We start from the raw sequence: 72,089 nt of genomic DNA on the forward strand, positions 1-72,089 counted from the left end.
AGAAAGAAAAGTTGAAAAATATTTGAATAAATAATGGCCCAAAATGTCCAAAATTTGGATAAAGTTATAAATCCACACATTAAAAAATCCAAGTAAACCTTTAAAGATATCAACTAAAAAAATTCATAGCAAATTACAACATATATTTAATTAAAAACAAAATATCTCAAAGGCAGTGAGAGAGAAATGTCACATTACCTATAAGATAACATCATCAATTTAAATTACATTTAATTCTTTTCTGAAATAATGAAGATAAAAAAGAAGTGGCAAAATATTTTTCAATTACTGCATGAAAATATATGTCAACCAATAATACTCTATGTGGAAAATCTATACTTCACGAATGAGGATAAAAAATGCATACACAGATGAAGGAAAATTGAGAGAATTGCTCTCTAACAGACAAATCCATAAAGAATGACTACCGGGAACTCCCTAATTAGAATTGAAGTGATAAAAGAATAATTCTTTAAACTTCACAAAGAATGAATAATGAATTGGGAAAACAGACATAATTTTCATGGACTATCAATCTCATGACTCCTTAAAGCTATTTGATGGTTGAATCAAAACTTATAATGGAGGGAGAGATACAAGATGGTATCAGATTAGGTACACACACATCATCCCTCCTATCAAAAAATGACTGAGGGGTGGTGAAATCCTTTCTAAGTGAATTATTTTGGGAACACACAAAGCAGGAGGCTTCAAGGCACTTATCTGGAGGGAGCAAGACAAAAAGAGTGATTGCTCAACATAAAACCAGGAGATTCTGGTGCTTCAAGTGGGAGCTCTGGGATGATTAAGCCTCTCCCTCAGGGCAGGAAGCTGCAAAAATCCCCAAGTCTCACTGGTCACCCAGTTGGAAGAGGCTAACTATGAGAATGGGAGGGTTCTTGTGAAGGGTGGAGAGGGGTCCCCCAAGTGCAGTTTCAATTGTCTGGATACTCTTATTTGAGCTTTGAAGAACATACCAGTTGGTTTGAGGAAAAAACAGGAAAAGGGGAGAGGTAAATCTGCTGAGGTAGCCTGATTTACATAACCTAATGGGACAGGAAAATTGCTCTTGGAGAAGGTGGAGTCTGGTAATTAACTAGTTCTATGCAACTCACCTAAGGGAGGGAGGCAGTAGGAAGTTTTTAATAAGTCTCCATGAACATATGTAGGGTTCCTGGCAAGGTGTGGGTGCTCTCCCTCAAAGAGACTAAGAGTCATTTATTTTCTGTGGTGCATTAAGTCAGCAGGGTCACATTTGAAGTTCAAAAGGGAACTCTCACACAGGCTATTGCTTTCTGCTGCCCTGAGAGAGAAACAGTTAGGGAAAAAAAGGCAGATTGGAAGGAGAGATTCCTAATTAACAGTTTATCCAACTGCAAAGAGTCAATCGCCATTGAGCTAAAGGAAGTTTAATTCAGTGTAGGAGTTTCCAGCTTGAATATGAAAGGTCTCTTGTTTAATTACTGACTCCACTTAGAGTAGCTCATACTTTAGGATAGGCGAAATAGACATTATCCTTGTAATAGCTTGCCTGGGTCTTATTTTTTCTTAAAAAATGTTTCTTTTGTTATATAATTTAACCTAATTTACTCATTAAAATGCACTTCAAAATCTTCAGCAAGAAAGTTTCAGGGTAATTGATAATCAATGGCACCCTGACAAGCTCCACAGGAGTTGTCCTTTCTTTTCTCTTTCCCTCTCTCAGCATCACACTGGCCTTTTAATTCATAATATATCCCTCTCTATATTCAGTTTTCCTTTTCATTGTAAGTACTCCAGGTTTTTATTCCTAAATCTCTACACTGCATGCCTGAGTTTAATAATCATTCTCCTAGGATATTTATGGTTCTTCTGAAACCTTTAACTGTCAATAATATTATTATATATTTTTATTTTCTTACCTCTTTTGCTTTCCATGACCCTAATATTTTCATTCAAGAGAAATTAGACAACAACAAGGAAATAGAATAAGAAGACTGAAGTGTGAAAGAGAAAACACACACTCAAAATCAGCAACTAAATAATACCTTATACTAGAAGAAGCTAATCAATTAAACAAACTCATCAAGATGAATTGGTGACCAGACAGTAGCAAAACATTAAAAACCATACCAATAACCAGGAAGGCATGGCCCAGACCAATGAACAAACTAAAACCAGGAAGAGGAGCAGAACATCAAACAACTAATCAAAGCTGTCCAAGCAAATAACATGGGCCAACTTAATGAAGTGAAGGAGGACACCTTAAAAAAACACACTGAAGAAATTGTGAACATACATAAAAAGATAATGGATATGATGGTGATAAGTGGCACAATCCAAGAAATTAAAAATGTACTCTCAAGAGAACAACAATGGATTGGAATAGACATAGGAAATAATTAGTGATGAGGAAGACAGAATATCTGAAATTAAACAGATAGTAGAATTGATTAATAAATACATAGACAAAAACCCAGCAGGGACTTAGGAATGTGAATGACAACACAAAATGCACAAACAGATGTCATACCAGAAGAAGAAGGGAAGGGAAAGGGAACAGAAGATGTGTTGGAGGAAATAATGGCAGAAAACTTCCTAAAACTATTAAGGGAGATGGATGTACATGCCAAGAAAGTACAGTGCACCCTAATAAGTATAAATCCCAACAGGTCAACTCCAAGACATATACTTGTCAAATTATCCCATGTCCATACAAAAAGAAAATACTAAAGACAGCAAGAGAAAAGAAAACCATCACATGCAAGGGAAGTGCAATAAGAGTAAATGCTGATTTCTGTTCTGAAACCATGGAGGCAAGAACGCAATGGTATGACATACCCAAGTGCTAAAAGAAAAAAAAAATTCAGCCAAACTGGCTTTAAAAAATGATGGAAATATCAAAATTTTCACAGATAATCAGATACTGAGAGCATGCCAATAAGAAACCAGCATTTCAAGAAATACTAACGGGAGTTAGTAAAAAACAGGAGAGACAGATTTGGAGGAGAGTGCAAGAACAAATAAAATGACAAAAAATAAATAAAAACAACATATGACATTCACAAATCCAAAGAAAATATAGCTTATGTAATTCCTTGAGAATAATAACCCTGATTGTTAATGGATTAAACTCACCAGTCAAGAGACACAGGTTGGTAGAATGGATAAGGAAATATGACCCATTTATATACTCTCTACAAGAAATTCACCTTAGACACAGGGATTCTAGGAAATTGAAAGTAAATAGGTGGAAAACAATCTTACAAGCAAACAATAACCAAAAAAATAAAAGAGCAGGAGATGTAATAAGATCAGACAAATAGACTTTAAATGCAAAATCATTGTGAGAAACAAATGTGGAACTATATATTATTAAAAGGAGTAATATTTCAAGAAGAAAAAACAATCATAAACATTGGTGTACTAAAACAGAGTTCCTCAAAATGCATAAGGTAAATACTGGAAAAACTAAGTGTATGAACAGATGCCTCTACAATTTTAGTGGGGGACTTTAATACACCATTATCAACATTAGACAGAACATCTCCATAGATAATCAATTAAGAAATTAAGACAGATTAATATATTAAAGGATCTGGACTAATAGTTGTGTGCAGAAAACGACACTCACACAGCAAGATATACATTCTTCTCAAACACAAATGGATGATTCTCCAAGATAGATCACTTTCTAGGCCACAGAGAAAATACCAATGAACTCTGAAATATTAAAATCCTATAACATATGGTGGTGTATTTCTCTGAATACATTGGAATAAAGTTGGAAATCTTCAAGGGCCAGAGAACCAGATGATGAAGAAATATGGAAGTTAAGCAACACACTCTTAAATAAATACTGGCTCAAGGAGGAAATCACAAAAGAAATCAGTAAATACCTTAACACTAATGAAAATGACAACACAATGTATCAAAATGCATGAGATACAGCAAATGCTGTATCTGAGAGGGAAATTCATAGTCATAAAAACATATACAAAGAAAGAGATAAAATTGAAGACCTGACTGCACACTTGGAGGAATTAATAAAATAAAAACAAAAACAAAAACAAAAAAAATTAACCCCAAAGCTAGAAGAAAGAAAGAGAGGAGAGAGAGAAGGAAGGAAGAAAAGGAAGGAAGGAAGGAAGGAAGGAAAGAAGGAAGAAAGGAAGGAAGGAAGGAAATCCTAAAATCTTTCCCTCTAAGATCAGGAATAAGACAAGGGTGCCCATTATTATCCTTCCTATTTAACATTGTATTAGAAGCACTTGATCAAAGACTGAGGCAAGAAACAGATGTAAAAATCATCCAAAATGGAAAGAAAGAAGTCAGTATTCCACTATTTCAGACATGATCTTATACATAGAAAGTCCTGAGAAATCTACAACAAAGCTTCTAGAACATAAAAATGAGTTCAGAAAAGTCACACATTAAAAGATCAATGTGCAAAAATCAGTAACATTTCTGTATAGCAATAATGAGCAATCTAAGGAGGAAATTTAAAAAATACCATTTACAATAGTAAATAAAAAATAAATTTAAAAAACCTAGGAATAAATTTAGCTAAAGATGAAAAAGATTTAGAGAAAACTACACAACACTGTTAAAGGAAATCAAAGATGACTTAAATAAATTGAAAAATATTCCCTGTTCATGGTTATGAAGACTAAATATCATTAAGATAACTGTCCTACCCCAACTGACTTTTAGATTTAATGCCATCCCAATAAAATCAACACACCATTATTCAATTACCTGGAAACCTATCAAATTTATTTGGAAGAGAAAGAGGCCCTGAATAGCCAAAGACCATAGAAAAAGAAAAATTAAATTGAAGGAATCACACTACCTGACTTTAAAACACACTACAAAATTGTAGTGGTCAAAATGGTATGGTATTGGCACAAGGATAGATGTAATGACCAATAGAACCAAAATAAGAGTTCTGATATAGATCCTTACCTATATAGTGCATATTTAGTCATCTGATATTTGACTAGGCCATCAAGCCCACTCAATTGGGAGAGAATAGCCACAATGACAAATGGTGCTGGGAGAACTGTCTATCCATATGCAAAGGAATGAGAGCAGAAAACCATCTCACACCTTATACAAAAATCAACTCAAACTGTATATTGTATATATGAATTACTGTGATGTAGGGCTCTTGTGAAGAGAAGCTCAATAATTAGGGAAAAAAGAAAAGAAAAAGATAGGATGTAGAATTTTTCCAAATCAATATGTATTCTATATCTAACCTTTAAACTCACTGCTATATTCCATTTTACTAGTAAGGGAACCTAACATTATATTGGGCTTCATTTTTCAGGAAGTTTTGGATCACAGAGTGGTTCAACAATGGCAGCGGAGGAATACTTGTATGGGATGTTATTGACTGGGGACCTACGGTTGACAGGGAGTTATACAGGGCATGTGTCCAGGGTGCATGGAAATGTTTGGATATACTCATAGTGGAAACAATTAAAAACAACAGCTGGGGGGGTACTGGGTTCCTGGTCTGGGGGGTGCTCTGTCATGGTCCCTAGGGGAGCAGCGGCAGTCCCCCAGGTGCAACGGTAAGGACCAGGAAGGAATGAGGGTCCAACAGTGAACCCCTGATACTAATGACGATGCTTGTGAGCCTATATACCTGAAATAAAACAAGGCCTAGAGCAGCACTGTGCCTATGAGTTCCCTCCTGACAGCCTCTGTGTTACTCAAATGTGGCCAGTCTCAAAGCCAAACTCAGCATGTAAATGCAATGCCTTACCCCCAGCATGGGACATGACACCTGGGGATAAGCCTCCCTGGCACTGAGGGATTACTACCAAGTACCAGCTGATGATGTAACTAGAAAATGAACTTGAATTAAAGGTTCAACACGGACCAGCAGAATATCCCTGTCTACATATAATAACAGGAGTTAAAAATGCTGTTTGACCTAAAGTAAGGGGGAAATGGAAAGGACAAATGAGTTTATATGGCTATCAGTCTCTAAAAAAGAGTCTGGAGATTGTCAGAAGGATTGCCCTATGCACACCTGAGCAGAGTCTCAGAGACAGATAAAGTAGATACAACTCCAGGTATTGGTCCTTTTGAGGGCTAAAGGGACCCACAGGTTCTATGGTCATGGCAGATGTAGTTCACTGCCATGTCAGTTGGCCCTTCTTTGGAGCTGGTGTTTCTGCATGATGGAGCTGGACTCAGATGGGATCTCTTTTCACAAGCCTTTCGTGCTACTTTACTGGAATTGTAGTTGGTGCTGGGGCTTAAGATATATCTAGGGGATTTGAATCTCTGGACTGACAATATGATAGCCAGGTCCTGAGCCTCAACAGACTTCAGCTCCTACACTCTGATTTATTGGACTTACCCCACTCAGCTAACATGGAGTTGAAGAATGTCAACCACCATGCCATGGAGCCTAGAGTGCCTTCAACTGAAAGCAGGAGGATTGCATCCAGTATCCACATGGAATCTAAGACCCTCTTGACATAGATGTGGAATGGACACAACCAAGTCAAGGTCCACAGGAAGGAGGAATACAGTAAGGATTAGAGTGGACTTAATGATATTCTATTCATGAACTATTGTGGTTAATCGAGAAAATGAGGCATTGGTGTGGAAAAAGTGGCCATGGTGGCTGCTGGGTGTGGGGAATGGGAGGAAGAGATGAGATGTGGAGGCATTTTCGGGACTTGGAGTTGTCCTGGGTGGTGCTGCAGGGACAATTGCCAGACATTGTATGTCCTCCCATGGCCCACTGGATGGAACGTGGGAAAGTGTGGGCTATGGTGTGGACCACAGGCCATGGGGTGCAGTGATGTCCAGAGATGTACTCACCAGATGCAATGGATATGTCATGATGATGGGGGAGAGTGTTATTGTGGGGGGAGTGGGGGAGTGGGAGTGGTGGGGGTGAATGGGGACCTCATATTTTTTGAATGTAATATATTTTTAAAAATGAATAAATAAAATAAAATTAAAAAAAAAAACAAAAAAAATCAACTCAAGCTTGATCAAATATTTAAATCTAAAAGCCAAAACCATAAAGACCTAGGAAGACAATGTTGGGAACCAGCTACAGAACTTTATAATAGGAAATGGTTTCATGATCTTCACAACCAAAACACAAGCAGCAAAAGAAAAATTAGATAAATGGGATGTCCTCAAAATTAAAACATTTGGCACCTCAAAAGATTGCAACTCCTACCCTCTGGTTTATTGGACTTACCCTGGCCAGCTAAAAGAGAGGTGAAGAAGGTCAACCACCACAAGCAGGGAGCTAAGAGTGCCTACAACTGCAAGCAGGAGAATTGCATCCATCCATGTGGAATCTAAGCCCCCTCTCAATACAGAGGTGGAGTAGATATAAACATTCCAGGGTCCACAGGATGGGGGAATAGAGTATGGATTAGAATGGACTTACTGGTATTCTACTATGGAATTATTGTGTTTAGTAATGGAAGAAAATGTAGTATTGATGTGAAGAAAGTGGCCATGGTAGTTGCTGAAAGTAGGGAAAGGGAAGATGAGATATAAAGTGGGGGCATTTTCAGAACTTGGAGCTGTCCTGGGTGGTACTGCAGGGACAGTTGCTGGGCATTGTATGGTGGAATGGGGGAATGGGGTGGAATGGGGAAAAGTGTAAACTATAATGTAAACCATTATCCATGTGGTGCAACAGTGCTCCAAAATGTATTCACCAAATGCAATGATTATGAAAGACGTTGCTATGGGAGGAGTGGGGTGAGGAGAGGTGGGGAGTTACAGGGACCTCATTTTTTTTATGTAACATTAAAAAAAAGAAAAAAAAAGAATTGAAAATATAATCTACTCAATGGAAGAATATATTGGTAATTATATATCTGATAGGAGTCTAATAATCAGCATATATATAGAAATCATCTATCTCAAAATTAAAAGAAAAACAACCCATTTACAAAATGGGAACCTTATTTGAACAGTTGATTTTCCAAAGAAGAAATGCAAGTAGCTAAAATCACATAAAAAGATGTTCAGCATCACTAGCTATTAGGGGAATGCAACTCCAGCTACAATGAGATACCATCTTACACACATTTGACAGGTCGCTATTAAGAACAAAGAGGACTACAAGAGTTGAAGAGGATGTGGAGGCTCCTCCACTGCTGGAGGGAGTGTAGAATGACCCTTCCTTTGTTGAGGACAGTTTGGTGCTGCTTCAAAAAACTAGCTCAAGATTTGCCATATGGCCCAGCAATTCCATGGCTGGGTTTATACCCAGAAGAACCGAAAACAAGGATATGGATTTATTTATGCACCCCAATATTCATAGCAGCACTATTCACTGTTACCAAAAGTTGAAGTCCTTCCAAATATGAATCAACAGATGAATGGGTTAAAAAAAAAGTGGTATATACATTCATTGGAATACTACTCAGTTGATAGAAGGAATAGAGTACTAACACATGGAAGAAACTCGAGGACCTTCTGTTGAGGGAAGCAAGCCAGACATTGAAGTACAAATACTACATGACCTATCTGATATGAATTAAGTAAATCAAGCTATCTCAGGCGCTAGATACTGGAAGATAAGTTTACAGGGAATGGGGGGGGGGAGAGTAAGATGGTGAAACAAAACCCACATTAGTGAAACCTATGATAAAGTGAAGGTAACTAGTTGTGCAGTGAAGGGATAAGACAGGGGTCTTGGAATTCAATATATTGGATTGGGATTTGCAGGTCTGAGTGGGACTATTGTAGGAAGGAGGGGTCAGGTGATCCATGTAATTGAGGAGAGGGCTGGTGGAGAAGGTGAAGAAGGAGATTGTCAGATATATGGTTGAAACTATAATGTTGTGAAAACTCTTAGGAAAATATAATAAGGAAGAATTACTGGTTTCAAGGTTTGATGGGGAGCGTCTGGCACAGAGATCACTTGGGGCAGGCTTCTCAGGAGTGTGTGGGTGCTCATCTTGTCACAGTGTGTTATGTCAGTGGGTGGAAACCCATACAATGTGTGTGATGGTGTTGTATCCCCTCCCTGGGGATGCCTGATGTTCTCAGAGTTGATGATGTTTCTGGAGAGCATGGGTGATTCCCAATGGTGGAGGATGGAATAGTGTGTCTCACCCCCATTATTGTTGCAATTGCCTATGAATCTTTTCCTTCAAGCAGTGAAGCTTGATTGTCAATATGGTCCCCAAGTGTAGGGATAGCGAAGAATAGAATAGACAGAATAGAGGGCAACTGTTCAGCAATGGAAGTGTTCTGCATGAACATGTAATGATGGATACAGATCACGTTAAATAACACCAAAAATCCATAAAGGTGTAGGGTCTAAAATGTAAACCATAAGGTATACCATAATGTAACTAAAACTTTAAAGAAAGTGTAGTCTAAAATGTAAACCATAATGTAACCATGGCAAGTAGATATATTACAATATTTGAACATCAGTTGTTGCAAATGCAAGAACCACCTGTAAAAGGGTCATTGAAGGGGCAAGGGGAAAGGGGGAGAATGTTGAGTATATGGTAGTATTCTATATTCTATATGTGACTTTGCTGTGATCTAAAACTTTTTGAAGACATAATAAAAAAATGATGTAAGACACAAAGGAAGAAATGGAATAGATTGTCTTCCCACTGTACATACAAGGCAACACCTATTACAGTGATGAATGGCAAAATACCAAAAAAATTTTTTTGATATTTTTCATTCTTTGTACCCCAATTTTTTTAATTTTCGTTTTTCCTAAATTATAATGTATTCTTTGTCTAATTTTTAAACCTATGATTACTATTTCATTTTCCCATTAACTGAGTTTGACAGTATATTAGGATTTATTTTTGAAGAAATTTTGGAACACATAGTGGTTCAACTCAGCAGAGGAGGAGCATTTTTGTAGGGTGTCATTGACGGGGGATGCATGGGTGGCAGGATGTTCTCCAGAGCATGCATATAGAGTATAGATATGTTGGGATTTTTGTTGGTTATTGAAATAGTGTTTAGAGTTTCACGTTACAACTGAGGGAGTGCTGAGTTCCCATCTTCAGAGCTTTGTCACATTCCCAAATTAATCAGCAACAATCTTTCATGTGTGAGTGCAAAGACCAGTGAAGAAGGATGGTCCAATGAAGGACCCATGATACTGATGACTATGCTTATGAGTCTGTGGGCCTGAAATATCAACTTGGCCTAGAGTTGCAAGGTGCCTAAGAGTTACATCTTGAGACCCTACATGTTGCTCAAATGTGGCCACTCTCTAAGCCAAATACAGCATATAAATGCTTTACCTTCCCCCCATCATGGAACATGACTCCTAATGATGAACCTCTCTGACACCAAGGGACTATTACCAAGCACCAGCTGGTGCTGCAAATAGAAATATACCTTGAATAAAAGGGGGAAATGGTAAAGACAAATGAGTTTATATGTCTAAGAGACTTTGAAATGAGTCAGGTGGTCATCAGAGGAGTTGAATTTATGCACATCTCATCAGAATCACAGAGACCACCAAAAGATACAACCCCAATTAGTGGTGCTCCTGAAGGCTATAGAGTCTCCCAGGGACCATGGACATGCCATATGGCTCTGGATTTCAGTGCCTTGCCAGTGGCACCTACATCGGAGTTTGTGCTCCTGAGTGTAATGAAGGTGGTCTCAGATGCAGCTTCCCTACACATGCCTCCACTGTCACTTTTAGTGATCCTGTGGCTGGCACTGGGGTTTGTGTAGGTACAGGAGATTTGAGTCTCTGGACTGTCCATGAGCCAGCTATGCTCCGAGCCTCAGCATAGTTTCAAAACTTACTCTCCATTTTTCTGGAATTGTTCAGGTCAACTTTCATGGAGATGAGGATGGTTAACCAACACAGCAAGAAACCAAGAGAGTATACACCTGCAAGTAGGAGAATCCCATCCATCAGCCATATGGAATATAAGCTCCCTTTCAATTTAAACATGGAGTGGCCATCACCACCCCAGGGTCCTCAGGATGGAAGAATAAAATATGGATTAAAGTAGACTTACTGGTATTCTACTGTAGAATTATTGTGAATCTAACAATTGAAGAAGTTATATTATTGATGAGGCAGTGGCCATGGCAGTTGCTGAATGCAGGGAGAGGGAAAAAGAGGTGTGATATGGGAGCATTTTTGGGTCTTCTACTTGTCCTGAATGATATTACAGGGACAGATGCAGGATATTATATAACCAAACATAGCATACTGAATGGAATGGGAGAGAGTGTAAATGATCATGTAAACTATAAACCATGTTGTTTAGCAGTGCCCAAAATGTATTCATCAAATGCAATGAATGTACCATACTAATGAAAGAAGTTGATGTGGAAGATGTGGAGGTGTGGAAAGTGGGTTATATGGGTACTTCTTATATTTTTAACATAACATTTGGTGTGAATCATGTATATTTTTAAAAATAATTTCAAAACTTAAAACAACATCAGTTGCTATTAGAAATCTATAATCTGTGATTCACTAAGCAAGAATGTGAATTAAACCTACGGAATCATTAAATTATTCTAATAACCCACAAAAATCACAGTAAATGAGACAAAAAGAAACATGGAAAAATAAGAAAAAGCAGATGTTAGCTCCTACATACCAATTATTACTTTAAATGTAAATAGTGCAATAATAGATACAGATATTGGCAACATGGATATAAATGCATGCACAAACTAAGCACACTCCATTAGAAATGCAATTCAAATGCAAAATACTTAAGTTGAAAGGAAAAATATGTAAAAAGATATACCATACTATATTAGTCAGTCAAAGGGGTGCTGATGCAAAATATCAGAAATTGGTTGGTTTTCTAAAGGGTATTTATTTGGAGTAGGAGCTTACAGATACCAGGCCATAAAGCATAAGTTACTTCCCTCACCAAAGTCTATTTGGACCAAGGTGGCTGCCAATGTCAGTGAGGGTACAGGCCTCCTGGGCTCCTACATTCCTGGGGCTTGCTTTTCTCTGGATTGTTTAAAAGGTTAGGATTTAAGGTTCCTTTCTGCCTGTGGCTGGCTTCTCTTTCCTCTGTGAGCTTACTTCTCAGGGCTCCAGCTTAAGTCTTCAGCATCAAACTCCAACATCAAAATACCAACATCAGAAATCCTCAGTTCTGTTCTTTGTCATGCCTACTAATATGCATTACCTAAGAGTTAACTCCTGAAAGCCTCCTTGTTGCTCAAATGTGGCCTCTCTCTAAGCCAAACTCAATATAAAATTACAAATTTCCCCTCAGTGTGGGATATGACTCCTAGGAATAAGCCTCCCTGGCAGCAAAGAATTATTCTAAAGCACCAACTAGTAATACATTTTGAAAAAAGACCTTGACCAAAGCAGGGAAATATTAAATACAAATGAGTTTTTATGGCTAGGAGGTCTCAAAGTGAGTTGGGATGTCATTCCAGAGGATATGCTTACACATGTCTCAGGAGGATCTCACTGACTGCCAAAGTAAACAATGCCTCAAAAAGAGGGGCTCCTGAGGGCTTGAGAGTCATCTAGGCATTATAGTCAGGGAAAACAATCTCAGAAACTTGGCACCCTGCATGTAGGACTTTGGAATATATGATAACCTATCCTCCAATGTAACAGAGTTACATTCAATTTATAATTTTCCTACTCTTGGCTCTTATCCCCCTTTTATTTTAACCTATAATTAGCATTATACCCATTAAATACGTGTCCCAGTGACTTAAGTCTTCTGACTCTAAGTATGTCAGTTGCAAACTGAATATCAGCAGATTTATTGCCACACTTATATTCCAGTTTATAGGACTCACCAAGAACAACCAACAAGAGTATGATGATGGGCAACACCCATCCAAAAAACAGAGATTATCTACAATTTCAAGCAAGAGAAGTACATTCATTTCCCCATTGGCTTGAAGATCCTTCTCAATTGGAAACAGAGTGGGTTTCACTATTCCAAGAATGAGGAATGAGCAAACATAACGGAGTAATGCAAATACAGACTAAAGTAGACTTATTATTATTCTAGTAATGTAAGACATTGTAGCATGTACATAAAAGCAGTGGTCACCAGAGTTTATGAGGGGAGAGAGAGTGAAGAACTGGTATAAAATGGCACATTTTCAGGACATTGAAATTGTTCTGCCTGATATTGCAATGATGGATACAGACTATTATGCATTTTGTCCAAAACCTACAAAATGGCATGGAGCAAAATGTAAACCATAATTTAAACTATAGGCCATGGTTATCAGCAGTGCTTTAATATATGCTCATCAATTTAAAAAAAATAGTACCACACTAATGAAAGGTGTTAATGGAGAAGGGTGGGAGAGTGAGGGAGTGGGAAATATTGGAATTCTCTATTATTTCAATGTATTATTTCTGTAATCTAAAACTCCTTTATAAATAAAGTTTAAAAAAACAGGAATTAAATTGTAAGCATTTATGATCCATTTATTATGTCCTACATCTTCAACCCAAAACAATTTCTGTTTTCACAAAAAGACTTGCCCAAATAAACTAATTGAACCCTTTTGTTATAGCAGAAAATTGAAAGAAAAAAAACTGAATGAGGTAAATGTATAAAGTAAAATAAGAGTATTGACTAAAATAAAATGTAGGATGTTGTAGATCACTATGGAAGGTAGGAGAAGTCCATCGGTAGTGTGAGTGAGTTGATGTAGATTTCCTACACTTACACTTGTGTGTATAATATATTCTTAATAAGAGCTAAAATCATCTTAAAAGTGTTAAAGACATGATAAAAACTCAACTTAGGTTGTAGGAAAGCAGAAGAGGAATCAAAAATTAATGAGAAAATTCATAGCAATGGAATATTCTAATGGCTAACAAATATGAAGAAACTATCACTTCCATAATTCATCCATAGATAATAACACAATATTATTTTATTCTCATCAGAATGATGATAAATTTAACATCATGATTGTGGAGTACAAAACAAAGGCATCTGCTGGAAGATCTCTAACCCCAAGATTATGCTATCTAGAACAAAGACTTCTGGAAGCAAGGAAAAGCCTCAGATATTCCCCAAGGAATTTATCATTGGTTCCTCACTGGGGGATTGATAGGTGGGGGTGATCAATCAAAACAGCAAATGGCTGGAAACCCTCCTCTGCCATTAGCAAATGGGTAAAATAATTAATAGTTTATAAAGCAAACTCTTAGGCCTGCACATGCTCTGCTTTCTTGCCTCGGGACACATTCCTGCCCTCTGTGTGTCACTATCATTATTTTTCCTCTGCCATGTGGCCACACAAGAAAACTTGGGGATTTATAACTTATAATGGGTAATTGTAGCCTGTAAATCAGACCTCTTTATCACTTTTCACCCCCTTCTTCTCTACCCGGGACCTCTGTTCTGTTATTTTCTCCCACTTCTCTTCCTTCCCTATGTGTGTAAATTACTAGTCTAACTCACCTAGTGTGCTCCTGAAATTCATTTCTGTTGCATAGCCAAAAACCTAAATAAAATCCAGTAACATATTTGGTGAGCCAGGCCAGGAGTGCTTTGGTGAGTGAAACTATGGCATACAACCTGTTTAATGCATACCTTTGGTTCTCTGTTTTAAATAGGATCACCTATGAGCTCCCAAAGGTTGTAATCCCAGGAGAGAAGAGGCCAGAGCTCAGGAATTCTCTGCATGTGTGCTACACATGCAAGCTTATAAAATCTGACCCCAGCCAAGATGGCTGGGTTATAGGGCAGTGGCTTAAATCATGGCTCTACAAGACAGAGGATCCCTGGCAGAGTATGGGGCCCTGTGAAGCTTTTTCAAGCCATTTTAAGAGTCAGTCTTTGTCCGTGTGCTTGCCTGCAATTGCATTCTCCTTCCCTCTCCCCTAGGGGGTGCATGGCAATGACAGAGAGCCAAGGGCTTACTCCTCGCACTGGGCCCATGAATTTGCAAGAGGCATTCCTATCTGACCACACCCAGGTACCTGAGGGAATGAAGTAGGAAGGCTGTGGATAGAGCCACGATGGATGCCATGAGAGTTCCCTTTCCCTAGGGCAGTCACAGGCTAGGGTACCCTTGAAATTTCTAATGTTTTCCCATGTTTTACCTTTTCTACTTCTTGCACTGAATTTCTCTTTGCAGATTTGTGTTTGGATTCTCTGAAATGTCTTAAAAACTGTGAAACTGGGAAAGTGACTTTGTTTAGCAAAACAAAACAAAACAAAAAAACACAACTGTTTCCTCAGGGACCCAAGGCCTGTTAGCTAGAGCATCTAATCTCTAATTCACTTAATAGAATTAAAAAAAAATCAATAACCTCTTTTTCTAAAGATACATAGATCACAAAAATATTACACCAAAAAACACATGAGGTTCACATATACCCCACACCACACCCCACTCATCCCACAGGAACAACCTGTCCCATCACCGTGGCACATTCATTGCCCCTGGTGACCACAATCTGGTGTACTGCTGCACTGCATGGACAACAGTCCACATTGTAGTTTACACTCTCCCCCAGTACATTCAGTGTGTTATTGCAGGATATCTAATGTCCAGCATCTGTCCCTGCAATATCACTTAGGACAACTCCAAGTCCCAAAATTGCCCCCATATCACATGGTTGATTTAAATGGGAAGATATCAGACAGTAAAGTCATGAAACTAGGATGGCTTTATTTTTGCCTCTTCTCAGAAGTGGGATTAATATTCAAGGAAGAAGCACTATTCATCTTGGCAGTTTCAGGTTGAAATCTAGCCATCCTTTCTCCCAAGTCCAGGTGGCCCTGGGAATGCCCAGCATCAGGGGCATTATGATTTCCTGGGGTGGTGGGAATCAGAGAGCAGTCTAACAGTTCCTGAGATTTAACTCAGTAACTTCTGTTTGGTCAATCAGTTTTGGACACTGTAATAGGGATGACAATAACCAGAGGAGGAAACTGAATGGTCCCCATTCCTTGGGCTCATCCATTCAGATAGCAGCCAAATATCCAAAGAAACAGACTTCTCAGGTGCTTTGATTTTGGGCCACTGCTCAGTCTCCCACCAATTCAGCTTGTGTGCATTGATCTGATCACTGGAGGAAGCATCAGATAGTCCCCAGGACTGACGTCACCCATTCAGGGAATCTGGCCTCTGGGCCAGGTTGGCTCTGAATAATAATTCTCAGGATGCTGAGACAAAACATCAGCTCCAAATTTTAGGGAGTGGTGAGCTTTAGTCAGACTATGACTCTGGGATGCTAGATCAGTTGACTAAAAAGGTGCTTCTTCATTATTCCTAGAATATTTGGCATGGTCTCTAGCCCACCAATAAACTCCCTGTAGGAGTATCTTCTCAGAAATAAGGAAATTCTACCTACTGTTTGTCTAACTGGCTACAGTACAGCCAAGAGCAACCCCTGCATAGGATCCTGAATTCCAGTTAAAGCAATGTAAGAAAAGAAAACAGATAGATTTTTTATTTAGGGGTTGGGGCAAGATGGTGGCTGAGTGAACTTGCCTTGCGGTCTCTCCTGGGAAGAGGAGGCTGGGCGCCGCTGGTGGTTCTCCGAGGCCAGACTTTTTCAGGATTTTTGCAGGGCAGGACATGTCTGGACATAGATTTGGTGGAAAGTTAATGGAGAGGATTGGTCTATAAGATATAATTTGGTTTCTATTGCCCGGAGGTGAGACCTGCAGATGGGTTGCTCACTCCTTGGGGGGGCAGTGGAGCCGAGGTATCGGCACTCTGGCTGAGCTTTTGGCGGCTCTGCAGTGCTGGGGAATTCGCAAACCCTGGGCAGGCTGTTGTGGAGGTTGAGGGAACAGACGCCTTTGCAAATCGATTTGGGGAGACAGACGGTGTTTTGTGAAGCGGGGGAATTTTTGATTGTGGACACAAATAATAGAGCTTCCGCCTGGAGCCCCGCCCCGCAGGCCCGGCTGCCCATATGCAACGAAATTAGATTCTTAGTAATAAAGGGACGTAATTGGGAGGTAGTTTCACGGTGCGGTGAGGGAGGGGGACACGTCAGGAAGCCGATTGGGGAATATTTCGCGAAGCTTGGGAATTCTGGTTTTGGAATCCTTTTTCAGCATTTCCAACCGGAATCCAACCCACGGCGGGCTTCGGATCTGCTTCAGTAAATTGACTGTGGTTTAGAGGCGCCCTCAGTTGGCCATTTTTTGGAATCACAGGGTGGGAGCTGTCCAAAAGCTGAATTGTCAATTTACCCACTAAAACAAACCCTACTGAGTAAGTGAATTGCAGGGTTCAGACATAATATAGAGTTTGCGGATCTGACTTCACCCATAGGGCTGACACCCAGCTGCAGGGCTCCCTGAGGGCTGTGTTACACTGTGGGGCTCCTAGGCTTCCTGTTGACCAGATTTGAGGTTGCCAGGTATGAATCCCCTAAACTCTGGTGGCCCATACCCGAGACTCACACCTCTTGAGTCTTCAATAACTCAGACTTTCCACCCCTGAATCCATCATGCCCTGAGGTCCATCTGAGATCCTTGAATGCCCTAGCCTTCAACGTTTGCGTTTTTTCTTTATCGTTTCATTTTGTTTTGTTTTTATTTTCATTTTACCTTATTTTTTTACTTTTTTTAATGTCCTGATTGCTACTATTGGATTATCCCCTAGTCTTTTCTCCCAGCGTATCCCCTAAAGTCTTTTTTAAAATTCAGTTATTTAGGGTTTTTTAAAAATTTTTTTTCTACTTATTTCATTTTAACTCAATTATACAATAAGTGCTGCAGGGAACACCTCATATTTGCTGGTTTTTCTCATCCTCCACTGCCTCATTTCTGTGTGAACTGATTTCGGCTACCAACACTATCCCCTTTTCCCTACATCTTGATATCCGCCATCATCTACTGTCTCTCCTATATTCCACCTCCCACCTCCCTTTCTTTGATCCACAAAGTGTCTAACTCTTAATTTCTAATACCTCTGTTTTGTGTTCTGTCTGTTATCCACTCTTGAAACTGTTACCTTTCTTTTCTCTTTCCCTCTCTCATGAAAACAATGGCTTTTTAGCACATACCATATTCCTCCCATATTCAGTCATCTACCTCATAATAGGTACTCTACCTACTGCTATAACTCTACACAATTTACATGAATCTAACCTCCATCCTCCCAGATCTCATATTGTTGCTTTGTTAACATATATCACCAATACTACTTTACACGTTTTCCTTGCTTACACAATTGCCTTTCCCTGGCACTAACACTTTCCTCTAAAGTGAACTTAACCAGCAACAAGAAATTAGAATAAGAAGAACAAAGTGACAAAGAGAAGATATAACACTTATGCAAAAACAACAGCTAACTAAACTCCAAGAGTAGACAAAGAAGCTAAGGAACTGAATAAACCCATCAAGATAAAATGATGATGAGACAGCAACAAAAAACTACAAATCAAACCAGTAATCAGGAAAACATGGCTGAATCCAATCAACAAACTAAAAATCAGGAAGGGGAGCAGAACTTCGCACAAGCAATGAAAGATCTCAGAACATTTATGACTGACAAATTTGATGAAGTAATGAAAGAGGTTAACAACATGAAGACAACATTTGGAGGGGAAATTGCAGACATATGCAAAAAGATAACAGATATGATGGGAATGAACACCACAGTTCAAGAAATCAAAAATACACTTACAGCCAATATCAGCAGACTAGAAGATGCAGAGCAGAGAATTAGTGACGTGGAAGACAGTACATCAGAAATCAAACAGATAGTGGAAGGGGTCGATAAAAAGATATAAAAAATCCAGCTAGGACTCAGGGACCTGAATGACAATGCAAAATGCTCAAACATATGTATTATAGGCATTCCAGAAGGAGAAGAGAAGGGAAAGGGGTCAGAAGGAGTGTTGCAGGAAATAATGGATGAAAACTTCCCAAATCTACTGAAAGAGACAGATGTACATATCCAAGAAACACAGTGCACTCCACTAGTCATAAACCCCAACAGGCCCACCCCAAGACATATACTTGTCAAATTATCAAATGCTAAAGACAAAGAGAAAATCCTAAAAGCAGCAAGAGAAAAGAAAACCATCACATACAAGGGAAGCTCAATTAGATTAAGTGCTGATTAATCATCTGAAACCATGGAGGCAAGAAGGCAGTGGTATGATATAGTCAAGGTACTAAAGGAAAAAAATTCCCAACCAAGAATACTCTATCCAGCTAAACTAGCATTCATACATGATGGAGAGTTCAAAATATTCACAGATAAACAGAAACTGAAAGAGTATACCAACAAGAAACCTCCCCTTCAAGAAATTCTAAAGGGAGTTCTGCAGGAAGAAAGGAAAAAACAGGACAGGCAGAGTTGGAGGAGAGTATAAGAGCAACAAAAAAAGACAAAAATAGAAGGAAAAAGGAATACAAAATATGACAAACACAAATCCAATCAAAATATGGCTAACACAAACAATTCCTTGAAAGTAATAACACTGAATGTCAACGGATTAAACTCACCTATCAAAAGATTCAGAATGGGACATTGGATAAGGAAATATGACCCATCCGTATGCTGTCTACAAGAGACACATCTTAGACCCAGAGACGCATTGAGATTGAAAGTGAATGGCTAGAAAACAATCATACAAGCAAACAATAACCAAAAAAAAGGCAGGAGTAGCTATATTAATATCAGGCAAAATAGACTTTAAATGTGAAACAATTGTGAGAGACAAAGAAGGATACTACATTTCAGTGAAAGGGAAAATCTGCCAAGAAGATTGAACAATCATCAATATTTATGCTCCTAACAAGAGTGCCTCCAAATACGTGAGGCAAACGCTGGAAAAATTAAGTGAAACAATAGATGCATCTACAATTATAGTGGGGGATTTTAATACACCACTATCAACTCTGGACAGAACATCTCAAAAGAGAATCACTAAAGAAACAAAACATTTGAACAGTATATTAGAGGAGCTGGATCTAATAGACATATATAGATCATTACACCCAAACACAGCAGGATATACATTTTTCCAAGTGCACATGGATCATTCTCCAAGATAGACCATATGCTAGGCCACAAAGAAAGGCTGAATGAATTCAGAAAGATTGAAATCATACAAAACAATATCTCTGACCACAGTGGAGTCAAGCTGGAGATTTGCAAGGGACAGAGGCCCAGATTTCACACCATGATTTGGAAATTAAACAGCACACTCTTAGAAAAACAGTGGGTCAAAGAGGAAATCACCGAAGAAATCAATGACTACCTTGAAACAAATGATAATGATAACACAACATACCAAAATTTATGGGATGCTGCAAAAGCAGTACTGAGAGGGAAATGTATAGCCATAAACTCATATATTAAAAAGAAGAAAGAGCAAAAACTTGAAGAGCTAACTGCACATTTGAAGGAATTAGAAAAACAACAACAAAGTAACCCAACAGGAAGAAGAAGGAAGGAAATAACAAAGATAAGAGCAGAACTAAATGAAATAGAAAATAAGAAAGCACTTGAAAAGATAAACAAGACAAAGAGCTGGTTTTTTGAGAAGATCAACAAAATTGACAAACCTTTAGTGAGACTAACAAAGAAAAAAAGAGAGAAGATGCAAATACACAAAATAAGAAATGAGAAAGACGATATCACCACTGACCCCACAAAAATAAAGACTATCATAAGAAGGTACTTTGAAAAACTATATTCCAGCAAAAATGATAATTTAGAGGAAATGGACAAATTTATAGAAACACATAAGCAACCCATATTGACAAAAGAAGAAATTGATGGTCTTAACAAACCAATCACAAGCAGAGAGATAGAATCAGTCATTAAAAATCTCCCAACTAAGAAGAGCCCAGGGCCAGACGGCTTCACAGGTGAATTCTACAAAACATTCCAGAAAAAACTAACACCAATCCTGCTGAAACTATTCCAAAATATCGAAACAGAAGGAACATTGTCAAACTCCTTCTATGATGCCAACATTACCCTAGTACCAAAGCCAAACAAAGACACCACAAGAAAGGAAAATTACAGACTGATTTCTCTAATGAACCTAGATGCAAAAATACTTAACAAAATACTTGCTAATTGTATTCAACAAAACATTAAATGAATTATACACCACGACCAAGTGGGTATTATTCCAGGTATGCAAGGATGGTTCAACATAAGAAAATCAATCAATGTAATACACCATATAAACAGACTGAAGGAAAAAAATCACATGATTATATGTATAGATGCAGAAAAAGCATTTGACAAAATACAGCACACTTTCTTGATAAAAACACTCCAAAAGATTGGAATATAAGGAAATTTTTTGAATATAATAAAGAGTATATATGAAAAACCCACAGCCAACATCGTTTACAATGGAGAAATCCTAAAATCCTTTCCTCTAAACTCAGGAACAAGACAAGGATGCCCATTTTCTCCGCTCCTATTTAACATTGTCTTAGAAGTACTTGCTCGAGCACTGAGGCAAGAACCAGATATAAAAGTCATTCAAATTGGAAAGGAAGAAGTCAAAATTTCATTATTTGCAGATGACATGATCCTATACATAGAAAACCTTGAGAGATCTACAACAAAGCTCCTAGAACTCATAAATGAGTTTAGTAAAGTCACAGGTTATAAGATCAATGTGCAAAAATCAGTAGCATATCTCTACACCAATAATGAGCAAGACCAGGAGGAAATCAAGAAACAAATACCATTCACAATAGTAAGTAAAAAAGTCAAATACTTAGGAATAAATTTAACTAAAGAGGTAAAAAACTTATACACCAAGAACTATACAAGACTGTTCAAGGAAATCAAAGAAGACCTAAATAAATGGAAGAATATTCCTTGTTCATGGATAGGAAGACTGAATATTATTAAGATGTCTATCCTACCAAAACTGATCTACACATTCAATGCAATCCCAATAAAAATCAACACAGCCTTCTTTAAGGAACTAGAAAAACTAACTATGAAATTTATTTGGAAAGGAAAGAGGCCCGAATAGCCAAAGACATATTGAAAAAGAAAAACAAAATCGGAGGAATCACACTACCTGACTTCAAAACATACTACAAAGCTACAGTAGTGAAAACAGCATGATATTGGCATAAGGAGAGACACACAGACCAATGGAATCAAATTGAAAGCACTGATATAGAACCTCACATATATAGCCATATAATATTCGATAAAGCCACCAAACCCTCTCCACTGGAAGAGAATGGCCTATTCAACAAATGGTGCCTGGAGAACTGGATAGCCATATGTAGAAGAATGAAAGAGGATTACCATCTCACACCTTATACAAAGATCAACTCAAGATGGATCAAAGACCTAAATATAAGAGCCAAGACCAGAAAAACCTTGGAAAGTAGTGTGGGGAAATATCTACAGGACCTTGTAATAGGAAACGGCTTCATGAGTATCACACCAAAAGCACGAGCAGCAAAAGAACTGATAGATAAATGGGATTTCCTCAGAATTAAAGCCTTCTGCACCTCAAAGGAGTTTGTCAAGAAAGTAAAAAGAGAGCCCACACAGTGGGAGAAAATATTTGGCAACCATATATCTGATAAGAAACTTATAACTTGCATATATAAAGAACTCCTATATCTTGAAAATAAAAAGATAAACAACCCATTTAAAAAATGGGAAAGAGATTTAAACAGACACTTCTCCAAAGAAGAAATACAAATGGCTAAAAAGCACATGAAAAAATGCTCCAAATCTCTAGCTATCAGGGAAATGCAAATCAAAACTACAATGAGATACCATCTCACTCCCATAAGATTGGCAGCTATGAAAAAAACAGAAGAATACAAATGCTGGAGAGGATGTGAAGAAAGGGAAACACTCACCAACTGCTGGTGTGAATGCAGAAGGATCCAACCATTGTGGAGGACAGTTTGGCGGTTTCTCAAAAAACTAACCATAGATTTGCCATATGACCCAGGAATACCACTGCTGGGTATACACCCAGCAGAACTGAAAACAAGGACACCAACCGATATATGTACACCAATGTTCATAGCAGCATTGTTCACTATCGCCAAAAGTTGTAATCAACCCAAATGCCCATCAACAGATGAGTGGATCAATAAAATGTGGTATATACACACAATGGAATACTACTCGGCTGTAAGAACAAATACAGTACAAACACGTGATAACATGGATGAATCTTGAGAACCTTATGTTGAGTGAAGCAACCCAGGCATTGAAGGACAAACACTACATGACCTCAATAATATGAAATAAGAAAGCTGCCTCAGAGAGCTAGAGACTGAATGATAGGCTTAAAGGAAATCGGGGGGTGGAGGAAGGATGTGTGCAGGGGTGGAATTTATGATGAGCTGGCAGTAAGTATGAGCACAAAGGAGAGATAAAATTGGGGCAAGGGGTTGCCTTGGGGGGAACTTTGCGGATTTGAGGGGGGATGGGGATGGGCGGATGGGTAATCTTGCCCAAAAAGTGGGGGGAGGGAGGGGTAGCATACAAACATAGGAGAGTGTAAGGTGTTGGTTGAGAGTAAAATGCTGAGATAATAGTATCAACATATAATTAAGATGGCTATCTGTTTAGGATGCTTGGAGGGGATGGTTGATGAGGGACGGGCTCCTGCGGAATGTCAGAATGCTCATTTTGCCAGAGTGAGTGGTACCATTGGATAGAGACCCAAGTAGTGAGAGTGGGGGCTACCCACATCCTGGGGAGGACTAATGCCATCAAATAGAGGGAACTGTATCTCTCGAGAGAAAGGCTGGCTACCAGGGCATTGGGCAGCTGAGCAAGTTAGGCCCTGAACACTGTTGCAAGTATCTCTGGACGTGGCTCCTCAGGAAATGGAGGTTGGATGTCACTGTGGACACCAAGGGGATGGGAAAATGGATGTTAAATGTGTGGAACCAAAGTAAATGTGGGATAAGAGAGGATTTTCACGAAAGTACAAAAGGATGGATATAAAACATGTACTATTACACCATAAACATATAGGGGACGACAGACTAATAATGTAAACCATAATGTAAAACATAGGACAACTGAAAATTTAGAAAACTGTATATCCTAAAGTATGGACCACAATGTAAGCACAGATGTCATCTTGTTTGAAAGCTATTGTAACAGAGTCTCTATATCACTGTAAGTAAATATGATATGAATAAGGTATAAGAATATCGCTGTGGAAGGGAAAAGGTTTTACGGTGGATGTGTGAGAGTACTGCATATTGCATATATGAATTACTGTGGTCTATGGCTCTTGTGAAGAGAAGTTCAATAATTAGGGGGAAAAAAAAGAAAAAGATAGGATGTAGAATTTTTCCAAGTCAACACGTATTCTATATCTAACATTTAAACCCATCGCTATATGCCATCTTACTAGTAAGGGAACCTGACATTATATTGGGCTTCAATTTTCAGGAAGTTTTGGATCACAGAGTGGTTCAACAATGGCAGTGGAGGAATACTGGTATAGGATACTATTGACAGGTGATATATGGCTGACAGGGAGCTATACAGGGCATATGTCCAGGATGCATAGTAATGTTTGGGTATACTCATAGTGGCAACAATTAAAAACTACAGCTGGGGGGGTACTGGGTTCCTGGCCGGGGGTGCTCTGTCGTGGTCACTAGGGGAGCAGCGGCAGTCCACCAGGTACAACAGTAAGGACGAGGAAGGAATGAGGGTCCAACAGTGAGATCATGATACTAATGACTATGCTTGTGAGCCTATATTTCTGAAATAAGAACAAGGCCTAGAGCAGCACTGTGCCTGGGAATTTCCTCCTGACAGCCTTCATGTTACTCAAATGTGGACAGTCTCGAAGACAAACTCAACATGTAAATGCAATGCCTTCCCCCCAGCGTGGGACATGACACCCGGGGATGAGCCTCCCTGGCACCAAGGGATCACTATCAACTACCAACTGATGATGCAACTGGAAAATGACCTTGAATTGAAGGTTCAGTGCGGATCTAGCAGAATATCCCTGTCTACATATAATAACATGACTTTAAAATGCTGTTTGACCTAATGTAAGAGGAAAATGGAAAGGAGAAATGAGTTTATATGGCTACAAGTCTCTAAAAAAGAGTCTGGAGGCTGTCAGAAGGATTGCCCTTATGCACAAGTGAGCAGAGTCTAAGAGACAGATAAAGAAAATACAATCCCCAGGTATTGGTTCCTTTGAGGGCTAAAGAGACCCACGGGCTATATGGTCATGGCAGATGGGGTTCACTGCCATGTCAGATGGCCCTTCTTTGGAGCTGGTGTTTCTGCATGATGAAACTGGACTCAGATGGAATCTCTTTTCATTAGACTTTCATGCTACTTTACTGGAATTGTAGTTGGTGTTGGGGTTTAAGATATATTTAGGGGATTTGAATCTCTGGACTGACAATATGATAGCCAGGCCCTGAGCCTCAACAGACTCCAGCTCCTACAATCTGATTTATTGGACTCACCTCACTCAGCTAAGATGGAGTTGAAGGACAACCACCACACCATGGAGCCTAGAGTGCCTACAACTGAAAGCAGGAGGACTGCATCCAGTATCCATGTGGAATCTGAGCCTCCTCTTGACATAGAGATGCCACGGACATAACCAATCCAAGGTCCACAGAGAAAAGGTGGCATTGGAGTGGAGTGGGAAACGTGGACATGGTGGCTGATATGGGTATGGGGAATAGCAGGAAGAGATGAGATGTGTAGGCACCTTTGGGACTTAGAGTTGCCCTGGATGGTGCTGCAGGGTCAATCACTGGACATTGTAAATCCTCCCAGGGTCCACTGGATGGAATGTGGGAGAGTATGGGCCATGATGTGGACCATTGACCATGAGATGCAGAGATTCCCAGAGGTGTACTTACCAAATGCAATGGATGTATCATGATGATGGGAGTGAGTGTTGCTGGGGGGGGGGGGGGAGTGGTGGGGTGGGGGTGGTGGGGTTGAATGGGACCTCATATTGTTTTTTTAATGTAATATTTTTACAAAATCAATTAAAAAAAAAAGAAAACAGATAAATCTGAGGCCAAGAAACCTCATGTTGTGTCTCCTTAAATAAATTAGGAAATAAACTTCAAACTCCTCAGTTTAAACTCTGTCAAGTGTGTAAATATTGTGAATAGAGATCAAGATCCAAGCCATTTACTAAGCCTTACCTGGAAACCAAGAAACCACATTTGTCATCAATTAATTTCAAAAAGTTCCTGGAAATGGTAAAGGTATAAAATTCTTCAGTTTTATTCTGACCTTAATTTTGTATTCAACTTTGAAATCTGTGTTTTAAATTTGTCAAGAAATCAGATTTGTGGTTCACCTGTTACAAATTGGATAATGGTGAAAGGTAACCTAAAAATGAGTGTTTAAAGGTCAATACTGTCTTGTTAGTGGATTTAATGTATAAATCACAAGTGGAATTTATTTAACTGCTAGAAAATGTTGTGAAATTTCAGAAAGTTGTTCATAAGACAAACTTCAGCATTGTCAAACGCTCTGGAGCATTCAAACCAGAACTTCAATACATTGAAGGTTGCCTCTCCATTCGAATTTTGGTTGGTCACTGACCCCTAAAACAGTAAAGGTATCTACTACATCTCTGTGCTCCTCAAGTGAATGGAAACTACATTGCATTTTCAAAATCCTGCAGCAGCCAATGGTGGCTCAATACAGCCAAATGTACAATGGATATTACCTCCACACTGGCACCATTTCATAGTGCCAATGAGTGCTATGCACTGGGCTGATGAAATACTGGAAACTACTTTCCTAGCCTCTCTCTAGGGTCAATAGTGCTGTAGCTTGCTCACTGTGTAAAGGACATACCAATTGGAGCAATGATCACCAGAGTACTGTGAGAAGAATTTAAACACAATTGGCATTATAGCTTGTACCCATGGAGAGATAACATGTAACATGAATCTATTAATTACAGCTCAAAAAACAAAAACTTATGCACTGGGTAGTACATTAACTAGTAATAAGTGCTGTACCTATATCCTATACTAGATATATGCTTGATGATTGTGGTAATATCTTTTCTATTATAGATCATATGAAAAGAAACATTAAACATGCCAAAAGTCCTGGTGAATGTCATTTTCTAAGTAGTTAATGAATATGCATAACCCAGGTATCTCTCTTAGCCCTTATGACAGAACCTGTTCTACTCATACCCTGGGGAGGACAGGGAAACCTGCAAGCCGTCCTACCAGGGCTAAGCATTTCCCACTAGAAGGGAAACAGCAAATGAGGTGGCAGGACCCAGTTCAGCTAGCACATTTGAAATGGTCCATAGGCAATCTTTCTTTATAGGCCCAAAAAACCAAGTTCTAATCAAAACTGGCAGGAAAACAACCTCATTCTCAATTAAAGGCAAATGTAAAAAAAAAAAACAAAAAAAAAACAAACACTTTACTCTGTAGTTCTGATCACTCCCTCAGCTATTAAAGTTAAAGGAATGTTCAACTTGGGGCACTAAATCTGAGTGAAGCCAGCTACCCAAGAGAGTGCCAGCTTACCTGAAGCACCTGATGGGATATATGAATGCCAGACATTGGATGGCCTGAAATATGTCTTCAAGAGATAAAGCTAAGTTGCGTCTGTGTCAAAGTCAGCTGTTGCCTCTAACTCTACAAACAAATGACTATTGCTAGGGGGAAGACAAACTAAACATCCCTTAAAGAAACCTTATCTGTTTTCATCTCCTGTATCTTAACTAAAAAGGGCAATGCTTCTTCCCATTCTACTGAAGGAAAAATACTTTTTCCCACAAACTTTGGGAAAATACAGTCTTTATAGGTATCTGGACTTTTCTACTCTTATGGTCCAGGGTCCTCTTATTGGGACCATATGTTCTCAAAATTCTAATTAAGTTTATTTCTTCCAGAATCAACATCTTGTTAACCATATGAGAACCATATCCAGCTTCATACAGGATGCCAGATCTGTCTTCTTCCAATCAAGATAGAATAGCAGGGTTTTACACCTTGCTAGGTAGGGCCTACTGCCCCTAACCAGCAGATAGTAGCTACAGAGGAAAGATCTCCTTTCACCCCTTTAAGATTAAAGGTGCAAACACTCTGAGGGGGGAATGAAGCAGGCTAGTAAGATAGGGAATCAATGGATGGATCTGGAATCTGGCAGGGAGTCCACATGGAATCAATAATGCCCAAGATAGTTGCTGGGAGATCTCCAACTGCAAGATTCTGCTATCCAGGACTAAGACTTCTTCTGGAGGCAAGGAAAAGCCCCAGATATTCCCCAAGGACTTTATCATTTGGTCTTCACTGGGGGATTGACATGAGGGGTGATCATTCAAAACAGAAAACAGCTGGAACACCTCCCTTGCCATTAGCAAAAGGGTGGAACAATTAATCATTTTTAAAGCAAACCATGAGGGCTGTGCACTCTCCACTGTCTTGCCTCTGGACCCATTCATGCTCTCTGTGTGGCACTCTTGCCATTTTTCCTCTGCCATGTGACATGCAAGTAAAACTTGGGAATTTATAACGTATAATGGGAAATTGCAGCCTATAAGTTGGCCTGCTTTATTACTTTTCACCCCCTTCCTCTCTACCTGGGATCCCTGGTCTTTTATTTTCTCCCATTTCTCTTTCCTCACTTCCTGAATAACTTACTGGCCTAACTCACCCAGTATGCTCTTAAAATTCATTTCTGCAGCATAGTCAAGAACCTAAATAAAATCTGGTAACATCTCTAGGGGAAGCCCTCTATTCACATCCAGGCCAGTGGATGGCAGGCCTCCATGCCCCACTTCATGATGGACAAGAGAGACAAGTATGTGCTGCTCAAAGGCAGGGTTTTTTTTTTTTTGAACTTTAAACAGGTTTTATTGTTACAAAGTTATTTTTTTCATGAATATAAATTTAGATTCCCAATTAATAATGGCTTTTTAACCATCCAAATGCTTTATTATTTTTTTATTGATTTTGTAAAAATATTACTTTAAAAAAAATATGAGGTCCCATTCAACCCCACCACCCCCACCCCACCACTCCCCCCCCCAGCAACCCTCACTCCCATCATCATGACACATCCATTGCATTTGGTAAGTACATCACTGGGCACCTCTGCACCTCATGGTCAATGGTCCACATCTTGGCCCATACTCTCCCCCATTCCATCCAGTGGACCCTGGGAGGATTTACAATGTCTGGTGATTGCCCCTGAAGCACCATCCAGGACAACTGCAAGTCCCAAAGGTGCCTCCACATCTCATCTCTTCCTGCCATTCCCCATACCCATCAGCCACCATGTCCACTTTTCCCACTCCAATGCCACCTTTTCTCTGTGGACCTTGGATTGGTTGTGTCCGTTGCACCTCTATGTCAAGAGGAGGCTCAGATTCCACAGGGATACTGGATGCAATCCTCCTGCTTTCAGTTGTAGGCACTCTAGGCTCCATGGTGTGGTGGTTGTCCTTCTTCAACTCCATCTTAGCTGAGTGAGGTGAGTCCAATAAATCAGATTGTAAGAGCTGGAGTCTGTTGAGGCTCAGGGCCTGGCTATCATATTGTCAGTCCAGAGATTCAAATCCCTAAATATATCTTAAACCCCAACACCAACTACAATTCCAGTAAAGAAACATGAAAGTCTTATGAAAAGAGATCCCATCTGAGTCCAATTTCATCATGCAGAAACACCAGCTCCAAAGAAGGGCCATCTGACATGGCAGTGAACCCCATCTGCCATGACCATATAGCCCGTGGATCTCTTTAGCCCTCAAAGGAACCAATACCTGGGGATTGTATTTTCTTTATCTGTCTCTTAGACTCTGCTCACTTGTGCATAAGGGTAATCCTTATGACAGCCTCCAGACTCTTTTTTAGAGACTCGTAGCCATATATACTCATTTCTCCTTTCCATTTCCCCCTTACATTAGGTCAAACAGTATTTTAAAATCATGTTATTATATGTAGACAGTGATATTCTGTTAGATCCGCATTGAACCTTCAATTCAAGGTCATTTTCCAGTTGCATCATCAGTTGGTAGTTGATAGTGATCCCTTGGTGCCAGGGAGGCTCATCCCCGGGTGTCATGTCCCACGCTGGGGGGAAGGCATTGCATTTACATGTTGAGTTTGTCTTCGAGACTGTCCACATTTGAGTAACATGAAGGCTGTCAGGAGGAAATTCCCAGGCACAGTGCTGCTCTAGGCCTTGTTCTTATTTCAGGCATATAGGCTCACAAGCATAGTCATTAGTATCAGGGGCTCACTGAAAGACCCTCATTCCTTCCCGGTCCTTAAAGGCAGGGTATTTATACATCTAAGGTGGTGTGTGCCTGCCACTGAGAGTTCCTGTACTGATAAGCATCTATAACTCATTGTTCCTGATTTCAGGTTGTTCCATTGGACTTAACATATTACAGAATGGAGATGTTGAAAAATCTGCACACAATAGAGAAGAATCGTTTCGTAGGTTAGGGCTTTCCACTGGCAGCTATGCTGTCTATGAGTTCACCAGCAGAGATACATGGAATGGAAAACATATGTACAGTATTATAAATAACATGATTAAGACTAATGACAAGAGAAATAACATTTAAAAAATTAGTTTTTGAACCAGAGGAGTATTGAGAAACAAATATACATACACATATATGTGTGCATGCATGCAAACATGTATATACACTATATATTTAATAAAATGAAAAGATATTTTTAAAACAATAGTAAATTATGAAACAAATCAGTTTGATGGGCAAAAGTGTACACAAAATAAATAAAAAAGAAGTCTTGGAAAAACATAGTCATTGAAATAAAAATTAAAAAATAAATTGAATGTGTTCTAGACTCTATATTCAAAGGGAAATTTAATTAATTAGAAAATGATAAGATCCTTTCCCAATTTATAATAGATAAGAAGATAATAAATATGCAAAGTTAAGAGATTTGGAGATTGATGAGAATGTGGGTTATGGATAGTAAAGGGGGTATGGATTTTGCAGTCTATAATAGAGTATATATATCCTAATATGGTGGAGATTTTTAGAAAATATTTTCCAAAATTATAATAATCTTTATTGAAACTGCTAAAAATATATGTTATTATAATATTATTGATAATTATATTGTTACCATCTTAAACATTTATGAAATTGAAATGCTTTCTTTTAAATCAGTTTAAGAAAACATGTGCAATAACATTTTGAGGCACTTAAACCATGCTTCATTTCAATAGTTATATTTAGTGGATGGGAAATTGGAATGCTAATTTGAAAATGATAAAAATAATTTTGACCAGGAGTAATGGTCATCAAATATTAGGAAAGAGAGAGATGATAGGCAAATTGGAGAGTTTGGCTTATTGTAGAAGTTCTTTAGGATAATAAACAATTTTCCTTATGGGGAGAAAATCCAAGTACTCAATTTGAGCCAATTCACTCTATCTTAGGAATTTGTTGTTTTCACTGACTTGAATGAATATTTTATTAAATTGATCACATTAACTGATTTTTGTTTGTGAATATTTTAGCCCAAGTTCTTTAGGCTATATGAATAAGTGAAATTTATCTGTAAAATTTAAGCAATTAGGTTTTTGTGACAGAGAGTTGAATAATGTGTGCTTCTACACTAAACAAAATACTCAAGTAAGATTTTTAGTACAGTGACAATTTTGCTATAACTGTAATTTCACCACAACATTTTAAATATTAAAGCATAAATCTAGTTATGTCTTCAAGATACTGAAATAAGGGTCATATCAAGGAAATAAGCTTATCTTTTGAAGAATTTACTGCAATGGTCAATTATGTGGAGACAAGTTCCATGCAAGATAAATGTAGGAGTTAAAATGAGCCCAATGACACCAAGGAGAGCTCATTTTGCTCTTCAACTTCTTCAAATTAATTGAGCACATTTTTATTCTCCCACTCCCAATATACTTGCCAACACAAAAAGCTTCTTATAAGCAAATTGACAATGCACTGTGTAGGAAAATCGCATCTTACCCCAGGAGAAACATAAAACTTTTTTCAAAGTTTTTCTTTGATCTTTTTGTTTCAATAAACCCCTTAAGTTAAAACTCATCTTCTTTAATATTCAAGATGCCAGGGTGAGCTGAGATGGGATCCTTAGGGATATTTTCTTTAACAAGTTCTTCTCCTGGGATTCAAATTGCAGGTACAAGTGTTCATAATTTCTTCTTTTTAATAATAACTTTTAAACTATTATATTGTTGTACTTTAGCAAGTCCCCAGCTTAATAGGGAGCTTAATAGGGAGGGAGAGCTCCCTTTCTACTTTTCAAGGTGGTAATTATCAGCTACAAGAAATTGCTAAATAAAGCTGTTTTTCAAGGCTTTAAAAAAATGATCTGTGTGAGACAATTTAAAACTTTCTCAGTCCCTATGCTATTAATTTGCCCATACTTTAAGAAAACAAAATTCAATGAGTAGAGTGATGCCTAAGGAAACCAAACTCTTATCTCTCTAGGGAATGGCTCTGTAAAACCTGTCTAATCAGAACAAAACAATCACCCTGAAACCAAATTATTGGTTAATTCTATGCTTTTTGTTTTTTGTGTTCTCTAACAAAATTTATTTGTTGTCATTGTTTTTGCTTCTTTTAGCAAATTTTTGTAGTTTTCTGAATGTAGGCCCTTTATGCCTTAGGTAAGTTTATTCCTATACATACATACACACACACACATATATATATATATATATATATATATATTTTAAAGCAATGTTATTGAAACATATTCACATACTGTAAAGCCATCTAAAGTGTACATTGAATGGCTTTTGGTATAACCACAGAGTTGTGCATTCATTACTGCAATTAATTTTAAAGCATTTTCTTTACTCTAAAAAGAAAATCCCAACACCATTAACAGTCACCTCTTAATCCTTCTATCCTTACCTTACCATAATTAACTACTAATAAAAATCCATCCCCATAAATTTATTTATATTTACATTTTTGCATACATGAAGTCAATCAATATGTAGTACTTTGTGGCAGGAATTTTTTCACTTAGAATAATTGTTTCTTAAAATTAATAAAATATATTAAAAATTGGTATTCTCTGAGTCCATCATTTGCTTTATGCAAAATACCACTTTATTATTAACAGCTTATAATCTTAACATGTATTTATTCTTATCAGTGGAAAAAACATTCTTATATTTGTTACCTTAAATTGTTCACAATATTGTTCACTATACTAAACATTTCCATGTTTCATTCTTTAGCTTTCTTTTCTTTTTTAACATAACAGGTTCCCATATACCCCACTCCCCGCCCCCTACTGCCATCATTTTTTAATTGTATTTTTTGAAGATACATAGATCACAAAAAACTGTAACTTTAAAAAATATAAGAGCTTCCCATATAACCACCCACACACACCACTTCTCTAACATCAACAACCTCTTTCATCATTAAGGCACATTCATTGCATTTCATGAATACATTTTAAAGCACTGCTCCACCACATTGATAATAGCTTATATTGTAGTTTACACTCCAGTATATTCAGTAGATTATGGTAGGATATATAATGTCCAGCACCTGTCCCTGCAATACCATTTAGGACAACTCTGAGTCCCGAAAAAATGCCTCCACATCACCTCTTCTTTCTTCTCCCTGCCCTCAGCAACTACTGTGGCCACTTTCTCCACATCAATGCTGCAATTTCTTATGTTACTAGTAACAAGAGTTCTATAGTAGAATATTAATAAGTTCATTCTAATCCATATTTTATTCCTTTAACTTGTGGACCTTGGGATGATGATGTCCACTCTACCTCTATATCAAGAGGGCACTTAGATCCCACATGGATGATGGATGCAATTCTCCTGCTGGCAGTTGTAGGCACTCTAGATTCCCTGGTATGGTGGTTGCCCATCTTCACCTCCCTCTTAGCTGACCTGGGTAGGTCCAACAAATAGAGAGTAAGAATTGCAACTCTGCTGAGGCTCAGGGCCCAGCTGGCACATGGACAGTACAGAAACTCAAGTCTCCTGAGTATACACCAACCCTAGCGCCAACCACAGGTTCAGTAAAAGTGACAGAAGAGGCATGTGTAGAAAGGTCACATCTGAATCCAACTCCATCACACTCAGGAACACAAATTCCAAAGTAGATCCCACTGACATGGCACTGAACTCCAGAGCCATCTGCCATGACCATAGAACCCGTGGGTCTCCATAGTCCTCAGGAGAACCAGTACCTGGGGTTTTGTCTACTTTGGATGTGTCTGGGGGCCTGCTGAGGCATACATAATTCTGACCCCTCTGATGACCTCCTGACTCTTTTTTGAAGACTCTTAGCCATATAAACTCATTTGTTTTTGCCATTTCCTCATTTTATCCAAGATCAAAAAATAGTTTTTAACACATGATCCTACATGTAGGATGAAATATTCTGCTCTTCTGAGTTGACCCTTTTGTTCAAGGTCTCATTTTTTAAATTGTTTTAGCTGCTATAAAATATTGAATTTTTTTCTGATTTCTAATTCAAATTTAACATTGGTAGTGTTTATAAATGCTATTGATTTTTGTACATTAAGCTTGTATCCTGTCATTTTGCTCTATTCAGCTATTAGTAATAGCTTGTTTGTGGATTATTCAGGGGTTTCTAGATATAGGAACATATCATCAGCCAATAGTGAAAGTTTTACTTCTTCCTATGCTATCTTGTGCCTTTTGTTTCTTTATATAGCCTAATTGCTCTAGCTAGAATTTCTAGCATAATATTGAATAGCAATGTTGATAGTAGGCATCCTTATCTCGTTCCTAACCACAGTGGGAAAGCTTTCAGTCTTTCATATTGGAGGACATTGTATGCTGTAGGTTCTTATGAGTACTAGATTGCCTTGAGTGATTTAGAACTTTCACTTGTGAAGCCATCTTGTCCCATGATTTTCACTTTTACTCTTTTATTAAGATACATTTTAAAATTTTTATTAAGATTCTTAGATTACATAAATGTTAAATAAAAATATATGGGATTCCCATATACTCTGCTTCCTACCCCTCCCACATTTTCTCACATTAAAAACACCCCTCATTAATGTGGCACATGTGTTAAAATTGGTGAATGTATTTTGGGGCACTGACAGTAAAGTGTGGATTATTGTTTATATTGTTGTTTATACCCTTTCCCACACATTTTTGCAAATTATGACAGAATATATAATGGCGCATGTCTGTCATCACAATATCATTCAGCACAATACCCAATTCCCAAAATTCCCACAAGTTACACCCATTTTTCCCTCTCTCTTCCCTCACAATGTCCAGTTTCCACTGCTTCCACATCAATGGTAAAAGATCTTCCATTGCTAGAGTCACAATATCTATAGCAGAATAACAGTAAGTCTACTTCAATCCATTTTTCATTCCCCAATCCTGAGGATTCTGGGGTGCAGATGCCCACTCCATCTCTAATTAAGAGGAGGCTTACATCCCAAAGGGGCAGATGGAAGGGACTATCTTGCTTGCAGGTGCAGACTCTCTCTGTTCCTTGGGATTGTTATTTTCCATCATCATCTCCTTGCTAGTTTTCCTGGGTGAATCTAAAGACCTGGAAAGGAGAGTAGTTTTGCAACTCTGTTGAGATTTAGGGCCCTATTGGTACATTGACAGCCCAAAGATTTCAGTATTTTGGACATACATCTATCAACTCTAGTACTAAATATTGGTTCAAATAGAAGGAGTAGAAGAGCAATGTGTAGGGAAACCAAAACTGAGCCTATCTATGTCACACTGGGGAGCATAAATTTCAAAGTAGGTCTCACTGGCAAGTTGCCAATCTCCTGAGCTATCTATCTCCCTTGCCTATACTGTCTAGATGTCTCCAGGGCCCTCCAGAGCCCCACTATTTGGGACTGTGGCAGTCAAAGAGATTTATGTTGAGATGTGTATAAACATAACCTCTGGAATGACCTCCCAACTCACTTTGAAGTCTCTAATCCATATAAATTCATTTGTCTTAATCTTTTCTCCTTTCTGTTCAAGATCTTTTTCCAGTTGCATAACTAGTTACTGGTTGGTAGTAATCCCTCAGTGCCAAACGAAGGAGGGTCTTCCCTGGGAGCAAAGACCCATGCTGGAATGAAGGTAACGTACTTTATACTGAGTTTGATTTAGAGAGAGGCCACACTTGTGCAACAAACAGGCTCCAAGGAGGCAACTCTTAGGCACCGTATAATATTAGGCTAAATTTCAAATTCAAGAGCAAAGGTTCATACGCACAGTCATCAATACCAACAGCTTATCAGTGGAGCATCCTCCTTCATTAGCCATTTCTCCTGCACTCAGGACATTCTTACTGATGCATTAGAGAATGTATCAAAGCTCCCCAGGATGGGAATTTTGATATTCCTTCAGTTATTGTGTGTATCTCCACCCACCATGATAAGGCCCAATGAATATTTGAACAATTTATATGCCTTATATGTATGCCCAGTTGAGCTTCCTCCCATGGACCTCCTGTCACTGACACTCCATGTCAAAGATCCTCCCTGCCACAGTAGTAATCCTTCTGTGATACAAAACTTCCTAAAAATGTAGCCAATAAAATAGCCAAATGCAATTAGTAAGAAAATGAAATACTAATGATTGTTTTAAAAATAAAAAATAAAATACAAAAATAATCTAAAAGTTAAAAAATAAAATAAATTTTGGGATAAAAAGAAATAAGGAAAAAGTATTTTTATTTTGACATTTTGCTTTCCATCACTGTAAGATCTGTTGTCCTATATGTACAGAGACTTTTTTTTCCCATTTATTCCCCCAGTGTCTTACTTTTTATTTTCCATTTTGTCCTCAAAGAAGTTTCTCAGCTTACAGAAAAGACATGTACTGAATACAGGGAACTGTCATATACCCATCATCCCCACTTCCCCTTTCCCCTATTAATTACATTTTATATGTGGATGGTAAATTTTTTACAACTGATGTACAAACATTGAAAAATAGCTACCAACCATGGTAAGTGGTTTACATCATGGTTTATATTTGTAGTTGATGCTGGGGTTTCATGTATACCCAGGGGACCTGAATCTCTGGACTAACTATGTGATAGCCAGGCCCTGAGCCTCAACAGACTTGCAACTCCTACACTTTGGTTTATTAGACTTACCCCACTCAGCTAACATGGAGGTGAAGAAGGTCAACCACCACACCAGGGAGCCAAGAGTACCTACAACTGAAAGCAGGGGAATTGCATCCAGCATCCATGTGGAATCTAAGCCCCACTTGATATAGATGTGGAGTGGACACAACCATTCTAAGGTACACAGGATGGAAGAATAGAGTATGGATTAGAGTAGGCTTACTGATATTCTATTCATGAACTATTGTGATTAGTAATCAAAGAAAATGTGACATTGGTGTGGAGAAAGTGGCCATGGTGGCTGCTGAGCATAGGGAATGGGAAGAAGAGATGTGATGTGTGGGCATTTTTGGGACTTGGAGTTGTCCTGGGTGGTGCTGCAGGGACAGTTACTGGACATTGTATGTCCTCCCATGGCCCACTGGGTGGACTGTGGGAGAGTGTGGGCTATGATGTGCACCATTGGCCATGAGGTGCAGTGGTGCTCAGAGATGTATTCACCAAATGCAAGGGATGTCTCATGATGATGAAGGAGGTTGTTGTTATGGGAGGAGGAGTGGGGTGAGGGGGTGGGGGTTATATGGGGACCTCATATTTTTTAATGTAACATTAAAAAAATGGTTTACATTTTGGACCATACTCTTATAAACTTTGATGCAATTCAACATAATATTCATCCATCACAGCAAGATCATGTGGAACACTTCCATCTCCCCCAAATGCCCCCTGTTCCATCTATTCTATTCCTACCTCTGCTTTCTTCAGGACCCATGGCAATCACCAGGATTCACTCCTTGAAGGACAAGATTTATAGTTACTTGCAGCAACATTGAGGGCTTGACACACTTGTCTGTCCTCTCCTTTTAGGTACTACCCATTCTCTCAAGAGAGTCCTGCCCCTCTATTTAAGAACACAGTGGGCCTCCTCAGGATGAGTCCACCATCTAGTCACTCATTATATGGGTCTCCCCCCACTGATATAAAACATTATGGCATGGTGAACTCTCACACACATTCTAGAAGCCTTCCCCAGGTGTGCCCTATTCTGAATGCCTCCACTTCAAACAGCACAAATGATGGCTCATGTTTTTTATCCTTTCTATCAGTCTATGTCTTTTGATTTGGGAGTTCAAGCCATTAAGTTCTTTTTTTTTTTTTTTTACTGTAAAGACATTATTTCTTCATTCAATTTTTCCTTTGATCCTCTGTTGTCATATTGTTCTATTTTCTGACTTTTTATACTTTACCTTACCCTTCCTAATAACCTTCATATCTACATTCTTCTCTATATCTCTCACCCTTATTTTTCCTTTCAGGGTACAGCACTCCCTTAGTATCTTTTACATTTCTATACTTTTGGTAACAAATTCTATCATGTCTTTGTTTGTCTGTGAAGTCTTTAAACTCATCCTCTAATTTGAAGAACAACTTTGAAATACATATTATTGGCTGGTAATTTTTTCCCTTTTAGTACCTTGCATACATTATGCCTCTTTCTTCTCACTTTCTTGGTTTCTAAAGAGTAGTTGGCACTCAATCTTATTCAGTTTCTTTTGCATATGATTCTTTGCATTACACTCACTGCTCTCAGAATCCTCTTTTTATCTCTGATATGTTTGTCATTCTGAATAGAAGGCTTTTCATGGTAGGTATATTCAGATTCATTCTGCTATGTGGGTGCATTGTCCTTTATGGATATTTATGTTTGTGTTTTTCCTAAGATTTGGGAAATGTATTAGTCAACCAAAGAGTTGATGTAGCAAAGTATCAGAAATCTGTTGGCTTTTATAAAGGGTGTTTATTTGGGGTCAATGCTTACAGTTACAAGGACCTAAAGAGTCCAACAAAAGATTGCTTTCTTATCAAAGTCATTTCCACATATTGAATCAAGATAATGGGTTATCTTTGCCAAATCTCTTCTTCCTTCTTCCTCCTATGTCTCAGTGCATCCAGCTTCTTCAGATCTCAGCTGTAGGCTAGCATAGGGCTTGTCTCTCAGTTCTTCCTACATCCATCTGGCATTGGGCTCATTTCTTTCCAGGATTTCTCAGGTTCTCAGCTGCTCAGATGTAAACAATCAGACAAATAGGTCCACTCTTCCCAGTTTTTAGCTGATTGGGCCTTCTCCTTTTTGTCATATAGGAACTCTCTTCCCATGTCATTTACTGTGTGTGTCCATTTATATAAGCTCTTCAAGGGTTGGGAACTCAATCCTGAGTCATGCCCTACTAAGGCGGTCAAATAAAAGGTCCTATATTAATTTAATCAAGTAAATTTAATGCCATTGAATTTAATACAATCAAAGGGTATCTTCCCCAGAGGAATAGACCAATTTACAAAATAATCTCTCAGTTTTGGCATTCATATATAATCTTAAACTGCCACAGGAAGTTTTCAGTCATTAGTTCCTCAAATGTTCTTTCTGCCAGTTTTCCATTCTCTTCTCCTTCTGGGACACAAGTACTGTGAATATTTGTGCATTTGACATTTTCACTCATTTTACTGAAGCTCTGATCCTTTTTTTACATTCTCTTCTCTTTCTGTTCTCCTGTCTTTTAAAGTTCAGTTTTTCTGAGTTCAAAAATCACTACTTCTGTCTTCAAGCAATTCAAATTTGCTCTTATGTGAATCTAATGTATTTTATAATTTTTTTCAAAGTGGCATGTAATGTTTATGATAATTCAAAATATCAGACTAGGAACTGTGGTTTCTGTTTTAAAGTGTAGTTGGTTTTGTTTTTATTTAGTTTTTTCATTTTTCATTTTTTTTATATTTTAAAAAAGATAGCTTACAGTAATGATACATAAAAAAAATATAGGGAATTCCCACATGCCCAGCCCCATCACACACTTTCCCACATCAAAAGCATCTTTCATTAGTTTGATACATTTATTACAATTGATGAACATATATTGAAGCATTGCTACTAACCATGGACTATAGTTTATATTTTATACTTTGTCATGCATAATTTTATAGGTAATGATAACATTTATAATGGCCTGTGTCTGTCATTGCAAAGGCATTCAGAGCAATTCCCATTGTTCCAAATGCCCCCATGTTACACCTATTATTCCCTCTCCCTCTACTCTGAACCTGTTGTGGTCACTGCCTTTATATCAGTGTTAAAGATTCTTCCATTGCTAGAATGTCTATAATAGAATAATAAGGTCTACTTTAGTTCATTGTTTTTACACAATCTTGAGTCTTTTGGGATGGTGATCCCCACAATGTTTCTAACTGAGAGGGAATTAGATCAAGTGGGACAGATGGATAGAACTATCTTGCTTGCAAATGAAACAATTCCTTTCCTTGGGATGTGTGTTGTCTATCATCACTTTGTTAGTTGTCCTTGGTGAGTCTATAGAAATGGAGAGTACGTTAATCAATTCTGCTGAGATTCAGAGCTTAACCAACACATGAGCAGCTGAAATCCTTGAAGTATAGTATAATTATAGTTTCAAATAAAACAGGCAAAGGATCCATATATAGGGAAATTAGAAATGAGTCTGGGGACCTGATATTTTTTGAATGTAACATTAACAAAATAAATAAAGACAAAAAAGAAAAGAAAAGAAATGAGTCTAACTCTTACACCAAGAGCATAAATACCAAAGTAATGTCCACAAATGGGGTACCAAATTCCTGAACTTGTCCGCCCTGCTTACAGTGTCTAGATGCCACTAGAACCCACAGGCACCTTGCTGTTTGAGGCATTATTTACTGTGGCCATCAATGAGATCCTGTTGAGAGGTGCATGATCATAACCTCTGGAATGATGTCCTGATGCAATTTGAAAACTCTCTTAGCCTTGAAAACTCATTTGTATTTCATCCAAATGTATTGCTAGTTGGTGCTTGACAATAATCCCTCATTTGCAAGAAGGTTATCCCTTTCAGATATGTTCTATGACAGGGGGTATGGAATGCCTTTATATGCTTAGTATGGCTTAGAAAGACAATAATTGAGCAATAAGGTGGCTTTCAGGCAGTAACTCTGACAATATGTAATACTAGATTAAGTTTCAATTTCACAAGAAAAGGTTCATAAGTACAATCATTAATATCAAAAGTCTGGCATAATAGTCTGTCTTTCTACAGTGGGTTCTGTTCATATTCTCTGGGGATTCTTGCCATTCTGTTAGAGAATGTAGCAGTACTCTCCAGGGTGGAAATTCAATATTCTTTTGGTTATTATGTGGGTCTCCACTCACTGTGATAATTTCAACATATTTATATGCCTTAGACGCATGTCCCAGATTCACCCTTCCCACATATCCCCCATTAATGACACCTGACACAAGTTAACCTCCCCTGCCACAGTTGTGACCCTTCTGTGATTGAAAAGGTCTCAAAAAAAGAAGCCAAAAAAAAAACTATCAGGAAAATAATAAATTAATAATTTAAAATAATAAAAAGCAAAAATAAAAAATAAAAATAAAAATAACTGATAACAAATAAATTCATAATATACAGTATCTTTCATCACTGTAACCACTTTCTTCATATATACACTGAAAATTTCTTCCATATGTTCCCCCATTGGCTTACTTTTTTTCATTTTATCTTCAAAGAAGATTTAGGTTAGAGAAAAGTCATACAGAAAATTTCGGGGATTCCGATATATGCAAATGCCCTGCCCCTTTTCCACTCTCTCCTCTTAATAACATTTTACATTGATGGAAACTGTTGCAATTGATACACAAATATTGATGTTTTGCTACTCACCAAGGTGTAGCAGTTTGATATTATTGATAAATTTCAAAAGGAAATAATAGATTATGTTTGTAATCTGATCTGTACTTGAGCATGATTGAGTTATGATTAGGGCATTGACTCCCCACCCCTTGTTGGGTGGAGACTCACAGATAAAAGGCATGGAAAATAATAGAGTTGAGGGTTTTCTGATGTAGGAGTTTTGATGTTTGATGCTGAAGACTTAAGCTGGAGCCCCAGGAACTCAGCACCCAGAGGAAAGAGAAGACAGAACCAGGAAGGTAGTAATCTTAAAGCCGGAAAAAAGCAAGCCCTAGGAATGTAGGAACCCAGGAAGTCTGAGCCCTCACAGATGTCGGCAGCCATCTTGCTCCAAATAGACTTTGGTGAGGGAAGTAACTTATGCTTTATGGTCTGGTGTCTGTAAGCTCCTACCCCAAATAACTACCCTTTATAAAAACCAACCCCTCCCTTTAGCTGACTAATACATCATGGTTGATGTTTTATATTATGGTTTACATTTTGCAGTGTACACTCTTATAGATTTTGACAAATTTAAAATGGCATGCATGCATTATTGCAAGATCATGTAGAACAATTCTAATGTCGAATAAATGCCATTTATTCCAGTATTTTTAAAATCTCATTCATCATGTCTTTATTTCCCATAAGTTCTGTTTCTTTTCTTTGCAGAATTTCAAATTGTTCCTTATGGTCACAGTATTAGCCGATGGAGTGCTGATGAAAAATACCACAAAATGGTTGATTTTTTATAATGCATATTTATTTGGGGTAGGAGCTTATAGATACCTAGCAATAAACCATAAGTTACTTCCCTCACCAAAGTCTATTTTCACATTGTGGAGCAAGATGGCTGCCGATGGCTGCAAAGGTTGAGACTTCCTGAGTTTCTCCCTTCCAGACTCTTGCTTCTCTCTGGGTTCAAGGTTTCTTCCTTCCCAGGGCTTGCTTCTTCCTGGGCCTAGCTTCTATTTTCTCTATGAGCTTACTTCCCAGGACTCCAGCTTAAGGCTTCAGCATCAAATTTCAACAACAAAACCCCAACATCAAAACCCTGGGTAGTGCTGCAGGACAGATGCTGGATGTTGGGTGTCCTGCCATGGCCCACTGGGTGGACTGGGGAAGAGTGTAGACTACAATGTAGACCACTGTCCATGTGGTGCTTTAGTGCTCCAAAATGTATTCACCAGGTGAAGGGAAAGTGCCATGAAGATGTTGTTGGTGTGGAAGGAGGGGTGGGGGGGTATATGGAGACCGCATATTTTTTGTATGTAACATTTAAAAGAAAATAAAGAAGAAAATAAAAAACAAAAACCCTTGCATCAAAAGCTCCAACTCTGTCCTTTGCCAGGCCTTTTATCTGTGAGTCTCCACCCACTAATGGGTGGGGACTCAATGCCCTAATGACATAGCCAAATCAAAGTCACAATCATAATTAAGTCACACCCAGATACAGACCAGATTACAAACATGATCCTATATCTATTTTTGGAATTCATAACCATATCAAACTGCTGCACTCCACTCTCTGAATTCCACAAAGACATTACAATATTCAAAAACTTAAATCAGTAACAATGCAAGTAGTAAATCATATCACTATCAATTTAAAGAAATAGTTTTTCTTGGAGCAAAGTCTTCTCGTCTTCTCTATTATAGACCTCTGAAACTTACAAAACAATTTATCTGTTTCCAATACACAAATGGACAGGATAATCAAGTAAATAAAATGCATATAATTTACATCCCATGCTTAAATGGAAGTTAGCATAGTCTATAACATTTCCAGAACTTATTTTTTTCTTTATATCATTATGTTTTCTCCTTGGATTTATTCATTCCTTATTTGTTCTACATTGGGTAACCTTTCCTATACATCGCTTTTTATTTAAGCAGGCATATTTGTAATGCAAACTCCAGCTGGTGGCTCTCTGAAGTGTGTGGGCAAAGCTGCTTTCACAATGATTCATAAGAGATTTTCTTCACCTGAAATTAAAGCTGAGTACTAACATCTTTGTTTATAACTGCCTGGATGTTCATTTCATCTATTGAGGCACATGGAGGACCCTCCTGGCTTTTCCCTTCTCTTCTGGGTTCTGTTTACCCTGAGCTTTTGCTTCTCATGGCTTTCAATCAGTGAGAATTTAATTTCCTCTTATAAAGGACTCCAATAATATGTTTAAGACATTGGAATTGTCCTGCATGGCTTTGCAATGAAGGATACAGGCCAGTATATATTTTTTCATAACTTACAAAATTATGCAGGACAGAGTATAAACTATAATGTAGATTATAGTTCATGGTTAATAGAAATACTTCAATATGTATTCATCACTTGTAACAGATATAGCACACTCATGAAGACTGTTGTTAGTGTGAGAAATTCTGGGAGGAGTAGGGGATGGAGAATACGGGAAGACTCCATATTTTTATGTAGCATATATGTAATCTAAAGCTCCTTTAAAAATAAAACATAACTATGATTTTTAAAAAGACCCTTCCAGGAAAGCAATTGTGGCTCAATCGGTTGGGTTCCCATCTACAATATGGGAGGTCCTAGGTCCAGAACCCAGGGCCTCATTGTGAAAGCAGCCTTGCCCACATGCTTCAGAGAGCCACCAGCCTGGTGCAAGAGAGTGCCACCAGCTAGCAAACACCACAGAGAGCCCACTCAGCAGGGCGATGCAACAAAAATGGAGACAAGCAAAAAACAAAACAAAACAGCATACAGCAAATGGACACAAGAGCAGACAGCAAGCAAGCCACAAGGGGGGTGGGGATGGTAAATAGAAATAAATACAGACACAGAAGAACACACAGTGAATGGACACAGAGCAGACAGCATGCAAAATGCTGCAAGGGGAGATTAAGAAAAAAAGACTTCTTGATTGAGGCAAGCCTCATCTTAACTGAAGTAACCACATCAATATGTCATTTTCACAATAGCTTCACACCATAGGAATGGATTAAGATTAAAAACATGCTTTTCTTTGGTACATATCTCCAAATCATCACTAGTAAATTATTTTCTTTCAACACTTTAAATATTTCCCTCATTGCCTCCTCGGCCCCATGGTTTCTGATAATAAATCAGCACTTAATATCATTGAAATTTCTTTGTATATAAGGTGATTTTTCTTTAGGCATTCACAATTTGACCACAATGTAACTTGCTGCATTTTCCTTTTATTGTATCCTTTTGGGGTTTCATTGGGCTTTGGGGTTTCCTAGCTCCTAAAATATATACAAGATAATGCTTTGGCTTAAAAATTGGAAATTTTTTGGATCATGATTTTGAGCCTAGGAACAGAGAAATTGAGAGGTGATGGGTTTTGTGTGTTTATTGTTTATTATTATTATTGTAATAAAGAATATGATTAAAAGTGTTTGAAGTTATAAGTTCATGACTATGATTTTACTCAATACCAGTGATGGTAAACTTTGGATTGATTTAGCATTATTAATATTTACCAATAAATTTTATTTCTTTAAAAATAAAAAATTAAATTAAAACAATGGAGGTTTATTGGATCATTATTGTGAACTTAGGAAAAGTCCAAAATTCGGATATCAGGAAGGTGATGATTTCTTCCAGGAGACTGCAGCATTCAAATGCTTGTCACTATTGATCTGTGGTCCTTGATTTTCTTGTCACATAGAATGTCACATAGAGGCATCTTCTTTCTCTTCTGTATCTCATTGATTTCTAGTTTCTGGTTGCTCTCATGGTTTCTCTCTGCCTGGTTTTTATTCACATTTTATTAAGGATTTTAGTAATCTGGATTAAAAAAAAAACTCTGTACTTATTTTGAGAGTTATTGAATGCATACTTTGGAAGGAATGTGTGGACTGTGAACATATCTCCATAAAACTATTTAAAAAGAAACAACCTGGTTCAGTTGGCCTACATCTTACTCAAAGTAAACACATCAAATATTCCTCTTTGCAAAGAATTCATGTCCATGGAAATTTATTAAGTTTAAGAACATGTTTTTTTTTTTTTGTTTTGTTTTGTTTTGTTTTGTTTTCTGGGGTACATAATTTAAAACTATTATAGATTTTCCAAAGAAAGAAAATCCATAAAACACAATTTCCTCATTTTATAATAAAAAAAAAGACTAATAAATTTTGAAGATGAGTAAAATATAAGCAATTCTTTGTGAGTTTTCTATATGTGTGTTTTTTTTTAACATGGATTTTTTGGAAGTACTTTTATTCTCACCTGTGGGTGTTGACAGAGCTCATAGAAATCATATACCAAAATATTGTAATATTTCCTTACACCATAATTCAATAGCTTTAAGCAATTATGTCTACTAAATACAGTGAACAAAATGGTGTAAAGATTTACACCATTTTTTGTAAATAAAGCCTTTGTATACACAACAGAAAGAAATGGAATTAATGCATACTACAATACAAATGAGGCAAAAGCATCTCTTTAAATAAACTAAGCTATTGTTTATAAATAAACTGATTTCTTGATACACATTTACAGAACTGATAATATGAAACTGTAATGCTTTCACATGAATCCCTGCAATAAATGCCTCACTGAAATTCACTTTCAATCACAAGTGTCAAAATTGCTTTTTCTTCTCAGTAGAAAGCCTGTTCAATTCTTCTTTATCTGTATTCATCTCCTCTTCATTATACTGGAGGTCACAAATGATGAATTTCTTTTTCCAGGTTTTGTATCTGAAGTCATGGTTTTCCTAAACAAGGTGCCTGTCTTAGTACTATGAGAGAATATTGCTAGAACTTGGAACTGGCATTTCCACTAGTGTTTCATACTGATTAATCCAACCATTTTGTTTTAACTTTGGAACTACAGGATGCCATTTCTCCAATATTTACTGATATATTTTCTCCCCAGAAATCAAGTCAAATCTCAGTCATATTTTTATGAAGTATTCCTTCCAAAGCCAAAAGAAACTCCAAGAAGACACAAAAGAAGTGGCAGCAACAAAAGATAAATAGGCAAACAGCTTGGCAAATGTTATTGGCTCAGTACACCTTAATCCCAGAACTAAGATAAGCCTTCAAGGCTTCCTGGAAACCAGCACCCATGGAACAAGTCTTGAAACAATTACCACAATTATTACAATTACTTTTTGTCAATGTATATTCATGACTTTAATTCAATTTTGGAAGATAATGCCAACATTTTCTTTGAAAATTCATTTTGCAATTTTCTTTCTTTCTTCTCCTCTTGGACTCACATTATGCTTATATTGGTATGCATAAAATTGTCCCAAACGTCTCTTAGGTTCTTTTCTTGCTTTTTAAAATTTATTTTTCTTTCTTCTTTGCAGTCCAAAATCTTGCAATTCACTTGTCTTAAAGGCCACTAATTCTTTCTTCTGCCAACTTCTATCTGCTATTTATAGCTTCTAGATAATTTTTAATTTCACTTATTGTGGACTTGAACTTAAGCATTTCTATTTGATTCCTTTTTAGTTTATCTTTTCAGAAAATTTTATGTTTTTCACACATTGATTTCCTAATAGCCTACAATTTTATTTTCTGTGTTTTTCTTTATCTCCTTTGTTTAAGTGGTTTGGTTTGCATCTTGCTAATTATTTTTTTTCTTTTCTGTATATCAATGATTTTCATTTAATTTTAAAGAAGTTTTAGGACACTTCAATATTTCATCAAAATATAGTGGTCATATATAACCCAACCCCCCTTTTCTTTAATTTCCCCCATTTACAACTCTTTTCATTCGTGTGGATCTTTTGTTGCAATTGATGAACATATATTGAAGCATTGCTATTAATTATTGTCATTAATATACAATATGGTTTACACTTTGTACCACACCATGTTAAATGTTTTAAAAATATATATAATGCCCTGAATCCATCATTGCAATATCATGCAGAACATTTCAAATGTCCCCCAAGTGTTCCATGTTATGCCTGTTCATTCCCTTCCTTCACCTCAGAACATCTGTTCAACTCCGTCTCTATATAATGCTACAAGAATATGTTCCCTTATATTTTTCCTCAGTCTTGAGGATTTGGGGATGGTGATGCCCACTGTGCTTCTGACTGAGAGGGAACTTAGATCCCATGGGACAAATGGATGGAAACATCTTGCTTGCAATTGTAGATACACTGTTTTCTGTGACAAGCAGTGTCTATGGATACCCTTTATTAGTTGTCCTGGGCAAATGCATTAAATGGGAAAATATGCATTGCCAGCAATTCTGCTTTCAACTAACATATGAACAGGCAAATGATCTAAGTCTCTGGATCACATATTTAATGAGAATAGTGCTAACTATGGGTAAAATAAAAGGTGTAGAAGAACCATATTTAGAGAAATTATAAATAAATCTATCTCTTTTACATCGGGGAGATAAGTTAACATATATTCCAAAGTAAGACTACTCGCCAATGGGGTGCTGATTTCCTGGGGTTGTCTGCCCTTCCTAAAGTATCCAGTGTCTACAGAGCCCTCAGGATCACCACGCCTGAGACATTGTAAATTGTGGCAGTCAAAGAGATCTTCCTGACCTGTGCATAATCATAACCTCTGGAATGATCTCCCTATTCACTATGAAATCTGTGGACCATAAAAATTAAAATCACATTCATTGCACTTGGTGAATACGTTTTGGAGCACTGTTCCACTGATGGATTATAGTTTATATTGTTGTTTACATTCTCCCTCAATACTTTCAGTAGGTTATGGCAGGATATATAATGTCCAGAATCTGTCCCTGCAGTATCATTGAGGACAACTCCAAGTCCCAAAAATGCCCCCATATCATATCTCTTTTTCCCTCTGCCTGCCCTCAGCAACTACAGTGGCAAGAAGTTTTTGATGTGGGTGGGTTGGGGGAGTAGGGTGTAGGGTATATGAGAACCCCTTATATTTTTTAAAGTAACTTTTTCATAATCTATGTATCTTCAAACAAATAAAGACAGAAAAAAATTAAAAAAAAAATAAGTCAAAGTGAATCAAGTTCCTAAATATAAAAGGTACAACCATAAAACTCTCAGAAGAAAATGCAGGAAAATATCTTCAAGATACTGTGGTAGGGGGTAGCATCTTAAACCTTACATCCAATGCCTGAACAACAAAAGAAAAAATAAGTAAATGAGACCGACTCAAACTTAAACAGTTTTTCACCTCAAAGGATTTGTCAAAAAGGTGAAAAGTGTCAATATAAGAAAATATTTAGCAGATATACTTCTGAAACAGTTTAAATAGCTATGATGTATAAAGAGATCACACAACTTAGCACTAAAAAGACAAATTATGGCAAAGAATATACTATATTAATTCTAAGGGACCACAATAAGAGATATGAGAGATTATGGAAATTTCTTTTGAAGTAATGAACATACTCTAAAATTGACTGAAGTGATGAAAGCACAACTCTGTGATGAAAATGAAAGTCAAAGAGTGAACAATTTGAATGTGTTTACAAACCGTTTATTATATAGCACAGGGAATCTATTGGTGGAAGATGGACTGTGGTTAACAGAACAAATATGAGAACATTCTCTCATGACCTATAATGGTTATATAATATTAATACAGGATATTAATAATCATGTGGGTTGAGGGAAACTACATCAAATATAAGATGCAGGCAATGTTTAATAATAATATTGTGATGATGTAGTTTGTAACAAGCGTTTCATGGTAATTTAAGGTGTTGCTTGGTAAGGTGATATATGATGATATGCATGTTTGGTTTGTAAGTCTACAACTTTTACTAAACACTTACTGTTTATGTATGTTCATGTATGAATGATACATTCAATAAATTTTAAATAAAAAAGTAGAAATGAAAAAAAGACAAACTACCTGATATAAAAACTGGACAAAATTTCAAAAAATAAATACAAATGTTAAAGAAACATATGAAAAAAATGTTCAACATCACTTGCTATTAAGAAAATGCAAATGAAAACTACAATGAGTAACCACTTCACAAATATTAGACTTCCCACTATTTACAAAGATGAAAACCTGTAAATGGATACGATGTGGAGAGACAGAAATGCTTATTCACTTTTAGTGGGAATGTAGAATGGTACAGCCACAGAGGACTTTTTGACAGTTTCTAAGGAAGTTGAAATTAGACTTGCCATATGGTCTGGCAATAACATTACTAAGTATATACCCAGAATACCTGAGAGCAGACATCTGCACACTGATGTTGAAATTGACAGTATTCATGGTTGCCAAAATGGGAAGCAATCCAGGTGTCCATCAATTAATGAAAGGATAAACAAATTTTGGTGTATACATATGATGGAATATTATGCAGTGTTAAAAATAATTTAAGTCATGAAGCTTATGAGAACATGGATGAACTTGAAGGACATTATGTTTAGTGAAGCAAGCCTAACATAAAAGTACTAATACTGTATGTTTACATTATTATGATCTAAACACAATGAGTAAACTCTTGGAGTTAATAATTAGGATATATTTCTCCAGAAAAATAGAACAAGGGTATAGAAGGGAAATCTGAGGTTTGATTTGTGCATAATTGGTAAAAAAAAAAAAGGTTCTTTGGAAATCTTTGGAAATGTATAGAACTGGTGAAAGCACATCATTGTTTTCATAACTAGCAGTCTGATTATATGAGTATGAGAGTGGTTGAAAGGGAAAGTCTATGGTCATGTATATTATTAGAAGGAAAGCTAAAGAATGTAACATGTGACTGGATAGCATAGTGAAACCTCATGTAAAACATGAATATGGGTGATATTTCATTAAAAAGACTGTTTTTATAATATGTACATACAAATATACTAGAGAGAAGGAAAATGAATAGAAACTATATACAATGGTGAAAGCATAAAGAGATTGAGAAATGATGAGCTTTTTTATTATTAATGGAATAATAAAATGTTTTAGAAATGATTAAAGTGATGAATGCACAAATACATGATAATGAATAAAATTGATGGTACATTTTGAATAGTATGAATATTTATCAATAAAATTGATTTATTATAAAGATCTCATTAGAACTATACAATGGACTTTACCTATGGACTTTTATTAATAAAAATGTATCAATATTGATTCATAAATCGTAAGAACTGTACCACACAAATTCAAGTTATTACTAAAGACAGCTGTGGGCAGAGGATGGAGAGGAGGTATTTTGGAAGTAACTAAACTTTCTGCACACTTTCTCCATAGAACAAAAAGTGCTCTGAAAAATAAATTATATTTTAAAAAACTATTATCTGGATTACATGAGTCAGTGTTGGTGTAGGGAATAGGGTAAATTTTATTTGGTATAGAGATTCTATTTGTTATGATGAAAAAATATGAGTGTTGGATGGTAGTAACAATATTGTGAATGTAAATTACACCATTGAACTATAAATCAGAAGATGGTTAAAAAGGAACAATTTAGATTTATATATGCTTTAAGAATAAAAGTTTTAAAAATAATAGAATTGTACAAGAATAGTGAATCCTAACAAAAACTATGGACTACACATAGCCATATAAATCTCATAAAATGGTTTCATAAAATTTTGACAAAATTACCACATTAATGCAATGTTCAGAAGAGGAAAAATCTTTTTTTCTGAGTGAAGTATATAAGAACACTGTTATTTATTCATGATTTATTTGTAAACTACAACTTCTATAATAAAATACTTAAATTAAAGCCTAAAAAATAGTTGGGAAATTTTCAGCCATTATTTTCTCTAACACTCCTTCTGACTCTTTCCTGTTTCTTATCCCTCTGAAGTGTCTGTAATACATTTGTGCATTTTGTATCATCATTTCATTCCAATTCCCTGTTGAATTTTTCTATCTTTTAACCTATCTGTTCTATTATGTGTGTAATTCCAAATGTTCTATGTTCAATATCTGCCTCTTCAAATCTGCTATGCACTTCCAGTGTGTTTTTAATTTCTTTCTTTGTGACTTTCTTCAGCATCAATCTGTTGTATTTTTATGTATGTTTATTATTTTTTCTGTATTTTCCTTCAGTGCCTTCTTAAGATCCTTTCTTTCTTACTTCACTTTAATAAGTTGATTTATATTATTTGCTTTAATATTTATTATTAGTTTTTCCATGTTCTGTGTCTCTTCGTGTTTTTTAGTTTCTTCATTAGTTTTGGGCATGTTTTCCTGTTTCTGAATATTGGTTGTAATGTTTTCTGATATCTAGGCACCTGTTTATATTGATAGGTTTATTCAGTTCATTATGATTTCTATTTGAGGGATTTACTTTCTTTTAGTGTTTGTTAAAGGCCCTCTCTGGCACTTGATTCCACTTATTCTGCATTCATTTAGTTTTCTTTGTTCCCCATGAAAAAGAATTAAGACAATAGAAAATAAAAATATATTAGATAAAATAATAATATAAGTTTATAAGATAAGCATAATATACAAATAAGATAGATATGAACCATAAAAGAATGAGAAAAATAAGTAATGATAGTGAAAAATTATAAAAATAAAAATGAATAAGAATGAAAATGGTGACATTAAAAGGTGAACCAAGAAAACCATAGAATAAATGACTGTAAAGATGAGAAAAGAAGAAAGAAAATGAAAACCAAGCAAGAGAATATGCAATGAAAAAAAAGCACCCAGAGAGGAAAATGAAAGAACAAAAATATATAAAGAAATTAAAGAGATAAAAAAAGGAAAAGAAGGAATATAAAAAAAGGAAACCAAGATAAATGAAATATAAAAACAGGTAAAACAGACATTCTTCTTAGACTTCTGGGAACTGTCTCATGATGCCAGTGTTTAATAAAAAATCACATTGCATCTTGCCCTGAACAAGGAATTTACCTAGCTTTAGAAAATAAAATAATGAAATAAAAAAAAATGAAATAATGAATCAAAAACCCTTAAAAGTTTAGTCTACAAGTTCCCTGTCATGAGGTGCCAGCTGGGTACCTGACATCCCACTGAGTCATTCTCTGAATCTCTTCTATTATGGCTAGTTCATCTTACAGCATCCAGGATGTCTCTCCACAACACCTATCCCTCAGGCCAGTCAAGCTATTTTTATTTTTGTTTAGAAGGTACTGAGGGTTGAATCAGCGACCTCACATAGGTGAGGCAAGCATTCAACCACTGCACATGATTCTCTGGCTAGGTAGGCTGCTGAAGGCTTTGTCTGCCTCTCCCTGCCTCCTTTTTGCCCAGAGGCCAGTTAGTTTTCTATTTGTTTGCCTGCTGTGTTTCCTAACTTCCTTTTATTCGAACTGTTAGACATCTGTCAGCCTCCCCCTTCACTTAACCATTTCCTCACTCTTCCACAGCAGGTGAGTGTGACAGCCTGCCTATCAGCTCCCCCTTCTTTCCCTGCAGCTGCTTCAGTGCTTGCTGGCATCTTTTTATCTCTCTGTTTTGCCTGCCCTATCTCCCCTTCACACAATGCATTTCTCCACCTGAGTTTGCTGGGTTACAATCCCATACCTTTTGCCCCTGCATCTACCCCGCAGAGCTGTCTTTTCAACCTCCATGTGTTGGGCTAGCTATAACTTAGCTTCAAAATTGTCTCAGCTTGCCAAACTCACTGAAGAGAAACCATCCATCACTCTCTGATAGAACCTTCCTCCTCCCAGGGAGAACTGCCTCCTTTCTCTTCTCAGTTAGCTTCAATGAGCCAGGGCTTTTACTGAGGATGTTCACCTCGAGTGTGGGGGATATGTGCCATGCCCAGTCACAGGATGAGTAACTCAACGTTTTCATTTTGGCCTTTTTGTCTTTCTGTGCCTCTCCCTCCTGGATGATGAATAACACTCAATGAATGTTCCATGATGATGTAGGAGGTTGTTGTTATGGGAGGAGTGGGGTGAGGGGGGTGGGGGGTATATGGGGACCTCGTATTTTTTAATGTAACATTATAAAAAATAAAGACAAAAAAAAGAAGTTCCCTTGAAGAGCTTTTTGCCCTTCATTCATTCTTTTTGAGAGAGAGTTGAGCCCTGGTTACCTATGCTAATGCCTTCTTCCCAGAGGCCTTTCACTTACTGCCTTTAATATATTGTCATTTTTAAAACAGTTTGCCTTGTATAGCTAAAAATTGTCTTCCTCAATGATAATTTCTGGATTTTTATCTTTTTTCTTTGAATGAGCAATCATTTCCTGGTTTTGTTGTTTTTATTATAATTTTCAGTTGAATTCTGAGCATTTTAATAATCTAAAGTATTAATTCTGGGATTTAGTCACTGAGCTATCTTTTCCTTAAGGTTGTATTCAAGTGATATGACAGTTTAATAGCCTTCCAAAGAGCTGCCAAAGCAATGCACCAGAAAGTGGTTGCTTCTAAAACAGGGAGTTATTAAGGGTAAAATCTTAGTGTTCCAAGGCTGTGAAAAGTCAAAATTGAGGCAACACTAGACATGATTTCTCACCAAAGTCTGCTGTCCCAAGTTCAAGCAAGATGGTCACCAGTCTCTGCAATGGTTTGAGCTCAGGTGAGGGTAAGCAGGCATAGAGTTTTTGTCTGTTGCTGGGACTCCTCTATCAGTCTTGGCTTTTCCAAATTTTTCCCAATTTCAGCTGCAAGCTATGGACACATGGGTCATGTCTCCCTGGTCCTCAGTTCTTTGAGTGTCTCAGAGGTTTCTCTCCTTGCAGCTCAGATTATGGTGAAACTGGAGTTTTTTTTTCTCAAATGGCAGGATCAAATATAGTGGTTTCCATTCCCTCTGTGTCTACCTTTCTGTTTCTCCATTTCTATGGATCCCCAGCAAAAGGGCATATACTCAACCTGAGTCATGCCTCACTATGTAGTCCAATTGAAAGAGCCTCACACCCAAAGGAATGGATTATTTCACAAATATAATCTTTCTTTTTTTGGCTTTCACAAAATTTGTCCTGCCACCAACATAGATTTTTGAGTGCCAGGAGCTAATAAAAAATCTAACAAATATCATTCATGGTCTTTGCAAATTGACTCTACATTAAATCATACACTCTTTAAAAGTTTTGAAATCTTTGAAAACCTGGATAGGTTGGTCCATATAAGGAATGAACTCTTCATCATTCAATCATTTCAAAATTAATTGGGTGTATCTTTGGTAGTTTAAATGCTTTCTCAATTAAAAACTGGTATATTTTAAATAGAAAAGATAAAGAAGACCAGCTTGAGGCAATTGTTAAATGTAGGCTCTTCTCTGTCTTTTCAAGGTCTACATCCTTTCCTGTGATTTTGCTTGCTCATAAATATTTCCACATTTATACATATTAATTAAATGCCCCCTCTACTTACTTTGAAATACTCCCTTCCTGAGTACAATTTTGCATGATTTAAAGCAAGATATCTTTGACCCATGTAATTTTGACTTAAATGATTCTTACTTTGCTTTAGCTGTCAGCAAGCTGGTTCTTCCTGTATTGCAAGTTTTGGGAGGGCAAAGCCAAAAGGAGTTTTGTGGTTCATAATTTCATGCTATCACCAAGAAGATTGGCAGGGTCATACATGCACCATAATACATACATGATGGTCAAATTATTCTCTCTGGAATAAGAGCAGGGACACACACTGGAAGTATGTGCTGGTTCCCCATTATGCCAAGGAGGGGAAGGGAGCAGCAAGGTCAACAGAAATTTTCTGTATCATATTTAAATACATATTTTTTTCTTTATTCAGTCTCATTCCAATTACTGCAACCCTTTAACTGTTTTCTGGAGTTTTGATGAAGATGTCACTGCAAAGATTTACTAATGGTTCAAAGATTTTGTGGGAGAATGTCTTTCTGGAACAACTTCCTTTGTCATCTTGGTTGACCTCATATAATGCATTAATGTATTTTTAACCCACCCCAAGAAGAAAAGATCAGGGAAATCTCCTTTATAATTGAGAGGAATTTAGAATCTTGTTCTCAGAAATTGTGAGACAGAGGTCATGTTTGGACTGGTAAAATACCAGTTTCCCTAAGTTGCATTGAACAATGTGTTCTCAGAAACAGCATATGTAATGTGACATTGAAAAGCTAGAAACACCTCTCATTTCATTGTTAAGATTTTTTTTTTAAAGAAATGTTTCATAAATTTAATGACCATGCTTATGCAAAATCCTCAGGGCCTTGGGATTGATTCTTATTATACATGGTATGTATAAAAAAAGAAAAGAATAAAACAGATGACCACCTATTTAAGAAAAAGATCCTGATTACAGTAGATAGATGGCAAAGATGTTTCCCTTTCTGACACTCCAGGCTTACACACTTACATACACTCTATTCTTCCAGTCTCTCTTTCTTTTTTTAAAGTTCTATTTATTTTATGTATTTCTCCCTCTCTTCCTTGTTTTTCACTTGCTCTCTGCTCTCTGTGTGTTCTTCTGTGTCTTCTTATCTTCTCTTTAGGGGGCACCAGGAACAGATCCGGGGACCTTTGGGAGTGGGATAGAGATGCTCAATCTCTTGCATCACCTCAGCTTCCTAGTTGCTGTGTCTCCTAATATCTCTCCTTTTTGTCTCTTTAGTTGCATCATCTTGCTGTGCCAGCTCTTTGCACAGGCCAGCACAGTTTGTAGGCCAGCACTCTTATTTGGGCCAGCACTCCTTCATGGGCAACACTCCTGCATGGACCAGCATTCTGCATGAGCCAGCCCTCTGTGTGGGCTAGCTCTTCACATGGGCCAGCTTGCCTTTCATCAGGAGGCCCTGGACATTGAGCCCTAGACTTCCTATATGGTAGATGGGAGCCCAATAACTTGAATCATATCCATTTCCCTCTTCCAGCCTCTTGTCACTGAACAAATCACTCATTTTGTGGATATAAAGTGAAAGTTTTTAGAAATATTTAATTCTTTCAATTGCCATAGGCTTCACATCTTGGGCCAGTATTGTCACAGCTAACACCTCAGACAGTCAGCAGCTCAACATCCCCATCACCATGGTAGAGAGACTTGCTCCTGCAGTTGTCACTCCTGCCATCCCAATTCAGACTTCCTCACCTACCCTGTAACCTTTCTATCCCATTAATTTTGTGGACAGCTGTCACATTTGCTGCTCTGACCACAGCTTTACTCACTGTTTTGGTGCTTGCTACCTGGTCACCTCTAGTGGAAGTGGTTATGGAAGATGTTTGTTGGCCTGCAAGAAAGGCTCTCTTCCCACAAATGAAAATGACTTAATTAATTCCTGCACTCAGTCAAAATATATTTACTGAACTGAGTATGTGTCAGGAAATGTGCTAATTGCTGCACATATGACTATAGAGAAAGACAAAATCCCTTTTCTAGGAATTTGTTTTCCACTTTGGATGACAAAAAATTTGGAATAGAATTATAAAATCTTTAGATTGTGGTAATTTCTGAGGAGAGAAAATAAATAAAACAGGGTGAAGGGATGAGAAATGTGGGATTGAATGTTAACTAAGAAAATTCTCATGAGAATCTAATATTAGAGTGAAGATCTGGAAAAAGGAAAATATGAGCTGGGGAATTTTCTGGGGAGAATGTATGGAAGGCAGAGGAACTTATTGTTAAGTCTCTCACTGATTGAAAATTAGTGTTGGGGATTGTATTACAGCCTCCAAAATATATGTTCAAATCCTAATATACAGTCTTTTGTCTGTAACTTTATTTAGAAACAGGGATTTTGAAAATGCAATCACTTAAGATAAAGCCAAAGCAGATCAGGTTGAGTCTTAACCCAAAAAGACTGGTGTCCTTATAAAAAGGAACAAGGAGTTGCTTTCATGATGAAGAAGCAGATTGGAGTTATGCTGTCAGAAGCCATGAAAAACCAATTAGTCAGTGACCACCAGAATCTAGGAAGAGTCAAGGAAAGAACATCTTCTAGGACCATAAGGAAAGTATGGTTCTGCTAACAGTTTATATTCAGAATTTTAGCCAATAAAAATGTGAAACCATAAATTTCTGTTGTTTTACACCACCTAATTTGTGATAATTTTGAAAGACATCACCAGGAAATTTATAAAAACAGCAAGACAACCAGAGGTTTACAGCAGGTTATAAGTTGAAGAGGAAATAACTACGTATAAAAGGAGACCAAATCAGAGAGGCCCAATAATTCATTGTAAACAAACAAACTTTTCAACTCTGAATGTGATTAAAACTCCTGTCCTGAGCAAATGTTTGCTATATTAGTGAATTAGTCAGCCAAAGGAATGCTGATGCAAAGTATCTGACTTCTGTTGGCTTTTAGAAAGGTCATTTTTGTGAGGTAGAAGCTTACAGTTACCAGACCCTAAAAAGTCCAACTCAAGGTACCATAAAAGGTACTTTCTCACTGAAAATCGGCTGTCACAGGTTGACACAAGATGGTGAGCAACGTCTGCAAGAGTTCAGCCTTCCTCGTTCCTCTTCATGTTCCATTGTCTCAGCTTCTGATCTCAACTATAAGCTGGCATAAAGTTCATCACTTTACCCAGGGCACATAACTTTCTGGGCTCAGCTGTAGACTCATCTCATCTCTGTTCCTGGGGTTGTGTCTATAGAGTATTCTGACATCTTGCATATCTGTTTTTGCTTTCAACTTCTCCAGGGATTTATTCCCCTACCTTTGATTGGCCTTCCATTTATATAGCCAACAGCTGCACACTAGCTATAGGTAGGTACTCAAACTGATTCACCCTAATGATGTGGTCCAATAAAAGCACTAATCTTAATTTTATAATGTAAAAGTGAAAGCTCTGAGTCAAATACAATCTAATTCACCCAGAGAAGAGACCAGTTTAAAAACCAATCAGTATTTACTTTTGGAATTCATCAATAATATCAAATTGCTACAATCTGAATGGGCACAGTGCTAAGAGATGAATAGATGGGGAAGACAAAATCAGAAACTAGTGAGGAATCTATTTCAATAGTGCATCTGAGATTGATGGTGGCTTGGGTCACAGTTGTCAGGTTATTACTACTTTGTGCAACTGGAGTGGGAAGAAAATTCTAATTACTCAGATGTGAGGTGTGAAAAGGAGCAATCAAAATGACTTTACAGGATTTATTTATGCAATTTGAAACCCAAATTGTCATATATTGGATTGGGAAAATTATGGACAGATTGTTTTGGTTTTTTTTTGTTTTCTTTTTTTTTTTTTTGAGTGTAGCAAATGAATTGCAACTGAAGATCTAGGAGACACTTATTCCTTCCTCCTTTGTTTAAGCAGACTCTTGGTGAGTATTTGGGGGACACCATCTTCTTTCTTTATAGAAGGATTGCAAATTAAGGAGTAAGAAATATTTGGCAGCAGTCACAAAGCCCATCAACCAGTCATTAAAGACACTGTATGTGAGATGTTTACTGAAAAGAAGTTAAAATTTCTGGAATGTAGATTCAGTTTTGTTAGCATATAGGTCTATGGATTTGACTCACAAAATCCAAAGCCAAGACAAATTCCAATTTACATGAGTACATTAGATAAACATATCATAAATGTAACAAAGCAAATAACTATATGTGACCCAGCACTCATGCATAAGGTTTGTCCATCTCATAACTCCATGATTTAAGATTCTTCAGTTGTCCAATATATGTTGGCATTTACAAATGAGCTTCAAGAAAGTGCAAAAGTTAATTTCAGCAATTTAAATCTGAGCCTCCAAGAAAACTTGATAAAAATAACAAAAAATCATGGTATTCAATTAGAAGACACATCCAAGTATGAGCATGTTAGAAGATGATTCTTTCAGTTTTGTTCACATTAATTTAGGATCAAATGAATTAGATAGTTAAGATCAGAAATACAGAAAAGTAAATGCTATACATGGAAGGACAGTTGGACGCAAGAGTGGATGTGGTCACAAGGAAAGGAGTATAGTGGAGAAATATAGAATAATTGTAAAGTCAATATAAAGAAGAGAAAAAGCACAATGATATAATAAGGAGGTTAATGAGATTAAGCAGATTGACAGTTAAAGTAAAAAAAAGATGGATATCTACAGACAGTTTTGATAAGAAATAAAAATTAGCCTATATAGAAATAAATGGTATAGAAAATATAGATTTAATAGATGACAGATAAAAATAAAGATGAATGTAGATATAGCTTTGTATGTGGATATGGACAAAGGTTATATGGCCACATGTCACAATTTAAACAAGCAGATCAAGTATAACTTATACTAGAATAATTATTAACTTGCCTATGTTTTACTCTAAAAAATGTCTAAATTTGGATGTTACATTTTATAGTCTCAATACATATATATGTAAAACACTAGGTATATGCGTATGTGTATGCACACAAATGTCTAAATTTATGAATATACATATATATGTCTACATTATGTAGATAAATGTATCAAGATAGTTATTTTTGTCTATGAATTATTCCAATTCTTACTATAAATACAATCTAAGTAAAATGCTAATTTATTATTTTTAAAATATTTTGTTAACTGTAAGCATGTTTTATGGCTATAAGTTTTTCTTATTGGTCCTTTTTTATTTAAATTTTTTTTATTCAATTGTCTTTTTTTAAGTTACAGAGATTACAAAATATTACATTAAAATATAAGATATCCCACATACCCACTCCCCACCCCATACCGACTCCTCCCACATAAACAACCTCTTTCATCATTGTGGCACATTCATTGCATTTGGCGAATGCATTTTGGAGCACTGCTGCACCACATGGATTATAGTTTACATTGTATTTTACACTTTACCCCAAGCCATCCAGTGTGATATGGCAGGATATAAAGTCAAGCATCTGTAACTGCAATATCATTTAGGAAAACTACAAGTTATGAAAATGCCCCCACATGTTGTCTCTTCTTCCCTCTCCCTGCCCTCTTTTTTTCTTGCTTGAATCCCCCCTCCCCCATTTTTCTTTGCACTGGCTTTTTCTCTTTTTTCTTTTCTCTCTTTTTTTTAAATTTTATTTTCTTTATATAATAAGTGCAGCAGGGAGTGCTTCACACTTGCTGCGTTTCCTCATCCTCTATTTCATTATTTTTGGTATCGATTTTGGCCACCTACACTATCCCCTTTCCCCCACATCTTTCTATCTTCCATCATCTACTGTTTCTCTTACATTCCACCTCCCTTTCTTTGGCCCCCAAATTGTCTGACATTTTATTTCTAATACCTTTGTTCTGTTTTCTGTCTTTTCTCCACTCTTGATATTATTGTCTTTCTTTGCTTTTTCCCTCTCTCATGAAAATACTGGCCTTTTAATTCACACTGTATTCTTCCACATATTCATTTGACTGTCTCACTATAGGTACTGTACTTACTGCTTTAACTCTATACAACTTACATGAGTCTAATATCCATTCTCCTGGATCTCCCATTGTTGCTTTGTTAATATTTATTACCAATACTACTTTATACGTTTCCTTTTCTTACATAATTTGCTTTCCCTGGCCCTAATATTTTCCTTCAAAGTGTACTTAGCCAGCAATAAGAAAATAGAATAAGAAGAAAAAAGTGACAAAGAGAAGACATAACACATATGCACAAAGAACAACTAATTATTCCCCAAGACTAGACAAAGAAGCTAAGGAACTGATTAAACCCATCAAGATAAAATGATGATCAGACAGCAACAATAAACTACAAACCAAACAAATAATCAGGAAAACATGGCCAAATCCAATGAACAAACTAAAAACCAGGAAGGGGAGCAGAACATCAGACAAGTAATTAAGATCTCAAAACATATATTATAGAGCAATTTAATGAAGTAAACAAAAAGTTTAACAATATGAAGAAAGCACTTGGAGAGGAAATTGCAGACATACACAAAAAGATAACAGATATGACCGTGAACCACAGTTCAAGAAATCAAAAATACACTCTCTGCAAATAGCAGCAGATTAGAAGAGACAGAGGATAGAATTAGCAACATGGAAGACAGTATATCTGTAATCAAAGAGATAGTAGAACTGATTGATAAAAAGATAGAAAAAATCCAGCTGGGATTTAGGGACAAGAATGACAATGCAAAATGCACAAACATATGTATTATAGGTATCCCAGAAAAAGAAGAGAAGGGAAAGGAGGCAGAAGAGGTGTTGGAGGAAATAATGGCTGAAAATTTCCCAAATCTACTGAGAGAGATGAATGTACATGTCCAGTAAGCACAATGCACCCCAAACACCATAAATCCCAACAGGCCCACCCCAAGACATACACTAGTCAAATTATCTAATGCTCAAAACAAAGAGAAGATGCTAAAAGCCACTAAAGAAAAGAGAAACATCAGATACAAGGGAGGCTCCATAAGATTAAAGGCTGATTTCTCATCTGAAAACATGGAGGCAAGAAGGCAGTGGTATGTTATAGTCAAGGTACTAAAAGAAAAAAATTTCCAACCAAGAATACTCTACCCAGCTAAACTAGCATTCAAACATGATGGAGAGTTCAAAATATTCACAGATAAACAGAAATTGAAAGAGTATGCCAACAAGAAACCTCCCCTTCAAGAAATACTAGAGGGAGTTCTGCAGGAAGAAAGAAAAAAACAGGACAGGCATAGTTGGAGGAGAGTGTAAGAGCAACAAAAAAGACAAAAAGAGAAGGGGAAAAAAGCAAAATATGACAAACACAAGTCCAAAAAAATATGACTAATATAATTAATTCCTTGAAAGTAATAACACTGAATAACAATGGATTAAACTCTCCTGTTGAAAGATTCAGACTAGAATATTGGATAAGGAAATATGACCCATCTATGTGCTGTCTACAAAAAACACATCTTAGACCCAGGGATTGAAGAAGGTTGAAAGTGACTGGCTGGAAAACAATCTTACAAGCAAACAATAACCAAAAAAAGGCAGGAGTAGCTATATTAATATCAGACAAACTAGGCTTTAAATGTGAAACAATTGTGGGAGACAAAGATAGATACTACATATTAGTGAAAGGGATAATCTTTCAAGAAGGATGAACAATCATAAATATTTATGCTCCTAACAAGGGCACCACCAAATACATGTGTCCAAGACTGGAAAAACTACGTGAAAGAATAGTTGTCTCTACAATTATAGTGGGAGACTTTAAAACACCACTATGAACTTTGGACAGAACATCTCAAAAGACAATCACTAAAGAAACAAAAACTTTGAACAGTATATTAGAGGAGCTGGACCTAATACACATATACAGATCATTACACCCGAATACAGCAGGATATACATTTTTCTCAAGTGCATATGGATAATTCTCCAAGATAGACCATATGCTACACTACAAAGAAAGGCTCAATTAATTCAGAAAGATCAAAATCATACAAAATAATATCTCCGTCCACAGTGGAGTGAAGCTGAAAATCTGCAAGGGCCAGAGGCCCAGATTTCACAACAAGATATGGAAATTAAACAGCACACTCTTAGAAAAACAAAGAGGAAATCTCAAAAAAAATTAATAACTACCTTGAAACTAATGAAAATTATAACACAACATACCAAAATTATGGAATGCAGCAAAAGCAGTACTGAGAGAGAAATTTATAGCTATAAATTCATACATCAAAAAAGAAGAAAGAGCAAAAATTGAAGAACTAACTGTGCATTTGGAGGAATTAGTAAAAGAAAAAAACAAAGAAACCCCATGGGAAGAAGAAAAAAAGAAAGAACAAAGATAAGAGCAGAACTAAATGAAATAGAAAATAAGAAAGCACTTGAAAAGATAAAACCAAGAGCTGCTTCTTTGAGAAGATCAACAAAATTGACAAACCTTTAGCTAAATGAACAAAGAAAAAAAAGAGAAGATGCAAATACACAAAATAAGAAATGAGAAAAGAGATATCACCACTGACCCCACAGAAATAAAGATTATCATAAGAGGGTATTTGAAAAACTATATTCCAACAAAAATGACAATTCAGAGGGAATGAACAAATTCCTAGAAACACTATAAACAGCGTATATTGATGAAAGAAAAAATTGATGCTCTCAAAAAACCAATCACAAGTAAAGAGACAGAATCAGTCATTAAAAATCTCCCAACTAAGAAGAGCCCAGGGCCATAAGGCTTCACAGGTGAATTCTGCAAAACATTCCAGAAAGAACAAATGCCAATCTTTCTGAATCTCTTCCAAAACATTGAAACAGAAGGAACATTACCTAACTCATCATGTGATGCCAACATTACCCTAGTACCAATTCCAAACAAACATACAACAAGAAAGGAAAATTACAGACCGCTTTCTCTAATGAACCTAGATGCAAAAATCCTCAACAATATACTTGCTAACTGTATTCAACAACACATTAAATGAGTTATACATCATAACCAAGTTGGATTCATTCCAGTATGCAAAGATGGTTCAACATAAGAAAATCAATCAATGTAATACACCATATAAACAGATTGAAGGGAAAAAAAATCACAAGATTATGTCATGCAGAAAAAGCATTTGATGAAATATAGCACACTTTCTTGATAAAAACACTGCAAAAGATTCAAATACTAGGACATTTTCTGAACATGATAAAGAATATATATGAAAAACCCACAGTCAACATTGTTTACCATGGTGAAATCTTAAAATCTTTCCCTCTAAAATCAGGTACAAGACAAGGATGCTCACTATCACCTCTTCTATTTAATATTGACTTAGAAGTACTTGCTCGAGCATTGAGACAAGAGCCAGATATAAAAGTCATTCACATTAGAGAGGAAGAAGTCAAAATTTCATTATTTGCAGATGACATGATCCTATACATAGAAAACCCTGAGAGGTCTACAACAAATCTTCTAGAACTCATAAATGAGTTTAGCAAAGTTGTAGGTTATAAGATCAATGCACAAAAATCAGTAGCATTTCTGTACACCAATAATGAGCAAGCTCAGGATGAAATCAAGAAACAAATACCATTTACAATAGTCAATAAAAAAACAAATACCTAGGAATAAATTTAACTAAAGATGTAAAAAACTTATACACAGAGAACTACACAACATTGTTCAAAGAAATCAAAGAAGACCTAAATAAAGGAAGAATATTCCATATTCATGGATAGGAAGGCTAAATATTATGAAGATGTCTATTCTAACTGATCTACATATTCAATGCATTCATAATAAAAATCAACACAGCATTCTTTAAGGAACTAGAAAAACTAGCTATGAAATTTATTTGAAAAGGAAAGAGGCCCTGAATAGCCAAAGACATATTGAAAAAGAAAAATGAAATTGGAGGAATCACACTATCTGACTTCAAAACATCCTACAAAGCTACAGTAGTGAAAACAGCATGGTATTGACACAAGGAGAAACACACAGACCAATGGAACCAAATTGAGAGTTCTGACATAGATCCTCATGTATACAGTCATAGAATATTCCATAAAGCTACCAAACACTCTCAACAGGGATAGAATGGCCTATTCAACAAATGGTGCCTGGAGAACTGGATATCCATATGTAAAAGAATGAAAGAGGATTACTGTAGGGTGGCACCGTGTGGGAGCGCGGCAACAGCAAGGGTCGGCTCGTCTCCAGGCGCCGGTGCGAGTCAGACCCGGGTGACAGGAACGGGCGTTAAGGCCCTCCGCTTGGGGTTCGGGCGTACTGCCCACCCCTCTGCCCAGCTGCACCCGCTTCCCCCTAGGTGGCCTAACCCTGCCTCTCCCCCGAGGGCCACTGCTGCGCCATGACAGCCCCGCCTCGCTGCCACCGAGAATGCTGGCTACCCCATCTTCTGCCCGCAACCAGTGATGCACCCCTGCATGAACCTATCAGCCGTCTGCCACCTCCCGGCCACTCCCCCTGTCCCTCCCCCATCTTCGCCCTATATTAACTGCTGTACTTCGTGAATAAATCAGACTTGCGCACAGATCCTGGTCTCCTCGGTAGTCTTCTTCCTACCGCGCGTCCTCCGCACCTTGCCGGCCCCGGAGCGCCTTCTCAGAAGGCCCCTCCGTGTGTTGCAACCCTCCACCCGAGCCCACACCACCCCTGCAGCGGCCCTCCGGGCGAGCCCACACTGCGACATTTGGCGTCCAACGTGGGGGCAACAACTTCCCGGCCAGACCCCCACCCGCCTCGCCCGCAAGGTAAGGACCCCCGTCTTCGCTAGGCCCCGCCATCGGCACCATGGGCGGCCGTCTTCCCTCCCACCAGGCGCCTCAGGTTAGGGCCCTTGCCGGCCTTTTAGACACCAATCATATGAATGTCTCAGTAAAGCAGCTCCAAACGTACTGGGACCTTTTGCTGCCTTTTAACCCCTGGCTCTCCACTTGCCAGCTGTGGGACCCGGACACGTACACTAACCTCATTGACCGCGTCATGGCGGCTATGGAGTATGAGAACAAGCGTTTTCCCCCCAGCCTTCTCCCCACGCTCATCGCCATTCGCTCGTGCCTCCAGGGCACCCCGTCAATCGGGACGCTTTCCACTGCACCTGCGGTAAGAGCAAGGGAGAGGGGTCTCAGTCAGACAGTGATTCCGACACCGAGTCCTTGTCCAGCTGCCTCAACAATGCCCTGGACTCTTGCCCGCACAAACTGGACGTACCTACCTCGCCCCAAGATGGCGAACTTCCGCCTTCTTCTTGGGAGGATAAAGGGAAGTCCCTTCCCCTATACCCACCCCCTCCAGCCACGGTGCCATCTTGGCCCCTGCCGGAAGAGGAGCGGCCGCCATCTTACAAGCCGCCTACCCCCTGGGGCAGTCCGCCATCTTGTGAGGCGCCGCCATCTTGGGACGAGCCACGTTCTCGCCCCACCCCCTGGGCACCCCCCACCGCAGATCCCTCATCTGCCAGAAGGCCCATGGGTACTTGGCCCCCGCGGGCAGAGGCCCCCGTGCATCAGCTCTTATACCCGCTGAATGCCGCCCCCTTGTGGCACCATCCGCAGGATTGGTACCTCTTTACAGCCGACGAAATAAAAAACCTCCGCAAGGCTGTTAAAGAGGATGGCCTCGGTAGCCCGTACACCCAACATTTGCTTGAGGAACTTAGCACTCAGCTCGTGGTTCTGTATGACTGGGTTTCCCTCGCTCGGGCCATTCAAACCCCCGGCCAATTCATCGACTGGCGTGCTCACTTTACATCAGAGGCAGAAAAGCAAGTGGCACACAACGCCCGTGTCGGGGCTCACCATCCCCCAGACGCTTACACAGGCACGGGCCAATTCGCCAATCCGGCCCAATATCACAATGCCGCCCCCCCCGAGTTCTGGCTCCAACTTCGCTAGCTGGCTTTACGTGATTTCCGCAGCTGCTCCGCCACCAGACCTGAGCCACTTGCCAAGCTAGTCCAACAAAAAGACGAAGACTTCGCCAACTTCGTATCCTGGGTTCAGGAGGCCTGCAAGCGCAAGGTGCCTGGCGAGCGTGCGCAACAAGCCCTTGCCCAAGAACTCATTCTGGAATGGGCCACCAATGCCTGCCGACAAGCCATCCTACCAATGAAGGAAAGGGGAGTACACGACTGGATCCTGGCCTGCTCCCACATAGACTTGCAGGTCAACGCGCTGGCTCAGGCCATAGCCATGGCCATGTCCCTCTCCTCCGACTGCTTCAAATGCGGAGAAACCAGACATTTTGCCCGCGAATGCCCTCATGCCGCCCGACCATGACCATCCACGAACACGCCTCGAGACACCGGAGGAGCCAGACCACGCATGCCTCCCACCCCATGTCCCCGCTGCGGCAAAGGATACCACTGGGCCCGTGACTGCCGCACTGCCAACAGCCAACGGCAGCCTTTAAACGTGAGAGGGGGCAGGCCTCAGCCCCGCCAGCGAGAGGCCGCTCACCCACGCCACCACCCCCTGCCGTAATGTGGACCATTCCACTGGGACCCAAGAAACCAATAATGGAGTTAGAGGTTGAAGGCCAATAGTTCGAGGGAATCCTTGACACAAGGGCAGAAATATCCTGCTTCCCAGAAACAGCCGCACACAACTGGGGTGTGCTCCCCAGCCCCCATGTCATTGGAGCCACCGGAACAGCTCCCTCATTCCAAACCAGCCGAGATCTTATTTGGAAGGACAAGGAAGGCCGCCAAGGCACCTTCCGTCCCCTTGTCCTGCCCGGCATCGACAATATCCTCTGGGGCCGGGATGTCCTCTCGAACTGCAGAGCCATTCTATCCACGGCTCCCCCCCAATGATATACGCCACTGCTCGCATTACACCTCCAGCACCCACTCCTCTTGAATGAGATACCGAGGAGCCCATTTGGGTGGAGCAGTGGCCCATCTCATCCCAGAAACTGTTAGTTCTCTGAACTCTTGTCTATGACCAGCTCGACGCAGGACACATTGAGCCATCCAGCAGTCCGTACAATTCACCCGTCTTCGTCATTCAGAAGAAGTCAGGCAAGTACCGGCTCCTCCATGACCTGTGTGAGATCAACAAGCACATCCGCCCAATGGGCTCCCCCTAAACGGGGTGCCCCCACCCCACGGCTATACCTAGACACTGGTGCGCCGCCACCATCGACATCAAGGACTGTTTCTTCTCCATTCCACTGCACCCAAAAGACCGTCCAAAATTCGCCTTCACGCTCCCGTGCACCAATCACCAAGAAGTAGCTGAGCGTTACCAATGGCGAGTCCTCCCGCAAGGGATGCGAAACAGCCCGGCCATCTGCCAGCTTTATGTCAATAGGGCAATTCAGCCATGAAAGAACTTTGCATACATTGTTCATTACATGGATGACCTTCTCATGGCGCATGAAACCCCCGGAGGCCTCCAAGCCATCGTCACGGCATTACTGCACCATCTCAACGACCTTGGCCTACAAGTCCAACAAGATGAGGTACGCATGGAGCTCCCCTTCACCTTTCTAGGCTTCAACATCCACAACACCATCACGCCTGTGGCCCCCCAACTGGTCATTCCGCAGAAGCTATCTCTGACAGAGCTACAGCAAATCTGTGGGTACATCAATTGGCTCCGTTCGGCTCTCCCGATCACCACCGCTCAACTACAACCCCTCTTCGCCCTCCTGCAAACCGACCAAGACCCTCCCCAGGCCGTAACAAAGAAAATCGCTATTACCTCGGCTGCGCAGGAGGCCATCCGAGCTGTCAATGATGCCCTGCGAGAATGCCAACTGCAGCGTCACGACCCTAACCGAGCCATCTTGGCGCTGATCCTGCCTACCACGGGTACGCCCACCGGGCTCCTATGGCAGAAGGGGCCCCTTCTCTGGCTCCATACCGCCAAAAGCAAGCTCAGAAAAATCGGTCCGCAAGTCACCCTCTGGATCTCCTTGGCCATTGACCTCGTCCGGCAATGCACCCACACATATGGTATTCCCCCTGACACCATTGTGTGGCTGCTTGATGCCAAGAAAACCACCGCGCTGCTTCTGTCCAGTCCAGACATGCAAGTCCTTGCGGAACTCTTCCATGGCGAATTTGACAACCACTACCCCAGCCATTGGCTGCTTCAGGGCATCTCCCAGTTATCCTTCATTCCTCCACCGCACCACCCCTTCCCGTCTCGCCGCCCCTACCCACATGCCACCACCGCCTTCACTGACGCCTCCAAGCACAAGTTCGCAGCTGTCATCTACTCGCCTGGTATGTCAGAGCCTCAAATACTCATCCACATCAACGTGAACTCCTGTCCAGGTAGGAGAGCTCCAAGCCGTCGTCCTAGCTCTCCGCACCTGTCCCGACAGACCCCTCAACATCTTCACTGACAGCCTGTACACCTTGCAAGTCTGCCAAGTCTTGGCTTTCACCACATTTTTTCTTGCCAAAAGGCCTATCGACCAAGCACTCCTAACTCTCCAGAGTCTCTTGGAAAACCACACGGTGCCCTGGTACATTGCCAATGTGAGGAGCCATTCTGGCCTTCCTGGACCTATCGCCGCTGGCAATAACCTCGCCGATCAAGCCGTCCAAGCCCTCCCAGCCTCAGTAGAGCACTCGGGAGGCTGACCGCCCGCCCTTCCACCTGGCGACCTCCTCAACCAAGCCAAGCTACTCCACTCTCGATTTCACTTCTCTGCCAGGAGCCTTCACAAGTTGTTACCGGAACTTTCCATCCAGGCCTGCAAGCACATGGTCAGATGCTGCCGAACCTGTGCACCCCTTCTGCCCCTTGGGCTGCTACAGCTGCAAGGAGTTAATCCGCGCGGGCTACCCCCCAACGCCCGATGGCAAATGGATATCACCCACGTGCCCCAGTTCGGCAGGCTCAAGTATCTCCATGTGGCCATCGACACCTTCTCCCACCTGTGCTATGCTGTTCCCCTCCCAGGAGAAACAGCCAAGCACTGCATTCAGGCCCTCAGACAAGTCATCCTCTTCATGGGAGTCCCATGGGACCTAAAAACTGACAATGGACCAGCATATCGCAGCGCTTCCTTCGCCGCGTTCCTGAGGCTATACAACATCACTCATCACTTTGGAATTCCGTTCAACCCCCAAGGTCAAGGCATGGTTGAACGCACTCATCTCTTCCTCAAGCATCTTATTCAAAAGGAAAGGAGCAACCATCCCCGCCACACACCTGGAGAAATTGTCACCTCTGCCTTAATCCACCACAACCTCCTCTGCTTTGATGAGGATGGCCTTTCCCCAGTACATGCTCATTGGGGCCCATCCTACCCGCCCACACGGGCCCCCCTTGTTCAGTGGAAAGACCCCAAGACTAACATCTGGTCAGGGCCTGCCCCCCTCCTTGCCCAGGGAAGGGGTTTTGCTTGTGTCTTTCCAGATGACGCCGCCCAGCCCATCTGGATCCCAGGACGCCTCATCCGGCCCGCCACTGCCGAACCGCCTGACCTGGAGAGAGAAACGTCACCAGCAACACCTCGCCCCTCGGATGGCCATGATGACCCTGAATGCCGAGCCCGACCCTCTCCGCCAACAAGTTCTGCGGCTACTCCACCTAGCCCAAGCTGAAAGGGCCCGGCGGCCGCCGCCACCCACCTTCACCCCCCCCAAGACAGGCTTCTCGAACGCGCTGCCTGGCGAGGCCCCCCCCAACAAAATGAGCGCTGGCCCTTCCTCTTCCACCTTCTTTGGCGCTTAATAAAAGAAAAGGGGGAAATGTAGGGTGGCACCGTGTGGGAGCGCGGCGACAGCAAGGGTCAGCTTGTCTCCAGGCGCAGGTGCGAGTCGGACCCGGGTGGTGGGAATGGGCATTAAGGCCCTCCGCTTGGGGTTCGGCGTACTGCCCGCCCCTCTGCCCAGCTGCACCCGCTTCCCCCTCGGTGGCCTAACCCTGCCTCTCCCCCGAGGGCCACCGCTGCGCCATGACAGCCCCGCCTCGCTGCCGCCGAGAACCCTGGCTACCCCATCTTCTGCCCGCAACCAGTGATGCACCCCTGCACGAACCTATCAGCCGTCTGCCGCCTCCCGGCCATGCCCCCTGCCCCTCCCCCATCTTCGACCTATATTAACCGCTGTACTTCCTGAATAAATCAGACTTGCGCACAGATCCTGGTTTCCTCGGTAGTCTTCTTCCTACCGCATGTCCTCCACACCTTGCCGGCCCCGGAGTGCCTTCTCGGAAGGCCCCTCCGTGTGTTTCAGCCCTCCACCCGAGCCCACACCACCCCTGCATCGGCCCTCCAGGTGAGCCCACACTGCGACAGATTACCATCTAATGCCTTATACAAAAATCAATGCAAGATGGATCAAAGACATAATATAAGAGCCAAGACCATAAAGACTTTGAAAAGCAGTGTAGGCAAGCATCTATAAGACCTTGTAATAGGAAATGGCTTCATAACATTCACACCAAAACCACAAGCAGCAAAAGAATCAATAGATAAATGGGACTTCCTTAAAATTTAAGCCTTCTGCACCTCAAAGAAGTTTGTCCAGAAAGTGAAAAGGGAGTCTACACAATGGGAGAAAATATTTGGTAACCATATATCTGATAGGAGACTTATAACTTGCATATATATAAAGAACTCCCATATCTTGAAAATAAAGAGACAAAAAACCCATTTAAAAAATGAGAAAAAGATTTAAACAGACACTTCTCTGAAGATGAAATACAAATGGCTAAAAAACACATGAAAAAATGCTCCAAATCTCTAGCTATTAGGGAAATACAAATCAAAACTACAATGAGGTACCATCTTACTCCAATAAGTCGGCAGCTATGGAAAAAACAGAAGACTACAAATGCTGGAGAGGTTGTGGGGGAATGGGAACACTTATCCACTGCTAGTGGGAATGTAGAAGGATCCAGTCATTCTGGAGGACAGTTTGGCAGTTTCTTGAAAAACTAGCTACAGATTTGCCATATGACAAGGACACAAACCAATATATGCACACCAATGTTCATAGCAGCATTGTTCACTATTGCCAAAAGTTGAAATCAACCCAGATTTCCATTGACAGATGAATGGATAAATAAATTGTGGTATGTACATACAATGGAATACTACTCAGCTTTAAGAACGAATACTCTTAAAAACACACATGATAACATGGATGGATCTTGAGAACCTTATGTTGGG

This window comes from Dasypus novemcinctus, chromosome 16, assembly GCF_030445035.2.
Source record: "Dasypus novemcinctus isolate mDasNov1 chromosome 16, mDasNov1.1.hap2, whole genome shotgun sequence".
NCBI classification, from domain to species: Eukaryota; Metazoa; Chordata; class Mammalia; order Cingulata; family Dasypodidae; genus Dasypus; species Dasypus novemcinctus.